This window comes from Pholis gunnellus (genome assembly GCF_910591455.1).
Source record: "Pholis gunnellus genome assembly, chromosome: 4".
Lineage (NCBI taxonomy): Eukaryota > Metazoa > Chordata > Actinopteri > Perciformes > Pholidae > Pholis > Pholis gunnellus.
The window spans coordinates 1314987-1387075 of record NC_136530.1 but is presented as its reverse complement, the minus strand read 5'-3'; the positions used below and the strand labels follow the sequence as shown (position 1 = coordinate 1387075).

The 72089-nt window shown below is 41.5% G+C and overlaps 4 protein-coding genes across 8 annotated transcripts in view; 2 read left to right on the top strand and 2 right to left on the bottom strand.

Annotated features, from left to right (window-relative positions):
• Positions 1-7017, bottom strand: part of LOC306695200 (sex comb on midleg-like protein 2) — a 10055-nt gene extending 3038 nt beyond the window's left edge. For 3 of the 4 annotated variants that reach the window (XM_079158380.1, XM_079158381.1, XM_079158382.1), the window contains exons 1-13: positions 6934-7017; positions 5383-5523; positions 5076-5150; positions 4135-4205; positions 3584-3818; positions 2635-2723; positions 2309-2552; positions 1851-2137; positions 1674-1767; positions 1374-1577; positions 1108-1269; positions 885-1013; positions 1-138 (exon numbers count right to left, since the gene is read on the bottom strand). The exon at positions 1-138 is cut by the window's left edge. In XM_079158380.1, coding sequence (XP_079014506.1) covers positions 1-138; positions 885-1013; positions 1108-1269; positions 1374-1577; positions 1674-1767; positions 1851-2137; positions 2309-2552; positions 2635-2723; positions 3584-3818; positions 4135-4205; positions 5076-5150; positions 5383-5404 — 1750 coding nt within the window. In that variant the 5' untranslated portion in view covers positions 5405-5523; positions 6934-7017. The remainder of the gene's footprint in view (positions 139-884; positions 1014-1107; positions 1270-1373; positions 1578-1673; positions 1768-1850; positions 2138-2308; positions 2553-2634; positions 2724-3583; positions 3819-4134; positions 4206-5075; positions 5151-5382; positions 5524-6933) is intronic. The other variant, XM_079158383.1, reaches the window with a different exon arrangement.
• A 7529-nt stretch (positions 7018-14546) lies between these two features.
• LOC306694557 (cyclin-dependent kinase-like 5) lies at positions 14547-48514 on the top strand. Its single transcript, XM_079157461.1, has 18 exons — positions 14547-14673; positions 17220-17254; positions 30883-30928; positions 31021-31157; positions 31899-32019; positions 32809-32868; positions 34764-34854; positions 35709-35898; positions 38563-38643; positions 39465-39631; positions 40553-41582; positions 41973-42077; positions 42573-42678; positions 43356-43479; positions 44775-44877; positions 45486-45608; positions 47550-47705; positions 47791-48514. Exons 1-18 carry the CDS (start codon positions 14610-14612, stop codon positions 48148-48150), a joined length of 3099 nt encoding a protein of 1032 aa, XP_079013587.1. The 5' UTR covers positions 14547-14609; the 3' UTR covers positions 48151-48514.
• Positions 48515-51151: 2637 nt separating this feature from the next.
• On the bottom strand, positions 51152-55377 carry LOC306694577 (retinoschisin-like; the record flags this gene model as incomplete). The annotated part of the gene is made up of 6 exons (XM_079157484.1): positions 51152-51588; positions 52314-52509; positions 52589-52730; positions 54659-54872; positions 54967-54992; positions 55323-55377. 6 exons carry the CDS (start codon positions 55375-55377, stop codon positions 51436-51438), a joined length of 786 nt encoding a protein of 261 aa, XP_079013610.1. The 3' UTR covers positions 51152-51435.
• A 2979-nt stretch (positions 55378-58356) lies between these two features.
• Positions 58357-67827, top strand: LOC306694515 (AP-1 complex subunit sigma-2; the record flags this gene model as incomplete). 2 transcript variants are annotated; one of them, XM_079157409.1, is made up of 5 exons in its annotated part: positions 58357-58535; positions 60165-60273; positions 60364-60501; positions 61950-61980; positions 66121-66173. In XM_079157409.1, 5 exons carry the CDS (start codon positions 58357-58359, stop codon positions 66171-66173), a joined length of 510 nt encoding a protein of 169 aa, XP_079013535.1. The 2 variants fall into 2 exon arrangements, with proteins under 2 accessions (XP_079013535.1, XP_079013536.1); XM_079157410.1 differs by lacking the exons at positions 61950-61980; positions 66121-66173 and adding an exon at positions 67792-67827.
• Positions 67828-72089: the final 4262 nt, after the last annotated feature.

Here is a 72089-nt window from a genome sequence, read left to right as displayed (position 1 = left end):
GATAGCGGGCGCCGGCGTGGGAGTGGTACTCCGAGGAGCTGCGCACCATCTGGGGTCGAGGGGTCATGGAGTTGGAGGCCGAGTCCATGTAGCGCTGCTCCTTTAGGAGGCCGTTCTCTTCATGAGGCAGAGTCTCTGCTGGAGAGAGAAACGCACATTCAACAAGTTCAGCAACAAAAAACCTTTTGCAGCCAGTGAACAGGAAGTGAGCATACCTGGACTGAGGAGGAGTGACGTAGAGACGCTGTATACGTCTCTGCTAGAGACCTGTCAATCACCGTGTAGCCCCGCCCCTAAAGCATCCCCTGCTTTATGGTCTGTTTGACTCTAAATGGACCATCATTTACTAAATGAACATCATGCTGTATTGAAGAAGACTTGAAACTAGAGATTGAGACCATAAACTCATGTTTACAATGTTTACTGAGGTAATAAATCAAGAGAGAAGTAGAGTCATTTTCTCATAGACTTCTATACAACCAGAGGAGTCGCCCCCTGGTGGTCATTAGAGAGAATGCAGCTTTAACACGTGACGCTTTGGCTTCTCCTACTAGAACCGGAGGTTGCCTCCTGGTAGGAACTTGGGCCGGTTTAGTTCACAGTGCTTGTGGTTGTGAACACAGCATGAGAGCCCATGAATCAGAGTGCAGCAACTCCACGTGGTGGCGGTAATGCTCCTCTAAGCTCGTTTACTAACTGCCAAGAACAATAAATAAAAAGGACCCAAGATTTTGTCCCGACAGTGTTTACACGTTCTTCAAATCTAAAATGTTGCCATATCGACACAGTTTTAGTTTTCTTTGAGAAGAACTCTGCCACGTCTCATCTCTTCACCCCCAAAACACATGAACCTTTTAGTAAATAAACATCCCAGTGGACGGTACCTTCTGAAGGATGAGCTTCGGTGCGTAAATGTTTCGGCGACAGAGGAGCTGCGTACGGCGGCGAGACTCCGGAGAGACTCCGTTTACTCCCCCGAGCCAGAGACGGAGCGTCCAGCGCCTCTTCTTTCACTGAAACACAGGAACGAGTAAACGTTTTAAAGTGACCTCACCTCCCTGGTTTTTAAGCTTTTACCTGTGAGAACTCGTGAATGCGGGGCGTCACCTGACTTGGTCCTGTCGTAGGCGGCGTAGTGGCTGAACGGCTGGCTGCTGAACAGGTTGTCGCACTGCAGGTGACGACACATCGTCTCCAGGAAGCGCAGCACGAAGGAGGCGCTGGAGGCCGACGGCAGTTTGACCACGCGGACGCCCCCGTCGGTCCTCACTGCGGAGGAAGGACCACATGAGACGTGATGTTTTATTTCCCTTCTTCAGGGAATGGTAAAATAACTTCAAATAAACAAAACAACAATGTGTCGGTGACTCTACCTCTGACCACCTCTCCTCCTCCCGAGTGAGTCTGCAGAGCGCTGAGCAGGACTTTGGGCTGGTACGCGCAGTCTATGGAGGACTGGACCACCAGCTGGAGCACGGCGTTCACCGGGCCCGGACCGAAGTGGTCCGGGAGACGCTGCATCTGCTTCCGGTCCAGGTGGGGGCCGCAGTTCCCTTGTTTATTCACGTACACGCACACTGGAACAACACGCGGAGGAGACACGGTGAGCTAATGAGATACGCTAATGGTTCTAAATGAAATCTCTTTAATTATGGGATCAAGCGGCGGATCACCTGTTGAGACCACGGAGTTGAGGCTGGCGGGGCTCTCCTGAGGAACCTGGATGCTCTGCAGATGTCCGGGGCTTTGGAGGATCTTGGACTTCCTCTGGAAAGAAAAACACATTCGTTTGCACCTCGGCAGTAACAAACAAAGTGTCGGGGTTTGTGTTTGTGCGGCGGGGGCCTCACCTTGCTTCCGGGCTTCGGCCCTCTCTTCTTGTGGGGTCGGGGAACCAGCTGCATGCTTTCGGGCGCGGTTCCGTTTTGCTCGGCGCCCGCTGCCGCCGCCGCTGCCGCCGCTTCCGCCACAGCTTTGAGCAGAGCGATGGTCTCGCTCTTGGGCCGGCGGCCCCGGACCCCCTTCCTGACGGGCAGAGCGGGCAGAGGGTTGGGGAGGCGGTAGGGGGACTGCATGGAGCGCCTGCTGGGCTTGGAGGGCGACGCCGGGAGGATCGGCACGCTCTTTGGCAGAGTGACTGGAAGGAGCGGCGGGAAACGGCATAAAGAATAAAGAGTCAAAGTTAAAAAGTTTCTCCAATATTATCCAAAACTAATAATATTCTGTATCCTTGTAGACCAGCTGCTCTAATCAAACAACAAAGGGATCCGTTTCTGTTAATACGGATCATCAACGATGACCCACTCACCGCTGTTTCCGGGCGACTGGATGCTGTGCTTGGTGAGCGAGCACCAGCCCGCGGGGAAGACGTCCCGGGAGTCGTACTTGCACCAGTAGTCGAAGGCGCCTCGCCAGCCGTCGAACATGACGAAGACCTCGTCGCCCTTCACTTCTCCGATGGTGGCCGGACAGATGAGGTACGGGTTCTTCTTGTCCACGGCCTCCAGCTTCATGCCTGACTTAAAGTTGTTCTGGGGGGGCCTCGGAGGCTCCTGAAGGGGGGGGGGGGGGACCTCGTTAAACGCTGTACTGTGTGTGTGTTTAACGGGTGTTTGTTCATGAAGCAGCACGTACCTTTTTAAAGGCGATCACTGGAGCCATCTCAGCTCCGTTTAAGGTTCTCAACAGGAACATGGGCCACGAGGAGGCGTTCATCCGGAAGCCTGAGGGGGGGGGGGGATCAGGATATTATTTAACTATTTTATAATCAAAAGGTTTATTTATTGTCTGGAAACTCTCGTACAGAGACCCCGACGTCGTAATCTTTGCTGCTCCTGACTCCTGTTGTTCCTTGTTTCATGTTATTTATTCATATTTCCTGTTTTATTTTGAAACTCGCCACTTCTTTTAGTTGCAGACTGCTTCACTTCCTGTCTCTAGTGCGCGCCGTCGTGCCTCGCCCTGATTGGTTCCCACCTGTCAGGTCAGACTTGCTGTCAGCTGTCTCTGATTGTTGTATTTAGTCTTTGTCGCTCTCTTTGTCCGTGGCCAGTTCGTCGTGGTTCCTCGCTGTGCTACTTCCTGTCTACTGAACCGGTTTTTGGGATCCAGCTCCTGTCTCTTCAGTCCTGTTCTTTGTGGTTTCACATGATGTCAATTAACCAAACAAAGCCCACATAACGCTCCCCAGTAAGGAGTTTAGGTGGCGTCCCTATACGGGTCAGTTTGATATTTGAAAAATTTATAAATTTATAAATTTATAAATTTTTTAAAACTTAATTATGTTGCTTTTCTAATTATTCAAGCTGTATTACAACTATCCAAATCATAATTATCATAATTCTTCTTCTCCCTTCCACAGAAGACTCAAAGCTAAATGTTCTACAGCACAGTTAACCATTATTTTCATTCATTCATTCATTCATTCACCAGGGACAGAGCACATTAATCAACATTTCAGTTTCCACCTAAAAGTGATGAGTTAGCCTGAGAGCCAATCCTCCGTCTGTCTCCGGGCAGATTATTACTATCTGTCTCTGACTGAGACGACGGTTTAGCCCGGCTGGTGTTTGAGACTTCTTACCCAGCGGGGGCTGCAGCATGTCCCCGTTCTTCTCACAGTTGCCGATGGGCTGGATGTCCGAGGAGTCCACGAGTCTCCAGAAGTCGTTGCTGTTGTCGCTTCCATCCAGACGGAGACGCAGGCGGACCCCCGTCAGACCCATCACCGTGGCGATGCAGACGGAGGTGGAGTTGCGCGGGTCGTGGGCCTCGAGCTTCATGCCCACCTTGAAGTCGTTGGAGGGCGGGACTCTGGCCTGCGGATATCACGGAGACTGTGAGCGTCGGTCAAACGCACGGCACGACAAATCTTTGTTTAATCCGGGACTCGGCCGGGAGGACGGCGTTGCAGAAATACACACTCTTCATAACACTTGTGGACATTTGGAAAACATTTTGGATTTATGGTTTCAGTGTTCAACTTAAAGCTTTTCTGATTCGTTCCCTGAACCAGATTCAGTTTGGATCATGAATGTTAGATATTTAAAGGATAAAGCAGATATTATTATTATTACTATTTTATCCAAGACTACAGTTCTGCTAATTATTACTGAGAAATCCAGGAGGACAAACCTGACGGAAGCAGCCGGGTGGAGCCGGCAGAGAAGACGTCTCTTTTAGATATTCCTCCCAGCTGAAAGCATCTAAAGAAAAAATCACACAAAGAAGAATTAGAATGACTTTCTTTTCAAGTAACAAGTCCCCGAATATCAATGCAGAGTGTCAGTGAACAGAAATAAAGCAGTTAGTTAACGGTGAAAGTCTAAAGTCATGGCCAGCGGAGGAACTAACAGCGTCATTTAAGTCTCAAGTTTGGGAGCATTTTGTCTTCCCTGGAACTTCTGACATAACATTACAGCCATTTACAATTCAGTATCTATCGATCACACCGTAGGCACAGCTACGGGAGCAATTTGGGGTTAAGTGTCTCTGCTCTAGGACACGTCGACATGCGACTAGCGGAGCCGGGGATCGAAGCGCCGATCCTCTGATTGAAGGACGGCCCCGCTCTCCACTTAGCCACAGTCAATGACGGGATGAGGGTGGTGGACAAAACCGTTACGCATGTTGCCGCATTATATTATATATATATATATATATATATATAAAAAATATATATATATATATATATATATATATATATATATATATATATATATATATAATATATTCAAATCTTGCTTATAAATGACATAAAATCCAGTAAATATTTGAGCAGAATGTCACAATGTCACCTGCTAACTGTAACATGAGTACGGAGAGAATAGATTCCCTCATAGACGACAATCAAGACGGAAAGAATCTGTGACAGTCTGTAGTTGTGCTAATGCTAATGCTAATGCTAGTGGAATGTAGAGTAAACATTACATTAATTAAAAAAGTCAATGTAACAGTGACTACTGGTGACTGCTGGTGAAAACACTGAACACAGCTCCTCTTGACTTTAACTAAAGTATTCTAAAGTTATATAAAAGTCACAAAATATAAAACCATAATTATAATAAGAAGTTCACCTTTAGCTGTTGCAGGAGTCGAACCTGTTAGTGGAACCATTCTTCCTGGTTTCTCTTTTTTGCCGTCTTTCTGATCTAAAAATGATTAAAAAATATATAAATATTATACATGTATGAAAATGCAAAAGTTGTTTTAACAAATCGTCCCAATAAAAGTCAAATGCAGCCTTAATGGATTTATTTAGCTCCTTATTTCTGGCAGATCAAGCCCCTATTTTCATATGTGAAAATTATTTATTTTATATAATTATGCAAACTTAAACGAGAAAAAGAAGTTTGAAAACAGGCATGAATGTGGTCTCCTTGCCTTTTAGTGGCGTTTTTCCCATGGTGACTGACGACCAATGGTGACGCTTCTACGATGACGACCAATGGCGACGCTTCTACGATGACGACCAATGGCGACGCTTCATAGACGGCCAAATGGTCCAATGCTTCTGGTTGTTTTCTAAAAATATGTAATATCAAAAGGTGAAATTATTTAAATTGAATTGCAGCACAAACGGGTCCAAAGACATTCATTAGTTCATTCATATCAGAGTTAAAGTTAAAGTTACAATGTCGTGAGGCTACAGTATGAAATACTTTTCATACTGAATTGTGTAGAAAATAGAAACTGTTTATGTGAATACAGATGTTTGTAAATGTACATTTTTTTATAACTTATATTGGGAATCAAAATACTGAGCAACATTTGAAGCAGTTAATATGATCAATTATCATCAATTGGAAGCATAAAGAGAAGCATCGCTGGAAATAACCCCGTAGACCTGAGGGAAAGCTTCACGCTGCTAGTAAGGAGAAGAAAGACGTGTTTGTTCTGTGGAATTTAAATAATATCAGAACTTCTTTCCTTTTTACTTGTATCACAGTATTTGTACACTGTAGTAATACTGTGTTTACTAAAGTAAGACAGCGGAGTACTTCCTCCACCGGTGGAGTTAAGTAATAAGTAAATATAAAGTCGTCCTAACGTCTCAACTCAGGGTGAAAAATATGAAGGAAAACAGGAAGTGTGTCTTTAAAAGTCATGTGACCGACAATAACAATAAACAACAACAACACGCTGGCTAACTGAGGTAACGTTTATTAATTAAATAAATAAATAATAATAATATATATATCATATATATATATATATGATAATGAAGCTAACTAACCGTTCTATGAGTCAATAAACATTATATTTTGGGTTTTTGTTATTACCTGATGTTACAATATCTAACATTGTAACTTAATACAAATGTTGACTTATAGCTGGAGACAATAGTCCACTCACTTTCTAATGTTTATAATACAAACATATATATATACATATATAATAATATATAGTATATATATTATTATTATTATTATTATTTATTTGATTAACCTTAATGAACTAACGTTACGTCAGTTAGCCAGCGTGGTGGTGTTGTTGTTTTATTGTTATTGTCGGTCACGTGACTTTTAAAGACTATTGGAAGGCTGAAGATGTGATGTAACATATATTATATATCTATAAATGTATGTTGTATCACCTGTTCAGCCTTCAAATGGTAACTTAGCTAACGTTAGCTAAAAGCCAACATAGGTGTAATAACGCTACTTTACTTACTATACAACAAAAACTCAACAAACAACAACACTGTTATTATCTTGTATGTGTAACAGCAACGTAACGAGGTTCCAGGTAATAGCCTGGGCCCACTGTTGACAACTAGCTCCCGGTGCTGGCTAATAACTAGGTTTGGCTAACCTTAGCGTTAACCCTCTAATAGCTAGTTTTATTCCCTATTATCAGGCAGAATTACACGGAGCTTCAACTAACAATCTCCCGGAACTCTTCATCGTTAAGTCTGAAGAAAAGAAAACTTACAAGCGACGTCTTTTTTCTTTTTTCTTCTTCGATCCACACACACTTCTTCTCTTAATCGTCAGCTGCCATTTTTTCTTCTCTCCACGAATGTAGTTGTATGCTTACGCGCATTTATGTCAAAGATGAGTGTATTTCTACGACGAGCACAGACAGCGAGAAGGTAACTCTGTGCGCCAAAGCTGTAGACCAATCAAATCTCACGATACTCACACGTACAGCCAATCAGGCAACGGTTTGCTCCATTTTAACCAATCAGCGTCTGTTCTACTCGGTCTGTAGTTTAGGATTCCGAAAAGTAAAACGAGTGATCCATCTTCGCTTTCTTTACTCTTTGAAAGACCTTTCTGATGCTGTGGCTAAAACTGATAAAGAAACAAACTGATAACTACGTTAACATAAGAAAACAATCTTATAGTTTATTTAAAAAAAATAAGTATCACCTTTTGATACCAAAATATCACCAAAATGCAGGCAAAGTAGGCTACTGCAAAAGTCAATTGCATAAATATAGAATTGAACAATTACAATATAAATATGAAAAAGATGCTATAACAATACTGTAATATGTGTTTTTTGGAATGATAGTCTTTTGTTAGTGATAGGCTACAGTATGGTTAGTGTGATGGTTTGTTATTGTGTTTTTGGGAAGGGAGGACATTGTTTCTTTATATTTACAAAGGAAAAATAATAAACATTGTTTACAAATAACATATATATTTACTGAATTACAAAACAACCACTGACGCTGTCTTGATCTAACAACTAAAGACAAAAGGCTGCTATTTAAAAAAAAGAATGTGAAGGAAAAATACAATTGAATAAGTTAACAAAGTGAATTAAACAGAACAGCTGTTTAATTAAATAAAGACTAGATCACATATAATAACATATTTAAATTATAAAATACAATAATACAAAAGCGATGATGTGGATATTAAATCCCAAAACTGATGTTTATATTAATGGAATAAATTAAAACCAGAAATACTGTAAATTAAAACATTCCATTTCTATGAAAGATTTTTGACCTTTGTAACCAAAACGTTGATCACAACTCCCTCAAAGTTACGTCATCACATTCGTCAAATAGCAGCGCATGACTCAGAACTATCAGTTTAAAACTCGTGTGTTTTCCCCGCCTACGAATTTCCTCCTCAGTCTAAATTATTCTAACCGGAACAAACGTCGTCAGTCCAAATATTCAAGAAGCGTTCAGCACATGTGGAAAGTCCCAAAGTAGTAATAATATATACTGCAGGCTACATTCAACAAAAGAGATCATGAAGGAAAACTATATGTCTGCGTTTTATTTTGAAATGATTGTAATGTTCTGTATGGTTTCACTCAGACTTCATCCAAATAGTTGATGACAGTGCTGTCAACATTTATCTGTCAAAGATGTTCAATTCAAGATTCGGATCCATCTGATTATGTCATAAAATATAAGACATTTTCAATATTATAAAAATAATAATATAAATGTAATATGTAAATAATAATAGCTCCGTCTCCAACAACCACTAAATGAAATGCTACTTACATATTAATGCATCAGTAATAATAATTAAATATGATGTATTTACACTCATTGTCCTGTATTCTGCACTTTTCACTGATACATTGATTCACTGAGTAATTTACATTTTGAATGTAGTACTTTACATTGATGCTATCTGTACTTAAGTGAAGGATCTGAATACTAACATAAGTAACATTTAGTGATGAGGTGACCTGTTGTTATTATAGTGCAGCTTTTAATAGGAAAACATTTGTCTCTTTGACACTGTGAATTTTAAAGCACTTTCTCACAATTACAATTATTCAGGATAATCATGCTCACAATCAGTGTGTCGTCTCCTGTGAGATCGAGCCAATTAACCCCAACGCTAACCCCCAAATCAATAATCTATTCCAAACAAATCGATGCAGTAACCAACGGAATAATCCACATAAGATATAAAAATGGCAATATTGCATTTTTTGACAATAACTCTCCAATAAAATTTGAATTATTGTTATTCATATTTTTATTGGTGAAAAGTGATGTTACATTAAACAAAACACGTGCATTTTAATCAATCAAGAGAACATGAATGAAATACAGAAAAATAACTTTAGTACTATTTTGAGCCCAAACTGCACATTACAGACTATTCAGATCAAGTGTTCGGTTCATCCTGTAGGTGGCAGCATAGATTCATGTGATGGCATGTACATGAAAAAAGCTGTAAAGATGCTTCAGTGTGTTAAATATCAATAGTTCATATTTGGTTTGAATGACGTTGAGTTCATGGATGAAAACACACAGGACCTCATCAGCAGTTTTCTATTTTCTTTGCACTCCTCAGAATTTATGTGTCGGCTGTTTCATTTTCTATTCATGATGATGAGGAAAAGATATAACGATCACTTCTCTATTCACCAAAAACAAATGTGTAATCACGTTCCTTTTGACATTTAGAATGATAGACATTGGAACAAAGACAACACCAAAACGATGAGCAAAAGAAGAAACGGAAAACCTTTTGTAACAGTGATAAAGGTCCCTCTAGTGTGTCCTTCAAGTGGAGAAAACGAGATGAAGTGGCCACTAGGGTGCCCTTTCAGTGGAGAAAACGAGATGAAGTGGCCTCTAGGGTGCCCTTCCAGTGGAGAAAACGAGATGAAGTGGCCTCTAGGGTGCCCTTCCAGTGGAGAAAACGAGATGAAGTGGCCTCTAGGGTGCCCTTCCAGTGGAGAAAGTGTGATAATGTGCCATTTAGTGTGCCCTTCCAGTGGAGAAAATGTGATCAAGTGCCCTCCACTGCGCCCTTACAGTAGAGAAAAACGGGATGCAGTGCAATAATGGTTGCCCTTAAAAAGGAGAGAACATGATTAAGAACCCTGCAGTGCGCCCATATAGTGGAGAAAACACGATGCAGAGTCATATAGGCTGCCCTGTATACAGGCTGTTGCACCACTACATGCAGCTGGCGCCCTTTTTATTTAGTCCAGCACTGGTTTAGTGATGGTTGAAAAGCGACATGCTACCCTTGAGCAAGGCAGATTCAAAACCTGTCTCTGAATTGTGTTGCTTTACATTGTCCTTTATAATGCCGCCATGTATAGTGCAGTCCATAGATTATGTTATCGTACTGAAAGCAGGGTGTGATCTTGTGGATTATGTAATTGAGAAATTAGAACAATAATATCCCACCTCACGAAACACCCTCAGACCGCAACACAGTTTTCTTCTCCCCCCCCCGCCCCCCTTCTTGTTGCTGCCGTTCTGCTCCCTGATTGGTCCAAACGAAGGGGGCGTTCGAATAAACAAGTGTTTCACCCGTTTTCATTGGCCGTCGTCACGCCACTCAATCTGTTGCCTGGTGATCTGCTCGCTTGCAGCTCGTCAACCGCACGATCCAGTTACTGGCGCTGCCTGCTGCAATGAAAATACCTCCGTTGGTGGGTGGATATAAACGGGCCCGGTTCCATCATTTTCTCCCCAAACAGTGACCGAGTGAGTAGTTTATATTTCATATCTCCAAATAGATAAGAATCTATGTTAATATCTTCAGGCCAGGCTCTCGAGACGTGCAGCGTGGAGGTTTGTTTTTAACCTAATTTGCGTTTTAATATGTTTTGTGAATCAGGCAGAACAACAACTAACGTTTCATTATAACGTATCTAACCAGAGTCCACGCTGGAATAACAAAGTGAGGACATTTGTAGCAAGTTGTGCTGAGTGTCGCCATATGTGTCTGACTTGTTGGATTTTTTATATTGCTGCTGCTCTGCATTGAACAATGTTGGAGCTGCATTCATTCTGTTGGGGAAGTCGTAGTTAACACACACACACACACACACACACACACACACACACACACACACACACATATACACACACACACATATACACGCACACACACTTAAACGCAACGTTACAGTACAGCCATGTTAAAAAACAATCATTTTAAAGCCACATGTGTGTGTTTGCTGTTGAGGATGTGAGGGATTTATATCAATAAGCAATAATGTATGACAGATATTTACATAAACGGGACTTATTATTTTAAATCATAATGTAACATTTTACATTTTAATGTCAATGTGTGTTGGCTCTTTTGAAAAAAATGTTGTTCACAAAAATGTGTTGTCAAAGTGCCTCAAATAGCAGTGACGTAAGCCTTGTTTCTGCAAAAACAAATCTTACCACTATAATTGTACTGATCATAAAACACAATTCAGGTAAAGATAATACTGCTATTGATCACAAGAGGTGGCTTTCAAAGTCCTGCATTTTTGAATTCCTCAGACTCAGTCCATTACCACGCATGAGTCATTCTGTTGATAGAGACAAAATATATCATCCACACAGCAGTGCCCAGTGCATTCCTGCTCATATTAGCCTTCTAGGGTCTGGGGCCTGGAGAGTATTTGGCTAAAATCTGCTCTGGAAAAAACAGGCTGCATGCCGCTGTGTGTAGGTTGTGAAATGAGGAGAAGGAGGAAGCACATTAACGACCAAAAAGGCTTTCCTTTCCCCTCCTCTGCAGCCATTGTCTTGCATCATCATCCTCCTCAAGTTCACCTACAGTTTGCTGTCAGTTCACTGGTGTTGATGGTGTTCAACTGAGTGACATAAGGGAATAATAGACCACACAGCGGCGTTTAAGTGTTTATTTTGTTTTTTGCATGCTGATGAGCACCGTAGGTAGGCAGACCGGGAGGTGTGTGTAAGCAAGTCCTCCAGCTTCTCCAGCAAGGAGAAGATTAAATGGAGAAAGTGGCGTCTGGAGTCTTGTCTGATTCAATAAGAGTGAAGAGCGAGTAGATACCAGAGGAGATGCTTTGATCACATTAACAGATTGTGTGGTGCTGATTCACCCTCCGAAAAAAATAAAAAAAGGTAGGAATAACAGGGAGGAACTTGGTATCTTTTCCCATTGTTTTCATAATGTGTAGTGAATTATATATGTTTAAGGCATGAAATATGACTTTAATATATACTTAATTCAAATTAAAGGGGGCTGTTTGTACTCATGAATGTCAGTTTACTCATCAGTGAGAGTACTCGGTTGTATAATCATATCTTCCGTGGCTCTGGAAGGAGATTACTGAGTGAAATCTGACAATCATCAGGGTTATCTCGAGTTAGACACGAGACTTTAAATATCTGAAAAACAAAAACCTGTGTGATATGCTCGGTGGAATGAAGTTTGACAGATGAGGGCCTTTAACAGGCAGGGAAGTGTGACCCATCATCAGTCCAGCTTTATTTACAATTTCTATTTGAGTGAAAACTATGGAATTGTGCTAAAGGTTTAGCCATAGAAATAGAGCATGAGTAGAATGGAGATGAAATAGTTTTCTCTGGTCGTTAGACGAATACAAATGGCGACTGTTGTTAGTTGTAATGGCGACAGCACATGTCGGTGGCAGAGGAACCGTTAGACCAAGGGCTGCTGTTCGGCTAATTTTCTGTAATCAGTGTAGCATTAAAGCAAGCAAGCTAACTAGCCCACTGTGCACTAGTTAGCTAGCTAGCTTGTTCATTCCGCCATGCTTTAGTGCTACACTGGTTACCGAAAATTAGCCGAACAAAGTTGTCACTCATCCATTAATAGCAATTTTCTTTTGTGTGTGGATGAAGCATTAAGTTAAGTTTTACTCATGTACTCTGGCTCCCCGCGCTTCATAACGTTACTACTCCACTGCTCGTTTTAGTCGTTACTAGAAAACCTCACCTAAGTGAGTCCACTACTTGCCAGAAGTCTTTTTAGTTTATACGGAAGTTAACCTGCTACAACGATCACAATGGCAACGGTACACATAAAGATGGCCGTTGCTCCGACCATCCTGCTACGTTGGTTTGAATGGGATTGTCCATGCTAATCCTATTTTATTTCTATGGGCTACAGGGTTAGCCATAGAAGTATATTTGGAGTAAAACGGACATTTAACTGTTTTCCGTGGTCGTTTGACTCATGCAAAAGAAAATGGCCATTGGTGTTAGTTGTTTGCTAGTTAGCTAGTTAGCTTGTCAGCTTGTTTTTCCCCAGAGTGGCGAGGAGTGAGGCTGAGGAACCAGTGTAGCATTAAAGCATGGCGGAATTAGCAAGCTAGCTAACTAGCCAGCTGTTCACTAGTTAGCTAGTTAGCTTGTCCTTCTCCAGAGCGACGGGCAGTGGGGTGGACGGATCGTTGAACCCAGCACCGCCGCTAGGCACTCGCTCGCTGTTGGGCTAATTTCCATTGTAGCAGATAAGTGTGCTGGAATTAGCAAGCTAGTTAACTAGCTAGGTGTCCACTAGTTAGCTAGCTTGCTAGTTCAACCATGCTTTAATGCTACACTTCTTACAGAAAAAGAGCTGAAGAAAGTTGTCACTCGTCTGTTGATAGCAGTTTTCCTTCCCATGCTGTGAAAAGAGTGTGTGGATGAAGCATCAAGTTAAGTTTTACTAATTTCCTCTGGTTTTCTATGCTTCGTAACGTTACTACTCCACTGGTCGTTGTAGTCGTTACTGGTTTAGTTTTTAAATGGAAGCTAACCTGCTATAATGGTCACAATGGAAACGGTACACATAACAATGGCCGCCGCTCTGATCATCCTGCTACATTGATTTAAATCGGAATGTCCATGCTAATCCTATTTTATTTCTCTGGGTTTAGCCGTCTGGAGTCTTACTGTTGAAACATGATTTTTAAGTTGTCAGAATTGTGTTCATAGTTCATTTTGTTGTGTCTACAAAGGAGAAAAACGGATGCCGCATTTTTGTAGTCAAACTTCAAGAGCTGGAATGGATATCAGTGAAGATGGGGCTGATCTATTCAACTCAATTCTATGTTTGTATACTATAGACATATAGTGGAATTTGAATTCCTGAGTTTTAACTTGAATTGTAATTCCTGTTAATTTCTTTTTTAAGAAAGAATTCATTTCAAACAATAATTAATAACAACAAAGTGCATGTCTGTGTATTTATTTGTTATATTTAGTTTTACAAAGTCAGGAAAGCAATGTTTAAGTCGAGCCTGATGTTGCCTTAGACATAAAAGAATGATCCCAGTCACTGAGTGAGTCATACAGCTTATTGATTAAACACCGACATGTCACAGACACAAAGTTTCATATATATAGATATAGATATAGCAATATATAATTATTGCAATACTTAAATCAGTGAGTGGGCCACGGGCTCATTTACCATTTTCTTACCTCCTTCCGTGATACTGACCTAACAGACATTTATTGAAATGAAAATCTTCCAGTCAGGATCTCTCAGCCTCTTGCAGCTAAATAGAAGCGCAATACTGAGTCACTGGAGAGCCCCATTAACTCAAGGATGTGGAGTTGTAGACTGCCAGTTTTGTGCAACTGAAGAACAATTCTGCAAAACCTGCATTAAAAAAATCACGTTCTTGAGCTTCTTTTTGTTTTAAAATGGCAAAATATATCCAGTTTTGTCTGTTAACTGACGCTCTCTTAAAGCTAACTGGAGAATATGTGTATTTATGTGCATATATGTATATCATTTGGTACGTTTTTCTGCAGGTAACCACTGAAGAAGGCATGTGGCGGATACTATGGCTCACAGCCGGCACGCGCCCCTCCGGAGCCGACAGTTGGCCGCCTCACGCCGTCCTGTAGCCGGGCCCGAGCTCCGTGCGCCTCACGCCGCCGACCTTTTGACTTCATGAAGATCCCTGACATCGGTGATGTGATGAATAAATTTGAAGTCCTTGGGATTGTGGGTGAAGGTGAGAGTTCTCATTTGATGCCACGGCATATGTAACCGTTAATTGTAACACTTTTTCATTCTGGTCCGGTCTTCAGCCACAGAGGCGGTACACTCACACATGTTGTTGTCGGGCTTTTCAGTGAGCAATCATTTGATGGTTTTTATTCAATTCGCCCGCAGAACAATATCTGTTAATTGCCCGCTCTGCTGTTCATGATTGTAGAACTCCATGAGGTCAAGGAGAAATGTTTTTAAATCATGGACACAGTGAAGACGCTGTGACCTGAGTTCTCTTTGTGTTGTAAAAACGAAGAGGTGGATTGTGGGATTCTGTTTTATTGTTGTAAATCCCAATCAGACATGCTGATTTGATCGTTTGTTCCCCCCCAAAATGCTTCTCGTTGCTCTTCTTTTTCCTTGAGCCACTTGCTTGATATAAAGTGGCAGAGGCCCTGAGGCTGTCCCAGTTTTTACTCCCACATCCTAGAAGTTTTATAAAGTGTGTGTGTGTGTGTGTGTGTGTGTGTGTGTGTGTGTGTGTATAATGTGTCCCTAGAAGACAGAGGGAAACTTTGAGCTGGATTTTGAAGGCCGACTGCCCGTTCAAAGAGGAGTCTGTCTGGAATTAAGTCAGCTCTTTTGGTGCCACATTAAACTGTAAAGTTTCTTTCGGTCCAGCTCTACTTGCGGCCTGTGCACTAACGGTTCTGTGCTCTAACGGTTCTGTGCACTAACGGTTCTGTGCTCTAACGGTTCTGTGCACTAACGGTTCTGTGCTCTAACGGTTCTGTGCACTAACGGTTCTGTGCACTAACGGTTCTGTGCTCTAACGGTTCTGTGCACTAACGGTTCTGTGCACTAACGGTTCTGTGCTCTAACGGTTCTGTGCTCTAACGGTTCTGTGCTCTAACGGTTCTGTGCACTAACGGTTCTGTGCACTAACGGTTCTGTGCTCTAACGGTTCTGTGCTCTAACGGTTCTGTGCGCTCCACTTCATCTGGCGTCATAGATTTTTCCTCACTGATCTGGAGGTCAGTCAATTTTTGTTCATTTAGGACCGAGAGAGCGGCACGTAGAGATGTTCTGATGCCAATTAATCCTGCCCGATACCGTGGAGCCTACCGATCTGATGCCAGAGTTCAAAACTAGTGTGTGTGTGTGTGTGTGTGTGTGTGTGTGTGTGTGTGTGTGTATACTGTATATATTTGTATGTGTGTGTAGATATATTTATGTGTGCGTATGTATGAGCATATGTGCGTGTATGTATATATATGCATATATATGTATATATGCAGTATAGTTGTTTGTGTGTATAGCTCAGAGCAGATCCATTATCTGCTAGCTAACGATGACGTGTGACACGTGTTTTATGTTGAGATAAATCTTTGGGCGATATTGTCCCTAAACTTCAGTAATTGGTGCAGTTTTTGAATCCTTGAAGCCGTAAATCTAACTTTCATTAAGTCTGTGCTGGTGAAGGAACACAGAGCAGTTCATCATATGCTGCTCTGTCCAAGAATTCCTATCGAATCCTCGGTGTGTGTGTGTGTGTGTGTGTGTGTGTGTGTGTGTGTGTGTGTGTGTGTGTGTGTGTGTGTGTGTGTGTGTGTGTGTGTGTGTGTGTGTGTGTGTGTGTGTGTGTGTGTGTGTGTGTGTGTGTGTGACTGTGTGACTGTGTGACTGCCAGGGTCGATAACGTCAGAACTACAGTAGCTTGCCAACACTTGTGTCCTACTTTCTGAGCCTCCTGTTCTTTCTTTTTTTTAAAGCGGGGGATGTTTTTCCTTAATTCATGTCAACATGTGAGAAGCATTAAAAAAAAAAGCAGATATAACCCTCTGAACCCCAAAAAACCTGCTGGCGGGATGGAAAAGCATGTTTTCTTGAAGCAATCGCCAAAAAACGACACCGTTTATCAGCCAGAAGTCAGAATCGTCAGATTTTCGTCTTTCCGATGGTTGTTGAACACGTCATGTGTGACGAACGCCTCTCTCAGAAAAATCAACCGAAACCAAACATTTGATATTTCATCAAAAACATTTTATTTCACTTGTCTCATTTGAATTTTTACACCAAATAAAGAGGAGAGGAAAGAGGAGAGGAAAGAGGAGAGGAAAGAGGAGAGGAAAGAGGAGAGGCTGGAAACATGTGAATAGATTAATATTTATAAAACGTAGAGCCTCTGTTATTTTATTCAACATTAGTTGTAGACACTTTGAACAATGTTGTATATTTAGATTATATTGTTTTATGTCATTGTAACGGTGTTATTCTGCACTAAAGACGTGTTCTAGTTCTCTCTACTTCTAGTCATGATGGTTCTGTTTCTATAGAGGAGCAGAACTTTAGATTACAGAGAACATGAAGACAACAGAGAGAGCCTGGATCTGCTTTGGGTTCAGAGGGTTTTAAAAGCACTTTGTAGCAATAAATAAAAATGTTCAGTCTGCTCGAGAGTTGTTAGCATTGTTAGCCAGATAAAGATATCAAATCGAGCTAGTTTGAATATTCATGAAAATATTGTCTGTGGTGAATCTCATTTTAACCGTTTCCTTCTTTTTTAAGGTGCCTATGGTGTTGTTTTGAAGTGCCGACACAAGGTAAGTAACCTTGCTGCTGTTTCGTCCAATCATCAGTTGTTTTTCAAATCCTTATTGTGTTTATTTTACTACATGAAAACATATGGTCACTTCTGTTCATCCAATGAATCTGGACTGAGGAGGAGTGACGTAGAGGAGTCGTATACGTCTCTGGTAGAGACCTGTCAATCACAGTAGCCCCGCCCCTAAAGCATCCCCTGCTTTATGGTCTGTTTGACTCTAAATGGACCATCATTTACTAAATGAACATCATGCTGTATTGAAGAAGACTTGAAACTAGAGATTGAGACCATAAACTCATGTTTACAATGTTTACTGAGGTAATAAATCAAGAGAGAAGTAGAGTCATTTTCTCATAGACTTCTATACAACCAGAGGAGTCGCCCCCTGGTGGCCATTAGAGAGAATGCAGGATTAAGAGACTTCAGCATCGGCTTCACTCGGTAGAACCGGAGGTTGCCTCCTGCCACAAACCAATGAGTGATGTCACGATGACTATGTCCACTTCTTAGATTAAAACCAGAGGCTGTATATATTTGTCTCTCTGATTTGATTTGAATGGCAACAGTCAAATTAAATTCTTCCCCCGAATCCGCCGCTTCATTTGTTTCTCCGTCATGTAAAAGAAGCTCTGATTGTTTGTCTCGAATCAACTCATTCTTTAGCACAAGAACAAGGAAAATAACAAGAAAGAAACTGTGAAAAGCAGACGACCTGCTCTGCAGTAATAATCCTCGTCAGGAAACAAACTACCTCCTTCTGACGGGAGATTTTCTGAGTCTTCCTCGTCAAGATCCTCGATGGGTTTCACTGCGTTGGATTACATCCATCTTACCCAGTGTTCCCGTGAGCCAGGTTTCCATTAAGCTGGCTGTGGAAGTGAGGAGAAAAGACAAAATCGCAGCCTATAATTACTGAGCTTTATTCTTCAGACTGGCTGCAAATGCCAAATGTCTCCATTTTCTACAACAGAATCCTCCGTCACACAGCAGACGGAGGCTGTTGCTTTGTCTGTAACACACTTTACTGTGTTTATTTGTGCCAAAATACATCATCATCATCACTTTGATCATAAATATGTATCACTCTGATTGTCTGCAGGGTTTATCAGAACAGGTAGCTTTAAAGCCGACAGTTGGAGAGTAAAATAATGATTTTTTTATGTATTGATTTAGATTTTTTTTGACCCAATAATCCAGTTTTGGCTTGAGGCTGTGGTTGACCTAGTTTTATTACATTCTTTATGTTTCCGTATTGTTTAGTTTTAGTGTTTTGTTTGTTGATCTGTTGCCTTTCATTTCAAATCAGTTGATGAACTCATCTTAATATATAATATATAATATTATTAAAGATTCCTGTAAACGAGTATGTACGAAATACAACTAATGCACATTTATAATTTATTATGTAAATTATATATTTTATATTAATAATGGTTTAAATTACTATGTGTAATGACATTTGTAGTGATGAACCCACGAAAAACTAAAATATATATAACGGAATGTTGCAGTTAATCAGTTTGTTTTGCAGCTTTTCTGCTGTGGTTCAGTTTGATTGACTCTGTTCTCAATGTGCTCTGATTTAAAAACGACTTTGATCTCGCTTCAGTACGGAAGCCCTGAGTGGAAATGAGAAGAAAAGAAATGATCTGGTGATCTGTCTGTTTCAAATGTTTTCTCTTTTTGGACTAAGAACAGGTGAAAGAGAGGTTTTGCCAGGTTAATCTTTCTTAAATTCTTATTTCTTTTGTTGAAGTGTTTGTAGTTGTGATACTTGTTTTGGCCACAAGAGGCTGAAGTGCACCACGACTCCATGTTCTGCGTTTTTTATTTACTCTCGCTAACACAGAATACATGAAGCTTGTGTTTAGAGTGAATGGATAAATTAAAACTCGCCTGAAGGAATATGGATGCTTTTACTTCTATTTAGAACATGCGGTAGTGGTGAACGTCTGCCTTCTGTGGACGAAATGAGTATTACAACAACAAACATCAGAAAGATAAATAAATAAATCACCAAAACCTTTTTCCCCCCTGCTCTGAAGTCATTAACAATTTAAATCAGACGTAGAAAAGGAATCACCAGAATGTATTTCTCTCACTTCCTTCAGGGCTTCCGTAGTCCAGCAGACGCGGTTGTCGGCTAGCACTTAAACCGCTAAAGAGCCAGAAATAATCGGGGTTCACATGTAAACTAGGCCTCAGAAGATTTTAACATAAATGTTAATTAGTTTGAGAGGAATAAGGAGCTTCCCTCCTCAACAGCTGTGCTGATTGGCTGATGACTTACTGTCTGCAGTGAAGCACCAGTTCTTTAGTTTGAAAACTAAACATTTAAAGAGATCATTGGCTGGCTTTGTTGTCGTGACTCGATTTGACATAGTTTATAAAACTTAATTTGTCTTTTTAATGAGCTCATTACACTTTCATTATCTCTCTGGCACGCAACAAAATAACAGCAATCCTGAGAAGTGAGACATTCTAACGCTCTTTTTTTGGCGTGTGTATATGTGCGTGTGTGTGCGTGCGTGCGTGTGTGTGTGTGTGTGTGTGTTTTAAAAAATGAATTGTTTGACGTGTGGATAAAGCTCAGGAGGATGAATCCTCCCGGCTGCAGATCAATATGGACCAGTGCCATCTGGAAAGTATCGTATTGTTGGTGTGAATGAACAAAGGTTCTAACTCGCAGATCTATGCTGCGTAATTATGTATGTGTATATATATATATATATATATATATATATATATTTGGTGGAGCTGTGAATACGAGCTGGCTGCAGGAAAACGGTATTGTATTGATGTATTTGTGCAACAACAACAACTCGCAGCTGCTCGTGCTCACTGAACTCACTTGTTTCACCACCGACACGCCCCTCACATTGGGTTGGTACAGTACGTGTATTTAACAGGAATAATTAGATGTGAGAAGGGACGAGGGGGGACAGATTTAGAAAAGGATGGGAGCAGGAGTGTGCCATTCATCAGCGTCCACATAATAATGTGAATCTATTTCAGAGGCTGCTGCGGTGCGTCCACCCCCTCATTCTCTGTAGGCTTCACAACATGTGAACACTGAAGAGTCGGGAGGAGACGGGGAGCAGCCTATGTGCTCTCATGAGATGTGTGGAGGATCAATAAGCCCAACTGTTGTGGCCATTTGTCATTAAATATCTCAAGCAAAGAGCTGCTGATGCATCATGGGTATGTGGTGCACGCAGGCAGAATGTATGTGCAAATATAAAAACATAGCAATCATGCACCCAGGTGCATGCTGGTCCTAAACCTGCCTACCTACGTATATTTTCACAATTTAAAATGTTTTAAAAAACATAACGGAGATAAATAATCAATGCAGGAAGAAGCAGAAAACACACTTGGCTTATTTGATTTATTATACAGAACACAAGATTAATAAACTTAAGATACGACTACGTAATAATGATGACAAAGTATTTTAAGAACATATGATGTATAATAACACATTATCAACACAAACTAAACTAAACTAAATGCTAAGTGAGCAAACACAACATATACTAAACAGGAACAAAACAAAAGAAAACTGTTTAAATCACAAATGTAATTATTGAACAATCACTCAAACAATAGTATTATTATGAGCAAAACAAAACAAAAAACTAATTGCAGAACAACTAAATATATATAACAAGAAAATCACAGTGTAGATAAAGTTTAACGTTAACCATCACAGTGTAAATAAAGTTTTAACGTTAACATCACAGTGTAGATAAAGTTTAACGTTAACCGTCACAGTGTAAATAAAGTTTTAATGTTAACCATCACAGTGTAGATAAAGTTTTAACGTTAACCATCACAGTGTAGATAAAGTTTAACGTTAACATCACAGTGTATATAAAGTTTAACGTTAACCATCAGAGTGTAAATAAAGTTTTACTGACTCAGTAGAACATGTGTTTCTAGTCTCTGATAATGTTTCATTGTAAACAACCAATCAGTGTTTAGACCAACAGGAGGAGAGCTAGTAACGTTAGCAGCACCGCTAACGGCTAACCAACGGAGGTTCACTTCAGTTACACTATGATGCCTTCAGGCTCTGCTCAGTGAACATGACTACTGGCTGAAGGTAAATTATAACGCTATCATGATGTGTTCACATGTAATCTGTAAAATGTAGTTTTGGTGATAAACTGACTAGTTTATTGAGGATTTTTGGAGTCAGACCTGTAGATTACATCACTGTAATCTCGTTTAATCCAGGCTGTGTTCTGCAGAGCGGGTAGATGATGCTTTGTTACGATGTGTTATGACACGTCGTTGGTCCAAAATAAGTTCTTGTTTGTGCTTAATGAGCCAGAACTTTGCACTAACACATAAAGAGCTGGCAGAGTTTAATAAGCGACAGAGTACAGACTAAACATTTTATTTCCTCACGGTTCGACTGTTTTAATGGTCTCTAGACGAGTTTGAATCAGGAATCAATTAACAGACTTCTCCAAATCAAGAGAGTCATTACTACAATTTTAAGGACCGTTCACCAGCTGCCCATTTGTTGTAGGATTGATTTTAATATTTCACTTCATACTTTTAAAGCCCTTCATGGCCTGAATACACATCTGATGTGCTCTCCCTTACCAACCAGTAAAGAGATGCTTAAAGACTAAAGAGGAACTCAAGGAAACTACAGTCTACAAAAACCACCGGGCGGCGTCACAGACGTCCACGTCTACTGTCGGACAGAACGGACAAACCAAACATGGCTCTACAGAGAGCCTTCATGTTTTTATGTTTTTACATGTCACCTGAAGGCCACACGCTTGTAAAACTGTGGCAACGTAAGTCGCAGTGTGCAAAACTTTACTTTTAATTTTTAATTTTAAAACTTTACTTTTAATTTTTAATTTTAAAACTTTACTTTTAATTTTTAATTTTAAAACTTTACTTTTAATTTTTAATTTTAAAACTTTACTTTTAATTTTTTTTTTTTTTTTTTAAGTTTTCTGTGTTTTTTGTAATTAAAAAGAATAATTTTAAAATAATTTTATATTTTTTATTTTAATGATTCGATATAAAACACTCAGACTAACACTGCAACATGCTGCCATGTCACACTGGGACACAGAGAAGCTGGAGTTCTGCCTCATCTCTTATTCATTGGGATCATCTAAAGAACATGTTTTGGGTTTTCTCCGTAATGGGAATACAGTGTTTTCTCTTGGTGCGATTCAAAGCTACGTGCATCTTTCTACCAACAGAGACACAAAGACGCTGGTTCATAGAACTGAAAAAAGGCATAAAAAGGCTGGAATTAGAAAGTTCAAATAGTTCATTATTTATAACACGTAGAGCCTCCATTTGTTTTTACAACATTGTTAACGCTTGTGGACACATTACAACATGTTGGATGTATAGATTCCATTGTTGGTGAATTGTTGATGAAATGGTTGGAAAATGGCAAAGTTTCCTCATTTCTAAACTTTTAGCACTATTGTCGCCAAATTGATAAAAAATTATATTTGTTACATTTCAATGGAATTATACAGAACACTCTTCAGTGTTTTATTCAGCAAATTCAAACCTCTTGTGAACATGTTGTCGGGTGCGTTTCGCCTGTTGACTCGTCGTGTTGATGAAACTGGTGATGTCACAGCTGAGAGGAAACCTTTGGCTCAGTTTGTCCCGAAGTTCATCGACATTACGGTTCGTTTACTCTGAGATTAGAGACGACTGACCCACATGTGGCTCTCTGTGGAACCAGGAGCAGGTCTGGAGTTTCTGCAGATGCTCTTTACTCGTTGTAATAAAGCAAATAGAAAGGAAACGGATTCTTGTTACGTGAATGTTGAACACTGAGCAGAGAGCGGCTCATAGTTCAGGAGTTTTGTGTCCCGGAGCTGAAATTAGCTGTTAATACGACAGATTAACTGACTTTTATTAGTCCCGATCCCTGAAACACGAGATCGATCCGATACCAGGTTTCAGCAATAAAAAACATTTCATTGCTCTACGTAACATGATTACATAGACGTACATTTACTTTATTGTTATTTATCATTAAAATAACAAACCAACAATTTAAGTCAAAACCTTTTTTACTTTTATTTTTTTACTTTTTACATTTTGAACAGAATAGAGCAGACCCCGATAGAAGACCCTCAAAAATCAAGGCACATAATACAAATAATAATAATAATAATTTAGCAACAAACTCGAGGCGTCATGGCGACTGCGTCCACTTCTCATAAACAGTCTCTTGGTATTTGCTGCAATGCTTCTTTGTTATCATGTTTGCTTCTTTGCACATTTCTACAGAAATGATTGAGAGAGACATTTAAAGACGAAGGAAGTGGTGAACTGGCTTTACAGATTTCCTCCCACACAACCCGGAGACCCGTCGACTGCTTTTGTACCTCTGAAGTCAGATACAAAGGCTTCTCTCTCGGCTAATCTAAATCCTGGATCAGGCTTTCACATGGCCAGTAGTTCTCTATCAGCAGCAGCGTGAGAAACGTGAGTTAGAGAGTAAACAGTGAGTATTTGTTTTTAGCTCTCAGGAATGCACACGACACACGGCGTCGCTCTTATCGTCCCGTGAACTGGCTCCTCGTTCTCCTCCTGAGAGGACTCGGTTTGGATGATCTGAGGTTTAATCATCTGTCGTGTGTTTTTCATAAATTACTTTATGAGAAGCCTCCTCGGCTGTGGAGGTGTTCTGGCTCCGTAATGATTGGAAATCAGTGTAAACGGCGTCCTGAAGTACTTTGCATCAATGAGAAACTATCGGCCCACATGAGTATAGAAGTATAGAGTATAGGAGGCCGAGAGTCCCGTTAAGCGGCTCTATTTTCACCTGATTTATGTTAAAAACACCTTTTTTTGGCACGTTGATTGGATTATAAAAGATATAAAAGTTGTGTCTTACCTGATTGTGTTACTGGAACTGCTGACAAAGCTGAATTTAGAAACTGCAGCAAAGCAGGAAAGACAAAGATCGGAAGTGATTTCAAAGTTTTTTTGCTTTGGAGCACAGCTGGGTTTGGGCTGACTGGCTCATTACCGTACGGAAAAACGGCGTAAAGAAACGTCAGCAGAGCGTCGTAAAAAGCGGCGTTTTGTTGGTCAAAAACGCCGCGAATAACATGAATTTGGTGAGAACTGAGGCGTTTAATGGCACTTTGGGCTTTCCATATAGAATGAAGAGTCTCCAGGACGACATCAAAGGACATATATCAGCATCCACGCAGCAGTTTATAGCAGTTTACATCTTCTTTACCGTCATTGTAATGATTCTCTGTTTGTTGCTGCGTCGTTCAGCTTTTTCTCATATTTATAAATATAAAACAAGAGAAAAGCTGCAGAACACAAGAAGTGTTTGAAATAATGTAGTTACGCTACATTTCTGGTTCTGAACATATATATAATATATATATGTTTATATATATATATATATATCTATTATATATATATATTTATTTATTATATATATATATATAATACATGTATTTATTATATATTTATATATTTATATATTATAAATATATTTTTATATTATATATATATATATATATATATAAACATTGATTTGTATTTATATATATAATATATTTATATATAATATATTTGTATATTATATATAAATAATCAAATAAAGAGTTTTGGATATTGAAAACTGAAGCAGTGCAATCGTAAATTGACTGTCAACTAGAAAGTGATGGAGTCAGATGTTACTGTAGATCAGTAAGGTATCAGTAGTTTATTTGTATCGCACATTTCAACAACAAGGTAATTCAAAGTGCTTCACATAAAACCATTGAAAGCATCAAAACATGAGGCAAAAGAAAAGGACAAGGTCAAGAACATTGATTGAAACATTAAAAACAGTCATTAAAACACTAAAAAGCAGTGTAAGAAATGAAATACAGTAGTAAAATGCAGAAATGCAGTAAATTGATTAATATCCTTGAATGTGGTTGAATTAAAGGCAGCAAACAGAAAAGTCTTCAGTCTGGATTTAAAGGAGCTGAGGGTCTCAGCAGACCTGCAGCTTTCTGGACTTTGTTCCAGACCTGTGGAGCAGAACAGCTGAACGCTGCTTCTCCATGTTTAGTTGTGACTCAGGGAACAGGAAGTAGACCGGTCCCAGACCACCTGAGGGGTCGGGATGGTTCATGAGGTAGCAGCACATCAGAGATGTATTTTGGCTCTAAACCATTCAGTGCTTTATAAACCGACAGCAGCATTTTAAAGTCAAGTCTTTGTTGGACAGGACGGTAGTTCTCCTCCGGTTCTGATCAGTGATGCTCTTTGGGAACAGACGCTAATGTGATGCATGAAACTTTAACAGTTTGTTCGTCTTCACAGCGACGCATCGGTCGACGTGTGAGAAGAAACAGAATCTTTTTGTTTTCAGTCTGTAGAAAACTCTGCAGAGAACGATTCAAACTGTGAACACAGCCTGCGTCTCATCATCGACCCCGTTAAATACATGTGAGTTCAGAGCGTCACGTGATCTACATGAGTCATCGTCTTCATCAGCCGGTGAGGAAGAACACGTGTGTCACATGCCGAGAGGACTCTGCTCACGGTGAAGGCTTCCTGGAGGCTCCGGTGTGGCAGCAGGCCTCGTATTTTCCTGGCACAGGTTCAGGTTCACAGAAACCCCCCCGAGGGTTAAAGACGGACGCCAACACAGAGACGCTCTTAGTGAGCGTTGTTCAGCCAATGAGGAGGCAGCATGCATCCATTCAGCGATAGGAAACATACACAAAGGCCTGTTGACGCACCAAACATCATCCTGCTAAATGTGGATTTACTATTTAGAGACAGAGCTTCCACGGATGTTTGTTTTTACCGTTATTTGATGGTTTAAAGTCAAAGATATCGGAGAAGAAGAGAGCGGAGACGTTCTGATGCAGCTGCAGAGTTTACTGATGTATACGTGCTGATTTTAATATTAATGTTGTTATTATTATTATTCAGTGGGTTTTATTTCCCGTCTGATGTCATGCATTCTATTTATTGTATTTCATCTTTTTTCTGTTATTGTGAAGCTTTCTGGAGAACCTGCTGGAGTTAGATTTTAGTTTTTCACAAATACCTCAGTGATAAGAACACTGTTAACACGTCTGAGTGTCTCACAAAGACGGACAATTTGTTTATGAAAGGGTTCTTCACTCTACTTCTCTCTTGATTTATTACCTCAGTAAACATTGTAAACATGAGTTTATGGTCTCAATCTCTAGTTTCAAGTCTTCTTCAATACAGCATGATGTTCATTTAGTAAATGATGGTCCATTTAGAGTCAAACAGACCATAAAGCAGGGGATGCTTTAGGGGCGGGGCTACACAGTGATTGACAGGTCTCTACCGGAGACGTATACGGCGTCTCTACGTCACTCCTCCTCAGTCCAGATATGGTCACTTCCTGTTCACTGGTTGCACAAAAACAGTTGTGCTCAGAAGTCCACCTCACAGATAGCGGTCTCTAAACATGGTGTGATTCGTTGAAAATGCTGCGTCAGTCTCTGGAGATGATTCCTTAATGTGCATGAATACATGAAGATACCAAACATTGGTCCTAAAGTGAGTAGTTAGTGAACTGACCAGATCCATTAAGCCCGTCAGTATTTCAGCAGCATCAAGTGAGTCACCAGTCCTCTCCTGTTTGTCCCGTCTTGATCAGAAATGTTCCTTTTTATTAAAATATCGTTTATTTTAGCATCGCCTCAGCGTCATGTTTTAGGTTGCATAACCGATGGCGCTTTTCCCACAGATAATAGAACTGATGTCGGTTGGCTTAAATTTGATTCCTCCAAAATAAGCTGAGTGGCTGTCAGAAACATCAAGATTTATTTAGACGAGGAAAAAAAAGAAAAAGAAGACGTCCATCCGCCCCCTTTGAAGGGAACAGTTATTTTTTGCTCCCAGTGAACAGAAACTGGGACAGCAGAGAGAAAAAAAGGACTTTCACATCCAGCATTAACTGGGTCACCTTGAGTGGAGCACGATGTGGTTCTATCAGGAGACGTGACGGAGCAACTAGAGAGGACGGACGTAGAGAGGACGTAGAGAGGACGGACATAGAGAGGACGTAGAGAGGACGGACGTAGAGAGGACGGACGTAGAGAGGATGTAGAGAGGACGGACGTAGAGAGGATGTAGAAAGGACAGACGTAGAGAGGACGGACATAGAGAGGACGTAGAGAGGACGGACGTAGAGAGGACGGACGTAGAGAGGATGTAGAAAGGACAGACGTAGAGAGGACGGACATAGAGAGGACGTAGAGAGGACGGACGTAGAGAGGATGTAGAGAGGACGTAGAGAGGATGTAGAGAGGACGTAGAGAGGATGTAGAGAGGACGTAGAGAGGACGGACGTAGAGAGACATAGAGAGGACGTAGAGAGGATGGACGTAGAGAGGACGGACGTAGAGAGGATGTAGAGAGGACAGACGTAGAGAGGACGGACATAGAGAGGACGTAGAGAGGACGGACGTAGAGAGGATGTAGAGAGACATAGAGAGGACGTAGAGAGGACGGATCTAGAGAGGACGTAGAGAGGACGGACGTCTCCTGGTAGATGGAGAATAATTCTGAAGACTCAAACACCTGTTGATTTTACCTTTGTGACTCACTGGATGGGGGCTTTTTCAATAATAATAATACAAATATTAAATAATATAAATATATAATATAAATACAATAATTATAATTGTTTATAACTATTTTATTTTATAGCATTTTTCAAGCTGACACTTAATATATATATATATATAACTTAAATCAGAAAAGCCCCTGTACACGTATATCAAAATGTAAAAATAAGGTGATCTGATATCAGGCAAATGGAATGCAAACTTACTCTTTAAACAGATTAAAGTACAAAAAATATGGAAGTGCATATAAAAACACTAAAATGATGACACTAAAACAAGCACAATTTGAATACGTCACAGTTAAAGTAAAACACCATAAATATAATAGAGGATATAACAGAACGTAAAGAAGAAATATGAAGTGATGTGTTCATGGAAAAAAGCAACATTGTTTCAGGTTCTCTATACAAACATTTAGCGTTTTATTTCCTCTTCGGCTCTCAACATGGCGACGGCTCAGCCGGTAACTAGGAGCTAACGGCGCTAACAGTGCTAACAGTGCAAACAACGTCAACAGTGCTGACAGAGCTAACAGTGTTTAAGTGTTTATTAGCCAACGGTGCTAACAACAGCTAACGGTGCAAACTGCGGCGAATGTGCTAACAGCGCTAACCGTGTTTACATGAGGGGGGGGGGGGGGGACAGGAGGATTGGTGTTTCGTTTCCACGACGGCGTCGGTCGGTGACGCCGTTCTCAGCTCTGACCGCCGTATGAGAGCAGTGCTGAGCGGCGACCCCGAGCTAACCAGCGCGGCACGCTCACATGCGCTAACGTCCGCTAAAAAGCACACACGGTCAACAAATCGAGGAGAATCTCTGCTCTTGCACCTTTTTTATCACAGCTCCTTTGAAGTCCATTCCAACGTTAAACCGTCACTTTGAGGCCCTCTGATTTACCTGAAGTGCTGCTTCAGCATCCTGCTGTGGAGAGATGCTCAGAGGGCAACAGAAATACATGTAAAGTCCTTTTTTTATTTCCCTGCCAGCGACTGAAGTCTTTGTCGTCTTTCAGCGCTCATCCTCCCAGAGAGCCACCGGGTTGTTATTAACACGTCTCACAGCCGAGCACTTTGTCTTTGAGCTCCTTATTTGGACGGTGTGAATGGAGACGTGACACGAGATCTTGACGTCATTCATTTGATCATGTTGTGCTCCGTGCCTCTTAATGCTGGGCTCAGTGGCTCAGTGGCTCAGTGGCTCAGTTCGCTGCAGGACTTTGGAAACAAGCACTTCAGACCCGGTGAAAATAAATAGTGACGGCGTTGATGTGACTGCTGACTAACTGTGCAACAGGATTCTGAAATGAATGAATAACTTAGTGATTAATTATGTTCTTTTCATCATTTCCAGTGGGTGATATTTACATAGTTATAAAACTGATGCGTCTGTGTCTCCACTGTGTTTAATCACAACTTAATCAACGTTCTCTCAGATTGAAGACCAGTTTAAATGACTAGTTTGCAGCACTTATGATTCATTTTCAACTTAATTACATGAAACTTAACACCTAATGGACCACATCATTTATTTTACTTCAGCTTTCTCTCGGCTTATGAATGGACTTTCCTCTGTTTATCTTGTACGTAGATACTGAACATTAGGCGGTGTGGAACAGGTGTCCCGGTTTGACCCGGGTGTTTGAGTCCGTGTCAGGTCGTGGGAGAACGGACAACATGTTCATAGTAAATAATAATTTACACAGCTTGGTGTTTTCTCTCCCACACAAATGAGCCTCAGAGTCCGTCGCCACATGGGAATTCCTAAAGAGCTTAAAATAAATCATTGAACAAAAAGGTTGAGAGCAGCCGGCGTTGCTGCACATAAACGTGCTCACGTTGTACACCGCCAAACTTTATCGACTGTGAATGTTAACAAACGAGAGATTAACGCGAACGCAAGTGACTTAGTATCTGAAAATAGTTTTATTAGTTTTACATGACTTCCTTCCTGCGGTTGAAGTGACTTGAATGATTCATGTCATGTGAGCTCTAACAGGTTAACTCGGGTCTCTGAAGTGGTAGTTACTAGTTGGGTGGTTTTTCTATGGAGGACCATTTCTACCAATGTGATGGAAAAAAAGATCCTGGAAGGGTTACGTAATATCTCAAAATAATGACTTAGTATCTCAAAATATTTACTCAGTATCTCTAAATAATGCATTCACGCACACATAAGTGAGGAGTTGGATGTACACACAATATTCTAGACTTCTGGTCTCGGTTCGTTGAAGTGAGCTGCAGCTCCTGATCGTCTTTTGATTTCCTCCATTAGTGCAACGCTCCGTCTCCTCTCTGGAGAAGCTGACCCTGCCGTGAGTCATCTTGTGTTCCTCGGTGCTGTGAGGAGGAGCTCACTGTTCACTGTGATCCACGGTGGAGTTGTGCGATGCTGGGGGGGGAACTGGAGCACGGCTCTGAGCCATCGGCAGAAATACCGGGCCTAACTAGGACATGTCGAGAAACGGGGCTAGCGGCGGGAGGCGTCTCTCGCAGAGACAACTCCACGGAGGGAGGACGAAGTGTCTCTTGGTTTCGTGTCACTCATGCTTATTAACAAGTCACAAAAGATTGTTTTTGCAGAATTTTTTATCATAACACTGGCGGTTGGTCCTTGTTGGAGTTTATTTTATCATCAGCACCGTCAACTATATCTATTTGTTTCAATATATCTAAATGTTTGAAACTCACCTATATGACTTCCGCATATTGAGAACTAGTGTGAATATAGTGCGTTCAGAAATCAGGACACCAAAAGGTATTAAGTATAGAATAAGAACAGAGTTGGGGAACAGTAGTTTAGACTTCATCAACTAGTCCGGTCTGAACTTCTTTTCCACGACATCCTCTGCCGGCCAGATGCTGCTCTGGGTCTCTAGGATCCTGGTAGTTGGTCCTCTGCCTGTCAGACTATGCTCTGGGTCAACATGACCCTAATTTTAGACGTTTAAACAGCAGCATTAATAGATTTTCTCTCGTTTTTGTTTTTTTTGCAGGACACCAATGAAATCGTGGCCATAAAGAAATTCAAGGACAGCGAAGGTAAGTGGACGACAAAGAAATTCATCATCTTCATCTCGTCTTCATCACCACACGATGATCCTGACTCCGCCTTCTGTCTCACGTCCAATCAGAAAATGAGGAGGTCAAAGAAACGACGCTGCGGGAGCTCAAGATGCTCCGCACCCTCAAACAGGAGAACATCGTCGAGCTGAAGGAGGCGTTCAGAAGACGAGGGAAGCTGTATCTCGTCTTTGAGTATGTGGAGAAGGTGAGCCTCTTCATCTTTCAACCCTCTGAACCCCAAAACACGCAAAACAACGCCGTTAATCACAGCTAGAGGCTGTAAAAACCTCATTATGTGAGTGAAAAAAGCAACCAAAACAAAGCTTAATATTGTGATATTTCATCAAAAACATTTTTATTCTACGTTATAATAAAAATATCGCCTCAAATAAACCGTTTGCTTTAAACAGATTCTGTAAAAAACATAAAATTCTGAGCTCATCAACGCAACTATGAAGTCATGATTGATTCTCCTAAGACCAACAGTCATGTGACAACAAATCAGAGAAACTTTGACTGAACTGCAGGAAGTGAACACAGAGAAGGGAGAGGAGAGGAGAGGAGAGGAGAGGAGAGGAGAGGAGAGGAGAGGAGAGGAGAGGAGAGGAGAGGAGAGTGTAAATAGTTCAATATAAACAGGTAGAGCCTCCTTCCAACACCTGGAAACATGTTGGATATATAGATTCCATTGTTTTCCAATTTTTGTAAAATAGATTATCACAGATATTCAACTTGCGTGTTTTTCTTTTTAATGATTGATGTCATTATAACTGTGTTATTCTGCACTAAAGACATGTTTGAGTTCTCTCTACTTCTAGTCAGTTCTGTTTCCATAGAGGAGCAGAACTCTTATATTGTGACGGAAGCAGAAACTAACGGCTCTGGGTTCAGAGGTCACCGTGGCCTAACGTGGTCGTTCTCTTTGTTGTTTGTGTTCCTCTTTCAGAACATGCTGGAGCTGCTCGAGGAGTTGCCCAACGGGGTGCCGACTGACAAAGCGCGCAGCTACATCTACCAGTTAATCAGAGCCATTCACTGGTGCCATAAACACGACATCGTTCATCGAGGTAAAATCTCAATTATTACCTTTTTTTTGTTTTTACTTTATTAGGACACATAATGAAAACACTTGAGAGAGAAGAGACGTTCAGGCTCGTGCACAGAGGGCGGTATTTACCACTTCACCATCTGTGCTCCGATTTGTATTCAATTCAATTGTTCTTCTGTTTTAACAAAGAGAAAGAAGCAACGCTGCACATGTTCAGTGTGAAATGTTCTGAACGTTATGAGTGAAGACACTACAGGTGAATAGGGTAAAAGAATGAACTCATAGATGTCACCATGAAACTTCACCACTTCATTACTCACATTAAGATGATTATTTTTTTGTATTACAGGTTTTCTGAAATGTTATGTTTAAATATTCAAATGAGGCGTTATCTCATGGTCATTTTTGGTGAATTTAGGAGAAATCTACAGACGTAAACAGACAAAGTAGTAAAATAAATGTTTTTAAATGTCACTCTGTTGTTCACGAGATGACGAGCTTTTCGGCAACTCAGTAGCAGGAAACCCAGATGGCCCGTGTGAGTTTATTTGGCTCCCTGAATGCAACAGAGCAGGCGTCCAAATGGCCCTCGGTCCACCCAGCTACACACACACGACACCGTTATCCACCATCTGATGCATAAATTATGGTTTGTCTTTACAATCTGTGAATTTTCACAGAATGTTTTTTAAGGCAATGTGAGAATTTTAATCATTTATTTCTTTTCTCGATGATATAAAGATGAACATGTGGAGTGATGATGTAACGATGACCCCCCCCCCCCCCCCCATCTGTTCTTCCTTCTTAGACATAAAGCCAGAAAACCTTCTCATCAGCTCCGACGACGTCCTCAAGCTCTGTGACTTCGGTGAGCGCCTCCGTCATAAAAAGGAAAAGGCAAAGATGTAAAAAGGAGTATTTTCAACACAGCCTATATTTGGCTGGAAGCTCGGTGCTTCATCCGGTTATCTAAAGCTTTGTGTGTTTTTTCCCTCATCTCATTCTTGTTGGGAAAACAAGAGGCTGATCGCACGTCGGTTCAATCTGGTAGCACCACAACATTAACGGAGGGGGGGGGGGGGCAACATGATGTAGGCAATCTGGAGCGAGAGACTGTGGAGACCTGCTGTGTGCTCTCTGTGTCGGCCAAAGAGAGGAGAGAACAGACATATAGGCCAAACACTTACTGCTGAAGGAGGTTCACGTCTCACTGCAGCATTTATTTTTTGGTTTAGGATGAAACGATTTGGGATCATCAGCGTATTTTAGACTCTTTCCTTTACAGTAGTGACGTTTAGACGTGTGTTTGTACGAGGTTCTTATGGTGAATCTGAATTAACTCTTTAAAATACCAAACATGTATTATCTCTATAATACAGCAGTGATGCCTCTAGTGGACACCGGGAGAATAACATGTATTATCTCTATAATACAGCAGTGATGCCTCTAGTGGACACCGGGAGAATAACATGTATTATCTCTATAATACAGCAGTGATGCCTCTAGTGGACACCAGGAGAATAACATGTATTATCTCTATAATACAGCAGTGATGCCTCTAGTGGACACCAGGAGAATAACATGTATTATCTCTATAATACAGCAGTGATGCCTCTAGTGGACACCAGGAGAACAACATGTAGAATCTCTATAATACAGCAGTGATGCCTCTAGTGGACACCAGGAGAATAACATGTATTATCTCTATAATACAGCAGTGATGCCTCTAGTGGACACCAGGAGAATAACATGTATTATCTCTATAATACAGCAGTGATGCCTCTAGTGGACACCAGGAGAATAACATGTATTATCTCTATAATACAGCAGTGATGCCTCTAGTGGACACCAGGAGAATAACATGTATTATCTCTATAATACAGCAGTGATGCCTCTAGTGGACACCAGGAGAATAACATGTATTATCTCTATAATACAGCAGTGATGCCTCTAGTGGACACCAGGAGAACAACATGTAGAATCTCTATAATACAGCAGTGATGCCTCTAGTGGACACCAGGAGAATAACATGTATTATCTCTATAATACAGCAGTGATGCCTCTAGTGGACACCAGGAGAATAACATGTATTATCTCTATAATACAGCAGTGATGCCCCTAGTGGACACCAGGAGAATAACATGTATTATCTCTATAATACAGCAGTGATGCCCCTAGTGGACACCAGGAGAACAACATGTAGAATCTCTATAATACAGCAGTGATGCCTCTAGTGGACACCAGGAGAACAACATGTAGAATCTCTATAATACAAACATGAGAAAATGACTCAATCTGATAAAAAATGGTAAAAAGTATAGTTTAAAGTGTGATATAATCATATAAATGGTTTTATGCTGTAATGGGATCAAACACTGTGGTTTAAATGGGGACATTTTTGTCCTTAAGGGTCTGAACTATTTTGGCTACACAGTTTATTAAAGACTGAGGATCAACTTGCCTAAATACTGTATATGCAATATGCATTAACACAAACATGTCCCTTGTGATGTCCAAGGGTTAAACAGTATCCAGCATTAATGGGACTATCTTTGCCAGTGCAACGTGTCACAAGAGAGCTCATCATCTCTCCTGTATTCCTGCAGCTTTCCTCTAACTCAGCTGCTTTATAACTTGCACCTCTGAATCATAATGAGCGTCCAGAGAGCTGCAGTCATTTTTTTTGTAGGTGTCTCATTATGTAGAGCATATCATAAAGCTCCTCATTATACTATATTGCCTCCCTCTGTCTTCTCTTGCCAGGCTTCGCACGTAATCTCTCCGAGGGGACAGATGCCAATTACACCGAGTACGTGGCCACGAGATGGTACCGCTCTCCAGAGCTCCTGCTCGGGTACGTCCGCTATGGTTTTAGGCCGTCTACATGTATGCAGTTATAAAAATAAAAAAAGAATATTTTCCAACCGATAGACTGAAGTGACCATATCTGGACTGAGGAGGAGTGACGTAGAGACGCAGTATACGTCTCTGGTAGAGACCTGTCAATCACTGTGTAGCCCCGCCCCTAAAGCATCCCCTGCTTTATGGTCTGTTTGACTCTAAATGGACCATCATTTACTAAATGAACATCATGCTGTATTGAAGAAGACTTGAAACTAGAGATTGAGACCATAAACTCATGTTTACAATGTTTACTGAGGTAATAAATCAAGAGAGAAGTAGTCATTTTCTCATAGACTTCTATACAACCAGAGGAGACGCCCCCTGGTGGTCACTAGAGAGAATGCAAGATGCACGTTTTATGACACTTCCACAATCAACGTTTTCTTTTGTCTTCATCTGCTTATGTTGTAAAATGACTCTCAGCAGAAACTCCACTTCGTCGTCCGTCCACATGTGAATCAAATATAGTTTTCGTCATCGCACCACATATCAAATTTGTATAATATAGAAATAATTAGCAATTTCTTTACTATTGTTTGCTATTTGTTGACACCGGCAAAGAAGAATCAGCTCACTGAGCATGCTCAGAATCTTCCTCTCTGGTATTTGAAGTATCGTTGACGTAGCCTTTATTGCCACCTACTGGCCCGGTGTCGTTTTTATTTATTTATTTTGTAAAAACAAAAGTGGCAAGGACAACATTTTATTTTAAAACATAGAGGAAAATCTATTTGCCTTGGAGCTAATCTCACATTATTTTTCTCATGCCCGACCTTCATCACCATTTTAAATGTGTGGTCCCAGGGCTCCTTATGGGAAGGCCGTGGACATGTGGTCGGTAGGCTGCATCTTAGGGGAGCTGAGCGACGGGCAGCCTCTGTTCCCGGGAGAGAGCGAGATCGACCAGCTCTTCACCATCCAGAAGGTGTTGGGACCCCTGCCGCCGGAGCAGATGAAGCTCTTCTACAACAACCCTCGCTTCCACGGGCTGCGGGTAAACCGCCTCTATTTACCCACAAAACCTCTCACTACTGACCCCTCACCGCCTTCCGTCTCTTTCTTCTTCCCTCATTTATTTTCTGTCTCTTGCTTGTTTTGTTTTTTCTTCTTCTCCTGGCTGAGTTTTGCTTTGCCGTGACTGATTGGATCACAGTGACTCATGCTGTATCATGCATCCTGTACGCTCTGTGAGGTGGTGGGGGTGGGGGGGGGGGCTGTGATAAGGTGGTACAAACAGACCTGGGTCGTACTTCCCCTTCGCCTCCCTGTCCACGTCTCAGGATAAATTAGTTTTTTAAACTGCCCCTCTGTGAATACCTGACGGTGAATACCCACTAATGAGGCCCTCTGTTTGATAATGCTGCATTTTTTAAAGATGGGACACTAGTGGGGATAAACATTGCTTAATGTGTGCAGGAAAAATTGGTGGTATGGAGCCTGAATTCCAGCATTTTTTTCTACAGTAAAATACTGTAAAACAGGGACCAACGCAGTCTCACGGCTCACGGTATGTGAAATAGTCACAAAATGCAATTTATTGGTTTCTATTGGATTTTACGAATTTTGTATTTGTTAATGTCTGGAGGTGCTCTTTAAGAATAAATATAAGAGTTTCCTTCAACTTAGTTGATGTTCAACTTCATAAACTTCTATACAATCTGACTTCTTTTTGCAACCAGAGGAGTCGCCCCCTGCTGGCCAGTAGAGAGAATGCTCCCGTACTGTGCCTACGGTATGATAGCATCTGAATTGTAAGTCGCTTTGGATAAAAGCGTCAGCTAAATGACTGTAATGTAATGTACAGTAATGCAAGTTTTGCAACATGTGAACAGGCCCCATATACAGTATATATTTCAGTGGCGGGCCGTGCATTTTATACCTGGACCTTCAGTGCTGTCCTGCAGCTGAAACACCACCAAATAATCTCATTATGACACGCAAGCTACGGTTATTTGTTTCTAGGGGTGTAACAATACACATATTCATATTAACCCGTTCGGTACGAGACTTACGAACCGAACAATATGTTTGAATAATACTAGTGCATTTGGAAAATGCAGAAACTTAAATTGTGGGAAATATAATGTTTTCGGTGGACTTCCGTGGACTTCGCCCAAAACAAAAGACAGCTGAGGCCAGCACTTCTGGGAGGCTACGCTAAACTAGCTTAACAAACAATAACTCCGCGCATGACGGTATGCTTCGTAATTAACGGACAATGCATATAGTCCAAATCTATACTGTATAACTAACACAATGACAACAACAAACTCACAAGAACCAGTCACATATATTCATATGACAACAAAGCAACAAATCAATCCAGCAGACCTGCAGCGGAACACGCATTCTGCTACACACTCGAGGGACATTCAGATATTAGATGTAAAAAAACAAACGCAGTTGATTTACCAAATGCTGTTCACTTAAAGACAAACTCCATCCTCCTTTCTTTGTTGACAAAGAGTTTAATCCAACGGTTAAATCCCAACTCACAAATCCATTTCTCCTCCTTCAGCCATTGAGTGTTAAAAAAACAAAGCTAGGTCAAAAAAAAAAAATCTACACCAAGCAAAATGCAAAAAATTTCATAATCTCTTCCATATCTTTCAATTTGAACTCTTACTTCTCCGACTGAGCCTCTGCTGATACTTTAAGTTTTGTTTCACAATAGTCACGCGCTCGCCCACTGACCAATCACAGCGCACGCTGCACCTCACTGCAGAGCTGCACCTGGAAACTGAGCTGCATGTAATGATGACGTACTTATAGGCCAGCTAGCAGCTCTGACACGTCAAAGAAGCCCAACATGTCAAACTAAAGATCTGATTGGTTGAACACTATGACGATCAACAACATCGTCCCCATTCACTTAACCTGCACATGGATTCACTGGTGAGTCTGCAGGCCTGGGGCCTCTCTTCTACCTAGAGACACAGAGGTGAACTCTGATTGGATAAAAGCTCTACTTAAAACAAGCTGCACTGAAGCAGAGGAACTGAGGAAGACAGTAGCTGTGTAATGAGAAAATAAGATAATGGGAAAAAATATTTTTATAAATTATAACACATGTAGTGTATTTAAGAAGAATTATTAAATTATAAAAATAGCTGATTCTGTTTAGGCCAGCAGAGAAGGCCTTGCAGGCCCTGACAGCCACCACTGATATATGGCAATAAAAGAGGTGAATGAAGAGGAACCTTCATCTGTTTCTCTAGGTGTTTTTCAGAATGTGGCTCTTTCGGATCAATGTGAGGAGTGATTGTGGTCTGGTCTTTGGTCTCGGTACACTCCGGTCCCGGTCTTGGTTATAGCTAGTCGTGACTAAAAAACTGCAACAGTCAGTGAAATTGTGTGAGTCAGTGATCGGTGGTTCAGATGGAGGAGAGGCAGCGTCTACAGGGTGACGTTCAAGAAGACAAAGACACAATAACACAGTAGTGATGCTAACATGCAAAGTCACAAAGACATATTATCAGTGTGGCCGAGCAGCACACCAGAACACAACAACTAGTTCATTACACTAAGCACAGTTGGCTGATATTGCCGGTCTTTTCCACAAAGCATTATTGCATTATTCTGTCATTTATCACTTGTTGTTGTTGCCACAGTTTATTTATTTTTTTGCTGAACTATAATCCACTGTTTCTTGTTTTAGTTCCCTGCTGTGAATCACCCCCAAACGCTGGAGCGGAGATACCTGGGGATCATCGGAGGAGCCCTGCTGGACCTGCTGAAGGTCGGGAATCTGCAGAGATTTTTATTTCTGCCTCTTATCTTAAATCTTAAACATCTAGATATCTGATATTTTGTATCATTATTACAGTGTTTTTTTATTCATAATATTACGTCGTGACTGCTTCGGCATCTCTCAGCTCGCATCCCGGCTCCGGCTGATGCCGTTATTGCTGCGCCTGCACTGTAAACAGGAGCTCCGTGTCAAGAATGTGGGCTGCGCTTGTGCACTTGCGCTTTTTTTCCCCAGCAGATAGAATGAGTCACTGCAAACATAATGTCATCTCAGGGCCGACTGCAGCGAGGACAGGCTTCTCTCTCTCTCGCTTCCCATCAGGGCCTTCTTCAGTTGAGCTCACATATTGATTTGAAAGAATATATGTTTTCTGATTGCTAATGCAAAGCTGTTTTAGTTACTGTTGTTGTCCTGAGAAACAGAGAAAAGTAGCTGCCACTATAAATATGAGTTTAAACAAACTCAAGAGTTCACAAGCTTTATTTTCAGTGCATTAATGCAGGATTCAACAAAACAACCAAAAGTTACGTTTAGGCAACAAAACCAACAGTTAGGTTCAGGCAACAAAACAACCAACAGCTTTCATTATTCTACGGTTATTAAACATGTTTTATTTGAGGGAAAAAAACGTCAGAAATCGTGTTTCACATCATCGTTTGGTGACACAATTAAAAGCAGCAGCAGCGTGACGTTTATGATAATGCCGATGACTCATAGCAGCATGACTGTTCCACGGTGTTGGTGAGGTCCGGGGTGTCGGTAGGACTCACGGTCTGCCTCTCTTTGTTGTGTGTCGTTTCGTCCGTTAGAGCCTGCTGCTGCTGAACCCGACGGAGCGCTTCCTCACCGAGCAGAGCCTGAACCACCACGCCTTCCAGACCCTGCGGCTCGTGGAGCGGCCCGGCCCGCCCACGCCGACACCTGTTCGCTCCTCCAAGAGGAAACCTCACCACGGAGACAACACCACCCCCAGCAGGTCAGCACGGCGCTCCGGCGGCTGGTTTGTGATGCGTCTCTCCCGGTTGTGCAGATGCAGAAGTTAATGCGATTAATTTTTTTTCTTATGCAAATGTGAACGATCGTTTGCAGTCAACGACTCCCCTCGAGGGTTATTATCTGCAGCAGTCATGACATTTGTGCAGAATGTCTTGCCCTTTGTTAGAGGACTCAGACATTTTCTGTTTGGTTTGGTTTCATTCTGTCATAAAACAACCTATAAACTATTTTATTTATTTACCAGGGACAGTGCACATTAATCAACGTTTCAGTTTCCACCTCAATGTAAATGTGCCTGAGTTAGCTAGGGGCAGGTTATTACTCATATTATCAGTACAACTGATATTACACTTAATTAATGAGAAGATTAACTACAAAAGCACTTCAGAGTGTACAGACCTCCACCGAGGCCAAACACCCAGTCTCGCTTTGTTTACCGATGTGAAAGATTTTGCCTGAATCCGCCCTGTGATTCACATCCGCCCCAAAATTGTGTGGGTTCTTCCTTTGCCCCATGCTAGTAAACTGACCCTTAGAAGCCGTCATTGGAAACTGTTGGTACTTTAATAAATTTAGTAAAAACATCTTTTCCATCGAGAAAAGCCTTCAGTTTTGTTATTTGTTCTTCTTTCAATGAAGAAACACATTAGTTCAGCTATAACTGATGCTAATGCATCTACGCTGACCTCTTTATTATCATTGACATATATTAGAGTAGTGGTCCTAAGATCGATCCCTGTGGAACACCACACGTGAATACTTCTGGATCTGATAAGGTGCCATTAATATCTAGAAACGGAATTTGACTATGATGACAATGACCTCCAGTTGATTGCATAAAACATAAGGTTTCATGTTCAGTACCTGTATATTGAGGTCCTTTCTGCCTGCTCTTGCCCAGGAGCCACGGGGGAAAGAGCTCCGGGAGCCACCGCTCCAGCAGCAGGGAGTGCTCCAGCTTGCCCCGGCACGAGGACCTCCACCCCAGCAACGACGGCTTCCTCAACGGCAACATGCCCACGGCGATCAACCTCAGTCCCACCCTGCACCCCAAGAACTACCAGCCGCAGATCTTCAACCACGCCACCTCGTGCAACGTGGACCTGGCCAGCAGCAACCTGCCTCACCTGCTCAGCCCCGGCGAGGCCAAGGGCAAGGGCGACCTGGGGTCCAAGGTGTCCGACGGCCCCGGAGCCAAGTACCTTAAATCCAACTTCCGTTCGCAGCAGAACCGCCATTCCTTCGTGGAGGGGAAGACCAACACGCTCCAATCGGGGGAGAAACACGGTCGACACAGCTACATGGAGTCCCACGGCTCCACGCCCTCCTCCAAGTTCGCCTACCTTAACTTGTCCAAGAGCTACGGCACGCTCAGCGACGCCAAGTCGGTGGGGAACTTGAACGACGTGCACCTTTACGCCGACGAGCCCACGTCTCGCTATTTCCCCTCGAGCTGCCTGGACCTCACGGCACCGAGCAGCCCGGCGGCCCGCCGAGTGGACCGGCTGGGACCCGGCACGGCCGGCAGAGGAAGCACGCGCTCAGAGAGAGAGAGCAACACCCTGGACTCGTCCTACAGGCGCTCCTCTGCCCGACACAAGTCCTCGGAGGAGGCAAAGTCGCCCGACGCCCTGGACCCGGGGGAAGGCGGCGTGGAAAGGAGCCACGCCCACTCCCTCTCCGCACCGCACGACCCTCTGTCTTACGGACAGGGGTACACCAGCCCCTTCTCGTCCCAGCAGCGGCCGCACCGCCACTCGATGTACGTCCGAAGGGACCACCAGAGGACGCACGCGGCGGAGGAGGGCCTGGTGGTGGGGCAGGGCATGCCCACCAGAGCCAGCAGCCTCCAGCTCCTGTCCCCGCAGCTGCAGCACCGCACGCTGCCTCGCCACTCGGGGGGCTCCTCCAGAGAGGAAGACATGAGCAGGGTCAGTCCTCAGCCCACATGATAAAAACCTCTTCCCACCTGAAGGGAAGCCTTTTAGCCCACATGATGCTAATCATATCAAAAGCCCACACCAGGCCGTGTTGGATAACTCCGCCTCCGGTCTCTACGACGACGCATCCAGGATTTTTATTCTGGTGGCGTCTGAAAATATGTTTAGGTTTATTCAGCCAGATTTCACAGGTTTTGTGGGAGCAGCAGAGATTAACAGACCGGCGGGTGTTGAAGAGTGTGGCTTCCTTGTTAGGATATACAGTGAATCATGTTACCTGTATATTTATATATACTGTATTCACACATATAGTATATATATAGAGTGTGTGTTTGTATTTGTGCTGCAGTGCTTCATGCTTCACCGTGTCTCCATTAACAGAGCGAGCAGGCCCCCCCCTCCGACGTCCCCCACAGCAGACCCCCAATAAGAGACTCTACCAGGGACAACACAGCGTCTTTTCACACACAGCGGCAAAAAAGCGAGGTCCGACATTCTGCCTGCACCCACCGATACTCGCCCACATCCAGTCCTCCCAGAGAGCGCGGATGTGGGTGGATACTGCTGTCATGAACTGCTCTCTCTCTCTCTCTCTCTCTCTCTCTCTCTCTCTCTCTCTCTCTCTCTCTCTCTCTCTCTCTCTCTCTCTCTCTCTCTCTCTCTCTCTCTCTCTCTCTCTCTCTCTCTCTCTCTCTCTCTCTCTCTCTCTGCATCAGATGCCTCTTCATCTTCTCTGTGTGCTTTGCTTCCCCCTTTCTTCAGTGTGACTACTTAATGACGGCACAGTCGAGCTCGTCATCCGCTTGATTCTGAGACAATAATCTGCAGATTTCTTGCAATAATGACCGGTTGTAAATCATTGCGCCTCTTTTTTAAAATGTTCTGTTAGGTAAATAAAAACCTCATCATCAGCTGGAGGTAGGAGAGGCATGCAAAGCTTGTTTTGGGGTTTTAATTGGTCTTCTTCTGTTGTGACTCAAGGTCGGCTTATATCATGAGCAGCAAACAGAAGACGGGGGCTCCTCCAAAGAGAACCGCAACATCTACAGCGAATCCATGCCGAGGAGGGTGGGCAGCTTCTACAGAGGTGGGTTTAGTCACGGCGATGTAGATCCACACGTCTGCTCACATTCAGGGTTTCAGAAAACACTTTGTTTGAAAACACCTTTTGATCTGTAAGTGTTAAGTATTCCCTCATCTATTGCCAGAAGGTCTTTAGTGACCATTTTCCCAATTTAAAGGGACCCATAGCATTCTGAGTTAATGGTGATCAAAGAGGAGGAAGAGATACCGACTATGAGAGATGCACCAAATCTCTAGTCTAGTCTGTCTTCAAAATCTCTTATTTTACCATACATATTATAATGATATTATATACATATATATATATATATATATATATATATATATATATATATATATATATATATATATATATATATATGTAATATTCTTTGAGAAGAAGTCAGAGGGTTTTATTCTTCTCATTGAATTCTCTGTTTGGTAACTGAAGTGCACTCGTGCTGTATTATGAGTCACTAACGTGAATGATTTAGTCCAAACATTCATGCAACGCCCTCTTTCATGTCAATATTTAAAAGAAAATGTTAATCAAGTTTTGAATATATCAGTAATAATATGATAATATAAAGTGTATTATCTGCCACAGGTTGCTTTGAAATAGTTGGTCTAGACTGTGGAATGTTTGTTGTACTCTGTGCATCAGAGAGGTGAGTGAACGTCTCTGTTGTGTTTGTTGAACAGTTCCTTCTCCCCGGCCAGACAACTCCTTCCACGACAGCAGAGGTCAGAGCCGGAGCTCCGGTCTGTCGGGTGACGGCAGCGGTTTGACCAACCACTCCAAACGTCAGCCGACATTCGACCCCTGGTGAGTGTTTATCTCTTCTAACCGCAACAGAGCAAAAGAGTCTCTGCTCTGTACGGAGGCCCTGAGAGGAGAGTGAGATTCTGGTGATCTATTTCCTCAGTCTGATCTAGAATGTTTTTCTCTCCTGTGTTTAAAAACAGGTGGAAAAGTTACTTGTTGTTGTTGTCATACTTATTTTGGCAACAAGAGGCTGTAGTGCACCACTACCCCATGTTTTAAATAAGACTAAAAGCATTCATGTTTACCCTAACGACAGATCAGAGCAAAATTAAATCAGGCCGCAACCTCAGGTTCTACCAAATGTGTTAAAGCTGCATTCTCTCTAGTGTCCACCAGGGGGCGACTCCTCTGGTTGTATAGAAGTCTATGAGAAAATGACTCTACTTCTCTCTTGATTTATTACCTCAGTAAACATTGTAAACATGAGTTTATGGTCTCAATCTCTAGTTTCAAGTCTTGTTCAATACAGCATGATGTTCATTAAGTAAATGATGGTCCATTTAGAGTCACACAGACCATAAAGCAGGGGATGCTTTAGGGGCGGGGCTACACAGTGATTGACAGGTCTCTACCAGAGACGTATACGGCGTCTCTACGTCACTCCTCCTCAGTCCAGATATGGTCACTTCCTGTTCACTGGTTGCAAAAGAACAAGATGGCGACGGTTGAAATCCAGGATGATAACGCACGACTCAGCCTGCAGAGCCCTTAAGCCCCGCCCCCACTGCTGCACACAGCGCTGTCTCTCGTTTATTCAAAGTTTACTAATGTTGAATGTGTTGCATGTTGAAATTGCACGTACACAGCACGTCCTCGGGTCCCCAGCAAAACACCCGCCAAGCGTTAAATAGATCTGACGGACGGTTCTCGAGATATGCGAAGGACACGCAGACAGATAGTTAGACGGGACGGTGATGCAATTCAGCCTCTTGTGGCCGAAATGAGTATTACAGCAAGAAAACAACGTCACCACGTTTCACAGATGGAAAAACAAAATTAAGTTTACGCCATAATCATAAGAGAAAACATTTTGATCAGACTTAAAAAACGGATCACCAGATATTTGTTTTCGTCCTATTTGCTTCTCAGGGCCTCCGTACCTCTGATTCAGTTCTTAACACGGCTTTGTTCACTGCACATTGCTCTATGAAGCAATTTCATGGTGGAGCAAATGTCCCACTGGTCACATGACGTAGTGGCTTTAGCATAAATCGGCGGGTCTCATTGGGAGTTGAGACGTATGGTACAGTGTTAGCCGGGACGTCACGCTCAGTCGCCTTTGTGTTATTTTTCAGGACCGGCCCAGATACTGTCGTGCTGAACCCCGAGCCGTCCAAAGAAAAGGAGAAGCAGGGTTTCTTCAGAGCAATGAAGAAGAAAAAGAAAAAATCTCAAATGGTAACTTGTATGTCCAGTTCTTCTGAGGATGGAAGCTACGTACGTCTGGATGCTCGACTTCATGCACATGACGTCTGTGAAGCTGTGTGTCTACATACCGTATCTCCTCGTCTGCTTTGCAGGAGTTTAAAGACACAGTCCTGATGTTCTGTAGTGTGTGTGAGGTTCTCCTCCACAGTCAGGGTTCTACTGCAGCAGATGAGTTCATAGAAACAGAGTAATGTTCTGCTGTGGACGTATGTTAGACTCCTAACAGAATGTCTATCAGAACACTGATTCTACCTCACAACACAGGAGCTGCTGCTCTGCTGCTGCCTCCATCTGGTCGTGAGTTTGTGTTGTTGAGACTTTAGTGAATCTGAATTAACTATAACAAAAAACACTAAAGCCCCCCCCCCCCCCCCCCTTAGCCCTAAAGGACTGATTTACTTGATTAGTTTTATGTCTTTTTTTCATTCTTTTAGGAGCCTAAAATCCGTCTGTTTCTATAAACTCCATCTACTGCAGCAGAACTCTGGCTGTGGAGGAGAAGTGTTATCGTGTCTTCTTCTTGTTGTCGTGTGCATCATGTTTCCTTGTGCCACCCGTCATGTGCCTCTGTATTACAGATGCAGGTCCCTGAGGGAAGGCCTCCCGTCATCAAGAAATGTCTTTTCCCTCTGTTTAGCCCAAAGAGTAACATAAAGCATAGCTCCTCTGTGAGAGTCCTCCCTGTAGTGTCCTCTCCCATGGTACATGCTGTTTTTACACCGCCCGCCTCCTCACCCCGCCTGCCATCGCATGCATTCACCACAAATAATCTGCATTCACCACAAATAATCTGCATTCACCACAAATAATCTGCATTCACCACAAATAATCTGCATTCACCACAAATAATCTGCATTCACCACAAATAATCTGCATTCACCACAAATAATCTGCATTCACCACAAATAATCATTTCTAAGCTTGTTTTTTTTTTTTAAATCGGGGAAGAAATTCATCCATTCATAATGAGTTGTAAACACGAACCAGTCAGATCCATCTGTGCAGGTCATATCCGCCAACAAAGCGCTGGTTTTAAATGTTCACATTATTGATATTTGATCAGTTTTAATGATGCTTCGCCGTGACATGAACGGATCCGGCTGGTTGTGTGTTTTGGGGGTTTGATTGAGATTTCAGACGGCTTGTCATGAGGATGAAGCGGCTCGTGAGATGTTAGGAGTCTGTGTGCCTGGTCGCTCTCAGCTTTTACTTCTCTTCACAAACAACAGGAGCGTTTGATCGACGTCTCCTCCCCCTCACAGTGCATCTTAACCCCGGATTTCTATTGATGATCCAGCAAAGATCAAACAGTTGAACCGGCTTCGGCATGAAACAGGTGTTCGAGGCTCCTTCTTCCCCTCACATCTTCTATTTATATACGAGGCAGTCTGTTGGGATGCTGAGAGGGGGGTCAACGCTGATGACGGAGCACAAATAAAATGCGATCTGGAGCAGGAGGAAGCCGGCAGTCAGACTCAGAGTAGATGCACATACAGAGGATGTGATGCAACCATCCAATCGTAATCAAGAAGAGCTTTCTGGCACCAGATGCATGTTATTGTATTTTTCATTTGTATTTGAATGACTTCATGCATCAAACCAGCCTCATAAATCAACACGTGTAAAGGATAACAAGACACGCACAACAATTATAACTTCTGAAGCACATCTTTACGATGCCGTATTTGGGCCTTTGTAAGTTGAAAAAGGAAAATGAGGAAGAGCAGGTACAATTCTGAGAAAACAATCTGAATTTCGGAGATAAAAATCGTAATTTAGGAGAAAAACACCTAATATTGAGATTAAAGTGATACATTAAGGAGAAGCCCCACACTCACACATGTATGAGACGAAGTCCTCTGATCAGAATGTTGTTCTGGACAGACTGAGCTCACCGCGACGTCTCTTCAGATTGTGGATGTTGATGATAATATGATGATTCAGGGCTAAAATCACGAGTATGTTCTTATTGATTTATCTCATTGCAAAGTATAAGTTGATTTGGTCGTCCACTGCAGGAATAATACACGACAGTATCAGTTTGGTTCTTGCAAATGTTCTCATAATATTATTCCCCTCCTCCGGTTCCTCCGGTTCCTCCGGTTCCGTAGTTTTTGAATTTTTAACCTGTAGTGGCCCAAATACGACGGCGTATTCAGGTCATTGTAGCTAAAAAAAAAGTCAACACGAAGCCGGAAAACGAGGGAAATATTCAGAATAAATATTTCAGAGATTTGTCGTAAATTTCCGAGATAAAAAAACACGGATGTTCTCTGAGATTAAAATGCTACATTTGCTTGAAAAACTTCTGGGATAAAATGAATTTCCTTTCCTTATTGCTGATTCCGAATGCAAAGTAAAAAAAAAAATTCGCAAAATTTCGCAAATTTGTGACCGTAATCGAAGAGAATTGCGTAGCTTTTTTAGCAGATTTATGGCTTTAATCTTGGTAATTTCTTTGTATATTCTCCCCTTCCCCTGCTTCATAATTACAGATTTTTAACCTAATATGTCGCCGTACATTCTTGAGGTTTCAATAGAAATCTGTATCAAACATTCTGTGTGTCTCTTGTTGTCCTTTACGTCGTTTGGACCCCTCATGCTCGTATTTAATGAGATTAAACTCAATGTGTTTGTGGAAGGTTCCCAGTGAGGCTGTGGACACGATCATCCAGAAGTCCTCCAGGTCCTCCGGTCACCAGAGCAGCCGCCACAGGACCCGGGACAAGAGCAGAGACCGGGACCAAGACCGGGACAAGGACTGGCCTCCTGAGAAACTGTCCGATTCACACACACCTGTAAGTCCCAGAGAGAGAAATGAAAGTATTTTCTTCATGTTGTTTTTGATGTTCGACATGTTTTGGTCATCCCTCCCCTCTTCAGAGTCAGCCACTGAAGTCTCTGCGCAAACTCCTGCACCTTTCGTCCTCGTCCTCCAACCAGACGTCGCAGTCTGACATGCGCTACCAGCCGCTGCCTAACCCGGCCTCCGCTCAGGGCGGCTTCCCAGAGGGCCGGGGTCACTCGGGGGTCAGCACGCCCCAGCTGAAGAGCCGACAGGCGGCCTACCCGCTGCCCGGACAGCTGGAGTCCGGCTGGCACTCGTCGGCCCTGGGCCGCCCCGAGGGAAACCCCTACCCGGAGCAGATGGGCATCAAAGGGGGCCAGAACGGGCACGGCTTCGGACGCCCCTCCAGGTCTCGTATGCCAAACCTCAACGACCTGAAAGAGACGGCTCTGTGATCTCCTGCGTCGCCCCGCGGCGCAAACTCCTCCGTGTTTCCCCTCCGCTGCTCCTACACGTCCATTGCGTAACAGTACACCTGCTGACCACACACACACACACACACACACACACACACACACACACACACACACACACACACACACACACACACACACACATGAACACACACACACACACACACACACACACAGATACCAAACCTTCAGTTTTAAACACAGCTTGCTTTCGGGCCAAAAGCCTTTTTTATGTCTTCATTTTTTTTAAAGCTTCCATGTTTGATAGACTTTATATTATTACTTCTGTAATTCTGATTATAATTTGTATTATAAAGTTAACATATTACAAATTAAATATATATATATATACACACATATATATATATATATAGATATATATATATATATATATAGATGGATAGATAAAGTGTAGATTTTAAGTGTAAGTATTTTTGTTTCTATTCAATATAGGAATATAGTACATTTTACTGCGTAGTATTTCCTTCAGACTATCTGAGGCATTCTAAAGAAATAAAGTGTGATCAGCTGTTCCGGTGGAGAGTGGTGACGTCAGTGACTTTGCAGTGTGTTCATCTCACCACGACTCTGACTCCTTCTGCTCAAAGCGTCTTCTTCTTCAACTTATCGCGCTCGTGCAAGTTGTTCCTGAGTTGGCGCTGACAATCCGTAAAGCTTTGTTCTGTTTCTTTTTTTTTTTTAAAGGATATTTAGGTTTTTATGTCTTTTTGTAACGCAGCCATTTTAAGACACTTGTGCCATAAACGGGACAGAGATGCTCCGTCGCCCTCTGTAGGACACACTGAGGTACTGCATCTCCTGTTCACCTGACCTTAACATGCACTAACTACTACATTTAGCCACTGAGCTTTCATGCACAGTGTATGTGTAAATCATCGTTTTCATATATATATTTTAAACAAATATTACATAATACAAACCTATGGTCACTACAAATAGAACACATAATAAATGTTCCTTGTACAGACTATACCAACGATGGTTTTGGTTGTAACATAATCTAAAATGATTTACTGAAATCTTCATTTATGTGAAAGTGTTGCAGCAACCGTACGGATGAATTAAGCGGCAGTAAACTCTAGTTGACACTAGAAGTTGATCCTGAGGACGTGATTATCTGATCACATCACCAGGATTCAAGGAAGTCTGTTTGTTGCTCGTTTCTTACTTAAAGATTTCACATGAACAGCGTACGAGTGGTTCTACTAGTTTAATCACATGAATACATGTTTCAATACATAATACAAAAATAACTGCTGTAAAAATATATTTATACAACATATGTTTTTTTGTCCTAACTATTGTTAGAAAGTAATTTGTACAGCAGCTGGAGGAACACAAAGGTCACCGTGCAGCGGTTCCCAATCCTACGTCATCAACACCCCATCATGTCCAAATATGTCCCTTTCAGGTTATCAGCTGATTTATTACTGTATATTATTACAGTATTTTTTCATTGACAATGTTTACAATTGTATTACTCGTTACCACCAGGATCATTCCTATGTTCCCAAAGTCCTGTGTTCCCACTGGATCCCCATGGTTCCTGTGTTCCTTAATATCCTCTCATATGACACATTAACGGGACCCTTCAAAGGGTTTTGTGTTCTCAGTCAGCACTGTGTATTTCTCTGGGTCAATGTGTTGAAATCACTCAACTACATCCCAACCTACTGACGTAACGCTCTCTGAACCCTATTTAAACTGTTCGTTCGTTGCTCTCCACACACGTGACTCATGTTCAGGTCGGATGAGGTCCGCGGCTCTCTCGTCTTGTCCGTGTGTTACATGTAACCCTGGTTGGGAATCGCTGCACTGGAGTGTTTGTGTTCTATGATTGCACATTCTGAGCCACTTGGGATCAAACTTATGAGAAATCTTAACGTGGAAAACCCCTCAGAGGGATCAGAAGCTCTGTGTGTCTTCTGTCTGCGGTGAAGGTGACGAGTAGCTCGGCAGAGATGAATCCTCAGCTTTTTAATGTTGCACTCTGAAGAGACTACGGCTCAGCAATATCGCCCCAAACTCTGTGAACTCCTCGTCCCTCCATGTGCATCATGTTCATCATGTGCACCGTGTCCCGACGTGCCCGTCCCGTATCGTGCATCGTGCGCGCTCTGTACTCGACGCGATACGTTCCTCTCTTTGGATTATCGTTTCTGCTGAAGGAGCACCGTGTATTATATTAATACTGATGTGTGACTACTTGTGTGGTAATATTTATAACAGAGGATGTTTATCAGCCGGTTAAATGAAAATCAAGTATTACATTTGTGCTTTTATTACAGACACAAATTAGTAGCATAGTTCAGTGTTTCTCTGCTTTTCTTTTCTCAACAGAGCATTTACATGAGAGCATAAACCCACCAATGAATGCTTCACAACTTTAGAATATTCATGTTTACATATGTAACAGTAAATCTCAAATAAAACATTTGATTTGAATCTTTACCTGCGGAATCTTTATTTATTATATTGTTTGACTCTGAACGTTTCCAATTTGTCCAATTTTTTGTATTTAAAAACAGTTCAAACAGACTTTAAGATGAAAGTGCATAAACACCATGACCAGCGGTGGAAGAAGTATTTTACTGCATTCAACATCTTCATACACTGAGAATACTCCACTACAAGTAAAACACCTGCAAAACCCTCCAGATGTATTTATGTAAGTATTTATTGATCAGTGAAATGTTTTACTGTCTGATGCTTCTGGATTCATATTCCTGCTGCATGTTAACTCCTTTATATCCTGTTGGCTGGTTTAATCTACAGCGATGCTTCATTTTCTATAAGATATTAGTTCAGCGTCGCTGTCCTGTGAGCATGGATGGATTATGAGACAATGTCGGTCTCTCTTTGGTCATTTCGTCTCCTTGCTGCCGTTTTGTGTCTCTTTGTAGTTGTCGTCTCTTTTTGTAGTAATTTAGAGTCTCTTTGTTGTTGTTTTGCAGCCGTAAAAAGTACAATATGTACCTCAGAGAGAAGTAAAAAGTACAATATGTACCTCTGAGAGAAGTCAAAAGTACAATATGTACCTCTGAGATGTAGTGGAGTAAAAAGTACAGCAACAAGGAAAAACTAAGTAAAGTACCTCACATGTGTATAAAACGGCAGTACTTGCGTAGAGGTACTTAGTTACTCTCCACCACTGGTCCTATAACAAAGTAACATGAAGGATCTATTTTGTTTGGCAGGCTGCAGGTTATCAGGTGAACGGTGGACGGTGAGCGGGCCGTGTTGCCTTCAGGGACACTTGTTCATGCACATGAGCAGCTCCAGCCGGGTGGCGATGCGGGTGTGCCAGCCCAGCGGCAGCAGGCGGATGAACCGGGCTACGATGGGGGGGCGCAGCAGGTTCTGTACCGTGGAGGAGCGGTCCGAGTTCCCATAGAAGACCTGAAAATATTCACTAAATCACTTCATCATCATCACGTCTCTTCACCTCCAGTGACACACAGGAAACTCATTTCTGCACTTTTGGAGCGCAGGAATTAGTTTTCTATCTATTTCATAATTCTAATATACTCATATACAGTATTTGTGTTCTCATAATATTCTTTTTAACTGTTATTTTTTTCGATGCTTTCTTAAAGCTCCACAGATCACAGCTGGCAGCTCTAATGTTGTGTCGTTGATTTAAAGGAACAGTTCACCCCAAAAGCAGAACTGCATATTTGTCCTCTTCCTGTCGTGACGAGCACCGAATCAAAGAATGACATTTGAAACACACACAGCTTGTTGTGAACAGTTTTCTTTAAACCGTAGTTCATGAAACACGTGGATCATCCTCAGGAACCAGGTCCGGATTTATTTAAAGAGACACCGACGAGTGTTTTGTGTTCTGTTGTTTCTTTGTACATATAGTGGCCTGTTTATAAAGGCCTTGTGTCTGTGGTGTTGTTAAATAAATGTTCTCTTTGAGTTTAAACTTCATGTCTTTATGGTCCTCAGATCTTTTATATTATAATGATGTCATTTTAGTTTGTTAGAGTTTAATTTTAAGTTTTGATGGTAGTTTTAGTTCTTTGTCTTTAGTAAAGTGTTTAATGTTTAGTGTATTTGAATCTAGTTTTGCTGATAAAAGCTTTAAAACAGGTGTTTTGTGTGTTCTGTGTTCTCACCCTGTTGTTTCCTGTCTGGTCTTTGTAGTAGATCCAGTTGAGCGTCTCCACCGTGCGGTACTGGACGCTGTATTTAGTGATCCACTCGTCGGCGTCGCAGCGGCCCTGAGTGAGGATGCCGGACACCACGGAGACCTCCTCCAGGTCGATCTGGATCCACTGGTGCAGGTCGTTGAACTTGGAGAGCCACGCGCACCTGACGACAAACCACAACGTGTGCTGTTGTTGTTCACGGGGACGATGAGAGAAAGAAGAACTGGGCTGTGGTGACCTACCCAAAGCCCTGGTTGTTAAGGCGAGCCTTGGAGGGGATCCAGGAGGAGTACCAGCCCACGTACTGGTCCTGACTGGAGCAGCTGATCTGGTCTGAGTCCACAGATCCAGATTCAAAGCCCAGAGCTCTGTGGTAAGGACATTCTGTGGAGGACATTAAAACTATCGATAATAAATGAAGAGGATCACCTCACACTTTGAATCTGAGCCATGAAGACGTTCATCAGCCTTAAAACCACCAGCTGTTACTTTCCCTCAGTTCACTGGACTCCGTGAAGGAAACTTCTTCCTCTCGTGCCGCCACGTTGAACAAAGAATTTGAATAAAATGAGAAAAGTCTCGATGAATTGAAGTCCAGAGGGGGTCGCATTTAAAAACAAACTACATCAGAACATCTGTTCACAAACTGTCACACAACTGGTGCAGAATAACCCCGTCTTATAGATATATCTATCCCGTCGTACGTTCACTATTTCACAAACACATGCGCCTTCACGAAAACCTGAACATTTAAAACTTCCTTTGCAAGCGTGAGACAGTTCAAGTCTTTTAAATGGTCAAGTTTTAAAGTCGTGTCGAAATGGTTTCCAATGAATTGCAAAAACTTGCAAGAACTCTTGCGAGACTCGACTGCCTGTTCTCCAATCTTGCAAGAGTTTCGTAAATTCTATTGTACCGTCATGACACAACCAGGTTTTAACAAAAAATGCATGTTTGTGAAGTATCATAAGACCGGACTACATGAGACTTACATTAACCTGCAGCAGCTGTGTGAGAGTTTGCAAACAGATGTTTAACTCGGCCTGTTTACTTCAATTCATCGACTTTTCTCCGTTTTTTGATCCTTTTGTTCACCGTGACGTTTACTTCAGAGAAACACGTGGAGAGTAACTGACATACAGAAGGACATTTTAAGGGCGAGGTGTTCCTTTAAAGACAAACTTGCAACTTAAGCATCTTCCCCTTTGTTCATTCAGCCCCAACAAACACAACACGGCTCTAACATGCATCACAACGAGCAACATCTGAATGGCGTCATGATTTCATTCCCCAGCTCAGTATTCTGAGCATCCTGATCTAATTAACCCTGAGATCTGATAGCAGGAGGATTGCGTGATGAGGAGGAGGAAGATGTTCGGGACATCATCTGATCTGCGCTGCTTTGTCCGCTGCATCGTGCTATTAAGTGAAGGGCAGCGCCTCTATTCAGGGCTTCCTAATCTGATCATCACACTCCTGTACAGGTGATGAGATTATCTCAGGCCTCTTCCTCACAGCTGGTCATTCCTTAAATCTACGTAACAGAACTCAAAGTTGCTGCAACTGATTCTGAACCAGTCTCAGTGTAGTCCTGATCCTCTATATGAACCAGTCTCAGTGTAGTCCTGATCCTCTATATGAACCAGTCTCAGTGTAGTCCTGATCCTCTATAGACCTCCATCAGTAAAGAGACCATCAGAGAGAAGATGGTCTGTTTCTATAGAGTTGTTCTTGATGCTCGTCATCGGAGCCACCGGGTCAGATTCTGGTGAAACCAGATGAACTCATGCAGGTTCACCAGAACCTCCTTCAGCTCAGACTCCAGCAGAGACCGGTCCACCGTGGACTCTCTGGGAGCCAACACCGACACCACGCTGCTGGAGACCCAGGACGTATTGCTGGACCCGCTGGAGGGAAGGGAGGCACGGGAGAACCAGAACCAGGACTGAGAGCGTTAGAACCTGCTGCTGCAGTAACATGAGAGGTTCTCCAAAGAGACTCTGGTGCTCAGAGACACTACCACTTTAGACCACAGGGGGCGACAGAATCAACACTAAATGAAAGATCTTTGTCGTAGCTTTAGAGTTGAAAATGGTCAAGGTCATAGAAGGTGACTCGTGCTCCACTGCAGAGATTCAGAACACAGTCAGCTACCATCACAGCAGCTGGAGCTCTCTGTGAGCACAAGATACAGGATACAGATAATAATCTTCAGGTGTGAACGTTATCGTTGTCCTTCACATGATGGCCTGGTTTATAGCAGACTACAGGTTAAAGCCAGGTCATGTGACCTGTCAGGGGGGAGTCCTCACCTGGCATGCAGTTCAGCAGGTCACCCTGAGGGGGCGGCGTGGGCGGCAGCAGTGAGGTGGGCGGCGGGACAGGTGGGCTGATGGTCGGTGAGCCGGCAGAATCACAGTCACAGGTGCAGGTTTTAGTATCTGATGTCCACGTCTCGATCTCCTGCTGCTCCTCCTCCTGCAGCTCCTCCTCCTGCAGCTCCTCCTCCTGGACCGCCTCCTCCTCCTGGAGGACGCACACACACACACACACACACACACACACGGGTTAATCCAGGGTTCATATCACATCATTTGGTGGTTTATTATTGAGCTCTTACCTCTTGAGAGTGAACGGTCATCAGAGCTGTCAGTGGACGCATGAAATGGAGAAGCAGATGAAGGTGAAAGCTCATTTTTACAGGAGAAACTAAAGAGCAAATAAACTGAAATCAAAACTCGTTAATACAAATGAATTCATTCATTGTTTGCAGGCTTTTTAATGTGACAAATATATCTAATTATTCTGCATAATTTCTGTATGTGTGAACAGAAGAAACCTGAATTGAGCTTAAAACAACAACATGATATTGAAGAAAAATACATTTTGATAAACTCAAACAATATTCCGCTCTTTGGACACTACAAACTCTAGACAGTGAGTATAATAATATCATGCCGGTGCACTGTGACTTACCCTGAGACAGAAGCAGGAGGAAGAGTACAGCAGCACAGCGAGCAGTGACCTCCATCTTCCTCTTCAGCTGGAATGTGATGAGTGTGAGCTACTCTAACGGGACAGTGGATGGGATTACTGTTAATCCACAGGCCTGAGATGGTTCTTATCTAACGCTCCTTATTGGCCCTTAGACGCCGCCCTACGGCTCCTCTATTGCGCTGCACCTGTGGTGAACAGTGGAAGAGCACTGTGATCGTCCTGTATTCTGTTTGTCAGCTGACAGCGTAACAACCAGGGACGACATGTTGGAGGCTCAGTTCACAGCGATCACTGATGATCCTTTTAATATTTTAAAGGTACAGTGTGTAGCATTTAGGGGGGATCTATTGACAGAAATGGAATATAATAATATGAAGTTTTCTTTAGGGTTATATCCACAGACTCTAGAGAGAGACGTTCCAGGCGGCAAACTCCGGTTCTGAAAAAAGTGAAGTCAAAGCTCGTTAAAGCTGCATTCTCTCTAATGTCCACCAGGGGGCGACTCCTCTGGTTGTATAGAAGTCTATGAGAAAATGACTCTACTGCTCTCTTGATTTATTACCTCAGTAAACATTGTAAACATGAGTTTATGGTCTCAATCTCTAGTTTCAAGTCTTCTTCAATACAGCATGATGTTCATTTAGTAAATGATGGTCCATTTAGAGTCACACAGACCATAAAGCAGGGGATGCTTTAGGGCGGGGCTACACAGTGATTGACAGTCACATTGTGTTTTCACTTTGTCAAAGTTAATTGTGACATTTTGGTCGCCTGAAAAATGTGTTATCCAGTATTTGTTTTAACTTAGCTCCTCCCTCTAAAGGTCACTTCTGACTTTCCACTCTGACCCGACTGTGTTGGACAGAAAACAGTCGAGGCTGAGTCAATATTGCGCCATCAGCAGAGCGGTTTCTCCTTTATGTAAACTGTTGATCTGTGGGCGAGTCTGTCAGCAATGACAACCCTGAAGTCCTGATGTCACCTGTAGGACCAGTGAGCTTTAGTGCTTCAGTGTTGTATGCATGGCTACATAGTATAGTTTCAGTTTTATACTTTATTTTTAAGATATTTCTTTGTATATATGAGCCTGTTACAGTTATTTCAGAATGCTGTCTTTACTAAAACAATGAAACCGGGTCACATCACCTCACTGTTAACACACTCTGTGTCTTTTTACATTTTCTTTCATTTTATGTTCCGGTCAGATCACTCAGGTCCTCCACCACTTTCCTTTCTTAATGTTTTTATGCATCTGATACAATGATAGTAACAATACCTTCTGTTTTGATGCCCTTAAACTGTGGAGATCGCTGCCTCTGGTTGTTAGAATAACGAGCTCTCTCAGTATTTTATAAAGACCTATCTTTCTAATCTGACTTTTTTTTAGCAATTACTTTTATTTAAATTTTTAACTTCATGAAATGCAGCTTTTTTGTTTCATTTCAGAATACATAACCCAACATTCCATTTCAATCTGGAGTCATGTTACAACTTTAGTTTTAAAACCGTAATCAGTGTTTTTTTCTTCTCAAAAATGTATTTTATTTTATTTTATTCTATAGAATTTTATTTATTTATTTTAAAGATTTTATTTATATTTATTTGTATATTTATATAGTGTATTTATTGATGTTTATATTTATTTTATATGTATTTGTTTTCTATATCAGGTTTGTATGAAAGATTCTACATAAATAATTCAATAATGAATGAATTAAAAACATAAAATATATATAAATGAATTTAAAAAAAATAGATGAATAAATATATAAAGTTGAACTAAATATTATTTGTATTTATTCTTTAAACATCTGAAGTCCTGCACTTCTGATGCCCCTCGATGATGACGTCTTAATGTGGTTTGATCGATGTAAAATCCAGCCAATCACATCCGCGAAATCGAGTGATAGGCGGGGACTATCAGAGACCGAGTGAGTCGTGAGCTCCTCATTGGCCAATCAGAAGCCTGGTGCCCACTGGCCGTGTCTGCGTCCGGGCGGCGGTTTATTCCTTCAGAAGCCAGTGTTTTAATACAAGGTAAGTACTTTTGACGGTGTATTATTACACCGTTTATGTTTTTTTCCGGTCGCTTATGTCGTATTTAAAACAGGCTAAACAAGCTAATGCTAACCGCTGTATAACGGTGTTAACGTTGTGTTGATAAACGGTGAAGAAGAATCACGTGTTTCTGGTGTAAGTGTAGAGAACTGTGTGTGTTTTTAATTGGATATTAAAATGTCACGTTATTTATTTTAACGTATGTTTAATTAAAATCATGAAGTTAAATGTTGTTTATCTGAAACACATGGCAGCAGATACACATGTTAATGTGTTAAATCATGTTAATTAATAACTCTGTTGACGTCATTTAATATTAATTGATGCGCTGCACGAGTTTGATTGACCTGATTAAAGGTCATTTATTGAGCGTCTTGCAGTAATAATTTCCATAATTTTGGCTCAAGTTGTCAGAATCAGAATATTTTATATTGTACAATATCACAAATTAAGAATTATAATCCGCAGAACATAAGACGCGCTCTGTTCGCTACGGAAGCCCAAAGCTGACAGTAAAATGAAACAATAAGTGAATGAAAGTTTAGACTCCTGTTAGATCCTGTAAGTTATTATAATGACTTAGTAACTCATTGTTTTGAGATATGTGTCAAAAGATGTTAATTCAAAGTATTATTAAGTACTATCTACTAAAGGATTAGCCTGATATATCACCTTGCATGATAATAAGATATATATATGTATCTGTGTGTGTGTGTGTGCGTATATGTGTATTTATATATATATATATATGTATATATATATGTGTATATGTGACATATGTTAATTCTTGAACAGTGAGAAAGACCTTGAGAAGCAGTGAAACCTTCAGAGAAAGATTATTTCTGTACAGATATAAAAATGATGTATTTCATCTCATGCTCGCTTCTCCTCGTCTCTCCTCGTGTTTCACGGATCCCTCCGTCTGTTGTTCTTTCCTCTCATCCCTTCATTCCAGATGCAGTTCATGCTTCTGTTCAGTCGGCAGGGGAAGCTCAGGCTGCAGAAGTGGTACGTGCCTCTGTCGGATAAGGAGAAGAAGAAGATCACCAGGGAGCTGGTGCAGACGGTCCTGGCTCGAAAGCCCAAAATGTGCAGCTTCCTGGAGTGGAGAGACCTCAAGGTGGTCTACAAGAGGTGGGCAGGACACGAGGACAACAAAGAGGAGAATCAGGAGAGACGGATGTTATTAAAGTGACGGAGACACCGTGACCACAACAAGAGAGAGGATTCACTGTGACTCACTTTATCCTGTTCATCCTGTGGAAAAGCACGATTTCTTTAAGCAATCGCCAAAACTACACCGTTCATCAGGAGAGGAGGAGAGGAGAGGAGAGAGGAGAGAGGAGAGGAGGAGAGGATAGAGGAGGAGAGAGGAGGAGAGGAGGAGAGGAGAGGAGGAGAGAGGAGAGGAGGAGAGAGGAGAGGAGAGGAGGAGAGAGGAGAGGAGAGGAGAATAGTTTAATCAGATTTGATCAGATTTCCCTCAAATTTAAATGAGTCTTTGCTCGTTAATATTCATTCTGACGGCCTGAATTGTGTTTCTCGATACGTATTTTTCATCATATTAAATTATCGCCCTAATCATTATCATTATTATTATTATTATTATTATTATCACCTTATTATCGTCGAGAACACATTCATATTCAACACTTAATCTAACTTTGTCATCAGGTTGACAAATGCTATATTGATACACAAAATATACTCCGGAATATATACATGTGTTTATATATATATACACATGTATACATATATATATATATATATATGTATACATGTCCAAAGAATGATCCGAGAACCTGAACACAGCGAGCAACGCCAGCGAGTTTCACACTGGTCCCAGTACTTAACGCGGGTCTCACCGGGGTCAGCCGGGTCCATTGTGGCCTCCTTTACCCGCTGGTTGTGAGGGATCAACTGACCAGCTCCTTTATGAGCCAATCATCACATGCCTAACGAGTGCCTGAGGGATTATCAGGGATAAAGAAACCATGAGGCTTAACTCGTAACGGCCTTCTGCGTCCGTCCGGCTTCTGGCTTTTAAATGAATCACCGTGAACAGCAGTAAAGAGCTGTGTCAGCACTATTACAGCGAGCCAGGAGACGGTTTATAGCACTGCCTGATGAGAATGCATGAAGTCAGCTTCTTGTATTTACTTTGTCAGGTTGATGTTGCTGGTTCTATAATTTGAAGATTCTTTGTAGAGAAGCAACAACCTGCAGCTTCAGACTTTCTTTCTCTCTCAGAACTTTGATTGACGGCGAACACAAACCTTTATTTGTGACTTTTCTTTCATGGAAAATGTAAATCAATTGTAAGGACTAAAAGGCCACCAAACTGCCCCAGACGGAAGCTAAGCTAACCCAGCTAGGGCACTGATGCTACTCCACTACCCAGCATGCATCCTGGCTGTCTGTTGAGCCCACGTCTTCACAGAGACCTGGATCCATCGTGGTCAAGTCTTATTTCACGCATCTTATTTTCCTGCCACCGGGCATCCAGACAGCCAGGATGCATGCTGGGTAGCGGAGTAGCCTCAGCTCCTAGCTGGGTTAGCTTAGCATCCATCTCGGGCTCTCCTTGCGTTCGGTCGGCTGAGGCCGGTGATCGTCTCGGTGTCCGCTGCACCTTTTTACTAATGTTGAGTGTTTTCAGTCGTGTTCCATAAGTGCTCCAGTAATAAACACACAACATGTATCGGTGCCTCTGACTGTTCCCTAAATGCTGCTGTGAAGTCAACATCTGTCTCCGTGTTGCAGATACGCCAGCCTGTACTTCTGCTGTGCCATCGAGGAGCAGGACAACGAGCTCATCACGCTGGAGATCATCCACCGATACGTGGAGCTGCTGGACAAATACTTTGGCAGCGTGCGTTCTCTAACGTCGGGTGTCCGTACGTTTCCCCACCTCTTGAACCTGGACTTAGAAAAATATTCATAGTTAAAGTGTTTCTTTCAGGTTTGTGAGCTGGACATTATTTTCAACTTTGAGAAGGCGTACTTCATCCTGGATGAGTTCCTGCTGGGTGGAGAAGCTCAGGAGACGTCCAAGAAGACGGTGTTGAAGGCCATCGAGCAGGCCGACCTGCTGCAGGAGGTAAGACGACGACCGGGAACCGTGTGGGGACAGAATAGATTCCATACTGAGGACTTAGTCTCTCCGTCTGTCTGTATGAATAATCAACCCTCACTCTCCACTGTTACCGTCAACAGCTAGGAGGTTTTTCAGACCAAAGAAATGAATAGAAAGTTAAATTAAGTATTTTACACAAGCACCGCTTCCTCAAATAAAGTTACGATCCTGAAGATTTCATTCCTGGTTACAGCAAGTACGGTTTAATACTGTTTAATCCGTTGCACTTTGTCACATTTCTTTTTTTATCCACCTCTGCAAAGCGGAAACGCTTATTTTTGAAATATTTAAACTTTATTTTTCTGGCATTTCCAGTCAGTTTCTTTTTTTTATTCGCAAATGCACGAACAGTAACAGATGAATGATTGCTGCTCCTTAATGTACCATTACCTGCTGCGATATTTAAATTTGATCCGCTGATGTGAAATGTTGAAACATCAAATATATAAAAACAATAACATCGCCACCGTATTTATGCCTCAACGATGTTATCGTGATGGAACAGCTGCAACGTTAGCACAGCGAAGCCCTGATTGATCCAGACTCCGTTCAGAAAACGCTCATTTTGAAAACTGGTCGTCTCGCGGACGGACTTGACAAATTATCAAACATGATCATGAATTAAGTTATTTCGGCATCATTTGAATCTGTTTATTGCAATTGAATTAACGCAAAATCCGTTTTTATTTTGGTCTCGTGAACCAGATTAATTCAGCTGCAGTAAATATATTTTTATGAACAATTATTAACTGTTATGAACCCAGAAATAATAGCGTTTAATATATACAGTATATATATATATATATATATATATATATATATTAAACGCTATTATGATGCAAACATTTGCTTCCACTTTACTGTGAACTCAGCATTATACATTTCCTGTGACAACTTCACAATAAAAGCCTCCCCTTGTTTTGTCAGTTGAAGGCTTTTAATGTGAACTAGCAGGAGATGTTGGGTTTGAATTATCAGTAGCTAATAACAGTGAGGTTGATATCAATGACATAAAACAGGAACGCTGGAAAACACCTTTTCGCACGTGAAGGTAGTTTGATGCCAACGTGTGAATGGCGGACTCCGCCACTAACAATTCTAATTATTACACAGATGTAATTACGTTGTAATTAATTAGAACCATATTAGAATAATTTACAAACATAAGAGGTTTCAAAAATGAGCTTTGAGTTTGTAAAAAAAGTTTTACAACTTTAAGTTCCTTCAAGTCAAAGTGTTTGTATCACATAAGAGTAAAAGTTTCCCTTCAAAGGTGACGTCTGCTTTATTTCTTGTGATTTTTATTTTCGTCGGCTTCATTGTCTCTCGTTTAGTTTGCTTGATCTTTGATTCCAGCTGACAGGTTTCTCTCTCTTTGCCTCTTTGTATTCTTTCACGATTGTGATTTGCAGAACATAGACTTTCAGATGCGCCTGTTTGCAGGTACAGTTTGTAAAACACCCTAATAACCCTTTTGCTGTAGCGTTAGCTCATTAGCCGTAGATGTACTTTTGATTCACACGAAGATAAACAACACGTCAGCAACAGCAATATCTGGAGTGTGAGTGATACACGGCAGATATGGAAGCTGCTGGTGTGTGTTTTTTCTGCCTTTAACCCTGATGTGTCTAACTCTTAACTTCTAATCAATAACTCTTCCTCTGCAAATCGTTCTCACTCCCAACTCGTCAAACACGGCGGTGATTATGACAGGAAGGAGGTGACGTAATATAAAGAGTAACAAAGTCCAACGCAGGACTTTCACCCAGGAGACTGCTGTTCACGTTGAAAAACAGGTTCCCGCTACGTTAAAACATTGATGCCAGGGGATCCTGATCATAGACCATCTCAACGGTGACGACACAAACTCTAGCAGTGGTCAATGAGGTGGATCTTTGAGTGGCGCTAGCAGAGCAGACGGCTAGCAGCTAGCATCCTGAGACACCCACCTGTCACTCAAAGAGGCCACGTCCTCCATTGTGCCTAACTTTAAACCTTTATATAATTGGTGAGTTATGTAACATTTCATCGTCTGTAAACATGTTTATTTCTACCGTAAAGTTGTTCATTTTAACATGGAAGTCAATGAGGATTGACTCGGTTTTTTGGAGCCTCGAGTGGTCTTTTGAGGAACGGCAGTTTTTGGCGTTTTCCATTTGGTCCTGACCGAGACTCCACAAGTGACGAGTTGAGAGTGAGAACGTGTCGTCCTAAACGTTAAAGGTAGAAGTACAAAGTAGCACCCAGTAGTTGAGAGACTTTTATGTCTTTTTATATCTTCACCGTAGACTCCCGAAAACTAACCGCAAAGTACTTCAGACGTGTTGTTCCTCCTTTCAGTGTTTCTCAAAATATTTCAAGCGATTATATCCTCGTTGCTCCACACATTCCTCACAGTCCTCTCAGACATCACTCCATTGGTTGGAGGGAGGAGATCTCGGGGTCGCAGCCCAGAAACAAAGCCTCGTTGTCTGCATTCCTGAGACCACACACACACACACACACACACACACACACACACACACACACACTCACACACACACACACTCTTCTGGCCCCGATTAGCAGTTCATTATTACAGTAACAAAACACACCAGAGCGTCAATTAGCATTCAAATATTCATGAAACCAAAAGCTGAAACATTCATTATTCAGACATGTTGAATATGTTACAGCAGAGCTATTTAAGTGATTATTTAAATTGTTTATAGACGATAACAAAACAACACACTGAATCCAGGTCAGCAGGCTGTTTGGTTGGATTTGTTTGCTCAACATTTAGTGAAGTCAGTGAGCCAAAATGTTGCCGTTAATGAGTTCTGGGACGCAAAATCAGGTCACAGCTGACAAACCATTAACATCTAGTGGAAAACGGTGGAGAAAGACCAACGCTGGACTGTTGAGGGATTCTTTAACACACAAACAACAAATGTTCCTCAAATGTTGTTCTTTGTGATAAAGATACGCACTGAAGCAGAATATGTTTGCAGCTTGAAATATAAGTAAACCTGAAATAACAAAACTGTGCATCAAATGTGCCTAGAATATTTTTATGTTGCATATATTCTGAGGTGAACGCTGATGTAATGAGATAAGCTAATATTGGCCAATAATGTCAGCCTCACAGAACTCAAGACATTTGCATTTTGTCGTAAAACAGTTTAAAACTGTGAAGATACTGAATGAGAAGTACAACCAACTTTGAAATTATACTCATGTTAAAAAGTAAAGTTGCACTAAAGTTAGTAAAGAAATGAGCGACAGAGTCGTGAAGCCTGAGGGAACAGAAACCATCAGCTGTTCATTGATTTACAGTCACCATTAATAAGAGTACACTCTGTGCTGGGGCCATAAAAGGTTACAGGAAGTTCATCATTTAGGCTTTTTTCCTTTTGATATTCTCACTTTGAAAAGAAAACCTCAAGTTCCACGTTCACCTCAGGAGACAACCTCCGGTTCTTTAAAGTTCTTCAAAGCTCCATGTGTTAAAGCTGCATTCTCTCTAATGTCCACCAGGGGGCGACTCCTCTGGTTGTATAGAAGTCTATGAGAAAATGACTCTACTTCTCTCTTGATTTATTACCTCAGTAAACATTGTAAACATGAGTTTATGGTCTCAATCTCTAGTTTCAAGTCTTCTTCAATACAGCATGATGTTCCTTTAGTAAATGATGGTCCATTTAGAGTCAAACAGACCATAAAGCAGGGGATGCTTTAGGGGCGGGGCTACACAGTGATTGACAGGTCTCTAGCAGAGACGTATGATGAGTAACCGGCATCAGAATGAGAAATGCTCCAATATTTCATCTAAACTATTTATAACCAAAGGTTTAATTTGTCCCAGAGCAGTGTCTGGTAGTATTTATGTCCGTTCTGCACAATGCGATTGGTTGATGCCTTCATTCACGGTGCGAAAGCTCAGAAAATTCAACCTTGTTTCGCAAAAAAAATGACATCACATTTTTGCCACGTAATATTCCCGTTCTGTGTAACGTCCTTACGACTTAAACAACTGTTTGTATATTGGAGTGTAAATTAATCGCAGGAAAAAAGCTCCCCAGTGTGTGAAGGTCTTCTGTGTTTCAACCGACATGAACTCAAACTTGAATATTTGTTCAGAACGCGTCTGATCTCACTCTGGTTCTCTAACAGGCCGCATGATGCAGCACTTTGCAATTAAGATTTATTTGGAAATTCAAATCTTTCATTTTCATCGATGCAGATGGTAACTTTTTTTAAAGTTCCTCTTTTTAAACAAATTTCTAATTTAAACTGTAAACTATTGTCGTGGATACGTGGTACGTTATGCTGCCTGTGTGAAGACGAACCACTAACACTGAATGATTCATTATTCTGTTTTCTTTATTATGAAATGGTGAATAAGGAATAACAATAACCTGTGTTACAAAAGTATTTAACATATACTAATAATAACATATATAAAATAATACTATTTTACACAATTACCTTCTAATATTAAGATATTAAAGAATAAGGAAAAGTTTGATTCTGTTCTCAACAAATCCCATTAAAAGACCAAAACCATTAACTATCAGTGTGAGTGAACGCTGTATTTAGAATGTGTTCACCTCTTCACCTTGCTGTCAGACAGACCTTTCTGAGGGAACTGAAGCTGTTCTCTATGATCTCTACAAAGACACCAGACTCATTCACTGAAACACTGATTCTACCTCACAACACAGGAGCTGCTGCTCTGCTGCTGCTAACATCTGTTGGTGAGTTTGAGTTGTTGAGACTTTAGTGAATCTGAACTAACTCTTTAAAACACCAACGTTTTTTGTAGTTTTTGGACAACAATCGTAGAAGATATATCAGCGTTCGGCTACACACTCGGTTAATATTATAATTTTATTGTTGGCTTTTCTTTTCTTGGGACTTGTTGAGAAAGATAAATCAACAACATCAGCTGCCAGATTAACATGAAACCACCGTTATCTGTGGACCAGAAACAAAGAGCTTGTTAACAGTTCATTGTTGTTGTGGTGCCTCCTCATTGTTGTCATTTTATAATCAGAGAGAGAAACCAGATCAAATCCAGAGACGTCTCCTGCTACTGAGCACAGGAGGAGGAGACTCTCTTCAGTAATCAAACTCCTCGTCAGTGTAAATTGTTAATCAGGCTAATTATTAGATCTTTTTAATGACACCAGGGTGCAATCATGTCGAGATGCAGAATTTCTTCATGTGTTGACACGATTTTCAACAAGCAGTGTTTAAGATGTCAAACCTTTAAACATAACGCACATTTAGGATAATGGCACATTTTGAATGAGCTCCTCTGGCTTCAGTAAATACACAGAGCTGTAATAAGTACGTGGACAACGCACCACAGGGGGGCCGACTTATTTTAATAAGCCTTTAATGAAACATTCTCAGGAGCTGGTCATTACTTTTGGTAAAGCCTCAGAAGAATTTGCTGCTCAGCTCAACTTCTTTTTGCATGTGAGGCATAAATAAATCGAGCTTTTATTGTGGCGGTGCACCGTTCATGTGTGTGTGTGTGTGTGGAGGTTGTTCTGTTTATTTGTGTCCTTAAAAAAAAAAAAAATCTTTGCCTCACAGGTGTGATGGTCCCAAATGTGGTCTCTGAGTCCTCTGGTCTTTTCCAGAATTAGGATGCTGAGGTGAATACTATGTATGTGGATTTAGGCCGTCCCTATATATATATATACAGTATATACAGTATATATGTGTGTATATACATATATACAGTATATATGTATATACAGCCCCCTAGAGACCAGGTTCCTGGTCTAGTTAGTCTCCCCACAGCCAGTTTGTATTGAAAGTATGTTTTAGTCTGTTTGTCTTTGTTTTCCATGTTTACGTGACATCTCATTGTCTTCTACCTCATGTTTTTATATGATTAAAACATCAACAGGTGTTTCAATATCTGTTCGTTTTAAATTGTTCACTTCCTCTTCGCTCGTAGTGAAATGTATTTTGCTTTTGAGGGGAATTTTATTGTTTTTTAACAAGTTTTAAGTAGTTTCCCCTTACTTAAAGGGCCAGTGTGCAGGAGTAGAATTAGCACTGCAACAGCTAAACAATTAAATCCCAAAGACCTTCAGAAAGAATGCAAAATTCAGATACGCTCACTGTGAGTTTGTTTGACTTTAGATCAGTAGGAAAAGTCAAATTAACCATAAAGTAGTGGAATAGTTTGACATTTTGGGAAAGGCTAGCTGTTTCCAGTCTTTATGCTAAGCTAAGTGACCCCAAATGTATTGTATAGACCTGAGATTAGTATCTTTTTTTCTCATCTATGCTAAGTTAAGCTAACCAACCATATTTGTTGTACAAACATGATAATGGTACCTATCTTCTCATCTATGCTAAGCTAACCAACCATATTTATGGTACTGACATGAGAGTGCTATCTTTTTTCTCATTGATGCTAAGCTAAAGCTAACAACCATATTTACCATACAGTTATGAGAGTGGTATCTATCTTCCCATCTATGCTAAGCTAACCAGCCATATTTGTTATACAGACATGAGAGTGGTATCTATCATCTCATCTATGCTATGCTAAGCTAAGCAACCATATTTATCGGACAGTTTTGAGAGTGGTATCTATCTTCCCATCTATGCTAAGCTAACCAACCATATTTATCATACAGGTATGAGTGGTATCTATCTTCCCATCTATGCTAAGCTAACCAACCATATTTATCGTACAGGTATGAGAGTGGTATCTATCTTCTCATCTATGCTAAGCTAACCAACCATATTTATCGTACAGGTATGAGAGTGGTATCTATCTTCCCATCTATGCTAAGCTAACCAACCATATTTATCGTACAGGTATGAGAGTGGTATCTATCTTCTCATCTAATTCTCAGCAAGAAAGTTTTATTCCAAGAGAAAAAAAAGAACTTTCCCTTTAATAGATAAATGTGGATCAGTGGTGAAAGTATTTTTTCTTAAATGGTGACTTTGGTATTTTTCTACCTGGACCCTATCTCCCATGTTTCTGTCTAAGTGACTTTTTTTAAATTGGTCCAGTATTGAAGGAGAAAGCCGCCAACATCAGCCACTAAACGGGTTGCAATGTGACCTCAACGTCTCTGTTATAGTCGCTCAGACGCAGAAACATGGTCTAAAAAACGCTCCAGGTTGTAAAACAGTGACCCTTTAAGTGACCCCTCCAGCCTGCTGCACTGTCTCCTGCATGTGGCTGCTATGACTCCATGTTTTTGCTGATCTGTGTGCGTTTCTCTCCCCATGCAGCCCCGTCACGAGTACTTTAATGTGCCTGTGTACTGATTGGCTGCCATCGCTGCTGCTGCTGCTATCGTCCCTGCATGCTGAGCTCCTCAGGCACCTTTCCCTCTGAGCGCTGTGATTGGTTCATCAAGGGGTGTAACAATATTCTCAGTGCACTATTTAAATATATACGTGACTGTCATGAAACAATATTTTCACAGCAGGACATTTTAAAAAAGAACTACAGTAATTGATAAACATTGAGGCTGAGTCAGGTATTTATTCTGGAGATCAATGTCTCTGTTAATGAGGATTCACAAAATCCATTTAAACTGAAGTTAGTCTTCAGTGTGTTTATTGATAATAAGTAGTAATATATTTTGTGGTGACATATTGTTACATTGCTGTCACTCGTACGTTTATCATTGGTTGGAATGGGGGCTGCACGTTGGACCAACGGACAATTATTCTGAAACCACAATCGACGGGAAAAAAAAGTCCCATTGGACCGACAGCTAAAAATATTCATTCTCCATGCAACAAACACAATGACATCATCAAACGTCCTGATTTTTATGCCTCGTGAGTTGTCCGTTCTTGTGAACACGATATCTCAGAACAAAGTATCTTCACACAACAGTTCGTATCATATCCTACGAAAAGTTACCCCCACTTTTTTGGTGCGTTTTCCTCAGTTCAGATATTTCGTCACTTCAGTTTATCGGTTGCGAAAAAAACAACATGGCGACGGCCGTAATCCAAGATGGTGACGGCAAAATCGGCGAACTCAAGGCTTCAAAATATCAGTCCACCAACCGATGAGTGACGTCATGATGACTACGTCCACTTCTTATAGACAGTCTGTGGGTTTAGGGTAAAAGTGTCAGGGTGAGCCAATCAGAGGCAGAGTAGGACGAGTCATGCCTTCGCCATTTGTAGAAGAAAAAATTATCACAAATGTGAAGGTCTGATGACCTCATTCTGCATAATAACTAGCCATGTGATGCACGGACAGTCTGTATTTTCGTAATGTCGTATTTCGTTTTTTGGGATAACTGGCTGTCGGATAAATGGGAAATTGTTCGGACTATTGTGGTTTCAGAATAATGGGCCGTTGAGAGTTATAAGAGGATTTTAAGGTGAAGAATAAACTTTTAACCTCAACAAAACTATTACCACTTTTTAGGTAGCAGCTGATGTCCCAATTACTTAAAGGAACACATTTCAAACCGGAAAAAATTGTAATTTTAGTCGATGGTGTGTTTGAGGCCACATTTCTACGCTACATCGGTGGTTTTTAACTCTATATTTTCACCAGATAAAGGATTTTAGTCGTCAGACGTCTGGATCTTAAGTTATCAGAGGAACAAGCTGAGCTAACGTTAGCGTCAGTTGTCTGGATCATAAGTTATCAGAAAAACAAGCTGAGCTAACGTTAGCGCCAGACGTCTGGATCTTAAGTTATCAGAGGAACAAGCTGAGCTAACGTTAGCATCAGACGTCTGGATCTTTAGTTATCAGAGAAACAAGCTGAGCTAACGTTAGCGTCAGACGTCTGGATCTTAAGTTATCAGAGGAACAAGCTGAGCTAACGTTAGCATCAGACGTCTGGATCTTAAGTTATCAGAGGAACAAGCTGAGCTAACGTTAGCATCAGACGTCTAGATCTTAAATTATCATAGAAACAAGCTGAGCTAACGTTAGCATCAGACATCTGGATCTTAAATTATCATAGAAACAAGCTGATTCCTGTTTATTGTGTCCTAGAGGTTTTCATACAATCAGTGTTATATTTAATATTTCTGTTGGTTCCCTCATTGTTTCTGTATAATTCTGTTACAGTTTTGTTTGAAGTATTTGAATCGTAGGTTTTGTCCTTGATGTGATTTGTAGGAGTTGTTTTTTTAATCAGATCAAACCCGATCGTTCAGGCCAGACGACCACATAGCTTTTGTATTATTTAATTATTTTAAAATATAATTATTTATAGACCCTGATTATTTCCCATTTATATAAAACTTGCAAAAAGCCCACACTGAAGAAAAGTGTATTAGTGAGATTAATGCTAATGCTAATGCTAACTCTATGCACTGATTAACTAAGGGCTATTCTGGTTTATATGCTAATAGACATTTAAACACTTGAAATCAATCAGCCTTAAAAGTTATTTGTCTTTTATTAATGAACTCTGACGAAGCTCTTAAAATGTTCTGTATGATCTGTCGATGTCAACAGTCATGGTCCCCTGAGGATATTTCATCAATGCGTATATAATAGATTCTTAATAAATTGTTTGTGATTCTTTGTGAACTAAGCAGCCTGGTGTCTGTCTTTAATGCAGCTGTTTATACTGTGTTTTTCTTCTTCATGTGACACATTTATAGTTTAGTGATGAAGTTTTTACTGTTTTCTTCTGTCGTAAACAAACCCGAGAGCGAGACGAATACAATCTGTGAATAAATCATAATTTACGCTTTTTAAAATCTGGGCCGAACATTTTTGCGTGGGTTGTTTTTTTTCTCCTCTTATCTTAAAACAATATTTCTGTTTTTTCGCTGCTCTGATGCAACTCCTCTCTTTACTTTGTGCTGAACCTTGTGTCAGGACGCCAAAGTAAGTGCTTCTCTTTCTTTCTCCTCCTTTCACAGCAGACTTTGTGTCTTCGTAACATTAATGATGGCCGCATTCCATTTAGCTGACCCGGTTCCACGGTTCTGGTCTGGTGCATGCTCTCTTACTTGGATGGAACCATCATTTATGTTCATATTTACAGCTGTGTTTTGATAAAGATGCATTTATGACCTGAAATGCATCTTTTATCTAATTTTGATTTGTTGTGTGTGCTCACATAAATATAAGAAATATTGATTAACGCAACTTAAACAAGTAATTGTAGCATCAAAAGTCATTTATGATGAATTTTGAGGGTGAACTGAGTGATAGGTTCCTAATAAAGAGACACACCGTTCATTTATATGTATTAATTTCATTAAATTAATAAAAATCAATTTGATAGAATGTAGCCGCAAACACAGATGTAAACAATGAAAGATTTAAAAAAAAATTTAAATCTGCTTTGCAAACATTTTGTGAGAAATAAAATGTACTCAACACATTTGTTCGGCCTCAATGTGTCATCTTTATATTTAACAACTTACCGCGTCATCAAATTCCCAAATATAAATTTAGAATTTGGAGGATGAACAGAGTCGTGGTTTCCTTCAGTAGAAGCCAACTTTAAATGTATTTTTACCAGATGGCAACCTCCGGTTCTTTAAAGTGGTCAAAGCTTCATGTGTTAGAGCTGCATTCTCTCTAGTGTCCACCAGGGGGCGACTCCTCTGGTTGTATAGAAGTCTATGAGAAATGACTCTACTTCTCTCTTGATTTATTACCTCAGTAAACATTGTAAACATGAGTTTATGGTCTCAATCTCTAGTTTCAAGTCTTCTTCAATACAGCATGATGTTCATTTAGTAAATGATGGTCCATTTAGAGTCACACAGACCATAAAGCAGGGGATGCTTTCTCCTCACCTGGCCAGTCATCACAGAGAGGGGGGGGGGGGGTCATAGTGTCACTGGTGGAAGAGCCCTTTGAAGTTGAGGGCTCTGAGTCCATGCAGCTCACCAGGGGGGACAGAGGAGGGAGGGGGGAGGTGTTTGTGAGGTGAGGTGTGAGGAGGAGACAGGTGAGGGCTGTGAACTAAACCTATTGAAGAAACAGTTTAGCTCGTTGGCCTTCTCCAGGGAGCCCCCTGGTTGTCTCCCTCCAAGCTTGAAGCCAGTTATGTGCTTCATCCCGGTCCACACCTCCCTCAAGTTGTTCTGCTTGAGTTTGGCCTCCAGCTTCCTCCTGTAGGAGTCCTTGCACTCCCTGAGCTCGTCCCTGTCCCCAGACCTGAAAGCTGCTTTCTTCTTATTAAGATCACATCCCAATCCGTCGACTCAAAGCAGTCCTGCAGGGCGTCTTTAGCCTGAAGAGGCGTCAGTAGACGTATAACTTTTATTATGGAAACAATTAAAGTGAGAGATCTTTTTACATCATTTATCATCATTTCATTAAGTCACGTGAGGCTGATCATTCCTGAGTGTTTGATGAGTTTTATCATTTAAGTTTAACCTGAAACATGGAGCCTAATACATTAATGTCAGTATTCAAGAGAAACTATAATCATATTCTGGGTTATTTAATAATGACGTCACAATCTGAATTTCAAACCGTACAGATGCAATACAGCACAAATACCACAGAACACAGCACAAATACCACAGACAGTTTGTTAAAGAGGTAGCCGGCTACAGAGAGAACACACCTCTATA

Coding starts and splice junctions, on each gene's coding strand:
- LOC306694557 (XM_079157461.1), top strand. CDS start 14,610: ATGAAGATCCCTGACATCGGTGATGTGATGAATAAATTTGAAGTCCTT. Junction 34,855..35,708: donor TCTCCAGAGCTCCTGCTCGG/GTACGTCCGCTA, acceptor GTGTGGTCCCAG/GGCTCCTTATGGGAAGGCCG. Junction 35,899..38,562: donor CTCGCTTCCACGGGCTGCGG/GTAAACCGCCTC, acceptor TTCTTGTTTTAG/TTCCCTGCTGTGAATCACCC.